At 52.7% G+C, this 64340-nt stretch overlaps 21 protein-coding genes across 21 annotated transcripts; 9 read left to right on the forward strand and 12 right to left on the reverse strand.

Annotated features, from left to right (window-relative positions):
* Positions 1-2172: 2172 nt before the first annotated feature.
* On the reverse strand, positions 2173-5636 carry facB (C6 transcription factor FacB/Cat8). The gene is made up of 5 exons (XM_025586717.1): positions 4778-5636; positions 4373-4686; positions 4035-4315; positions 3622-3979; positions 2173-3564 (listed from the first exon to the last, which is right to left on the reverse strand). Exons 1-5 carry the CDS (start codon positions 5262-5264, stop codon positions 2413-2415), a joined length of 2592 nt encoding a protein of 863 aa, XP_025441288.1. The 5' UTR covers positions 5265-5636; the 3' UTR covers positions 2173-2412.
* A 4813-nt stretch (positions 5637-10449) lies between these two features.
* BO95DRAFT_164621 (uncharacterized protein) lies at positions 10450-11120 on the forward strand. Its single transcript, XM_025580755.1, has 2 exons — positions 10450-10725; positions 10794-11120. Exons 1-2 carry the CDS (start codon positions 10612-10614, stop codon positions 11109-11111), a joined length of 432 nt encoding a protein of 143 aa, XP_025441289.1. The 5' UTR covers positions 10450-10611; the 3' UTR covers positions 11112-11120.
* A 362-nt stretch (positions 11121-11482) lies between these two features.
* On the reverse strand, positions 11483-13534 carry BO95DRAFT_515179 (cytochrome P450; the record flags this gene model as incomplete). The annotated part of the gene is made up of 6 exons (XM_025591732.1): positions 11483-12080; positions 12148-12177; positions 12242-12565; positions 12637-12793; positions 12863-13140; positions 13194-13534. 6 exons carry the CDS (start codon positions 13532-13534, stop codon positions 11483-11485), a joined length of 1728 nt encoding a protein of 575 aa, XP_025441290.1.
* Positions 13535-13824: 290 nt separating this feature from the next.
* BO95DRAFT_453892 (isopenicillin N synthase family dioxygenase) lies at positions 13825-14977 on the reverse strand (the record flags this gene model as incomplete). Its single annotated transcript, XM_025588240.1, has 3 exons — positions 13825-14204; positions 14274-14574; positions 14651-14977. The coding sequence occupies 3 exons, from the start codon at positions 14975-14977 to the stop codon at positions 13825-13827; spliced, it is 1008 nt and encodes a 335-aa protein (XP_025441291.1).
* Positions 14978-15237: 260 nt separating this feature from the next.
* On the reverse strand, positions 15238-16185 carry BO95DRAFT_464551 (putative short chain dehydrogenase; the record flags this gene model as incomplete). Its single annotated transcript, XM_025589068.1, has 3 exons — positions 15238-15776; positions 15834-16073; positions 16131-16185. The coding sequence occupies 3 exons, from the start codon at positions 16183-16185 to the stop codon at positions 15238-15240; spliced, it is 834 nt and encodes a 277-aa protein (XP_025441292.1).
* A 242-nt stretch (positions 16186-16427) lies between these two features.
* On the reverse strand, positions 16428-17967 carry BO95DRAFT_464552 (FAD/NAD(P)-binding domain-containing protein; the record flags this gene model as incomplete). The annotated part of the gene is made up of 4 exons (XM_025589069.1): positions 16428-16778; positions 16834-17330; positions 17402-17731; positions 17796-17967. The coding sequence occupies 4 exons, from the start codon at positions 17965-17967 to the stop codon at positions 16428-16430; spliced, it is 1350 nt and encodes a 449-aa protein (XP_025441293.1).
* Positions 17968-18401: 434 nt separating this feature from the next.
* On the forward strand, positions 18402-26483 carry BO95DRAFT_474176 (uncharacterized protein; the record flags this gene model as incomplete). Its single annotated transcript, XM_025589782.1, has 12 exons — positions 18402-19028; positions 19098-20648; positions 20676-20705; positions 20727-21345; positions 21382-21479; positions 21501-21603; positions 21625-21647; positions 21684-21755; positions 21783-21839; positions 21861-21972; positions 21997-25066; positions 25160-26483. The coding sequence occupies 12 exons, from the start codon at positions 18402-18404 to the stop codon at positions 26481-26483; spliced, it is 7686 nt and encodes a 2561-aa protein (XP_025441294.1).
* A 512-nt stretch (positions 26484-26995) lies between these two features.
* On the reverse strand, positions 26996-29354 carry BO95DRAFT_365320 (uncharacterized protein; the record flags this gene model as incomplete). The annotated part of the gene is made up of 2 exons (XM_025582693.1): positions 26996-28384; positions 28455-29354. The coding sequence occupies 2 exons, from the start codon at positions 29352-29354 to the stop codon at positions 26996-26998; spliced, it is 2289 nt and encodes a 762-aa protein (XP_025441295.1).
* A 1336-nt stretch (positions 29355-30690) lies between these two features.
* Positions 30691-31471, reverse strand: BO95DRAFT_331584 (uncharacterized protein; the record flags this gene model as incomplete). The annotated part of the gene is made up of 2 exons (XM_025581909.1): positions 30691-31181; positions 31258-31471. Coding segments are annotated over 2 exons (705 nt in total), but the record flags the coding sequence as incomplete, so codon positions are not given.
* Positions 31472-32165: 694 nt separating this feature from the next.
* On the reverse strand, positions 32166-33464 carry BO95DRAFT_464556 (Zn(II)2Cys6 transcription factor domain-containing protein; the record flags this gene model as incomplete). Its single annotated transcript, XM_025589070.1, has 3 exons — positions 32166-32185; positions 32218-32776; positions 32862-33464. The coding sequence occupies 3 exons, from the start codon at positions 33462-33464 to the stop codon at positions 32166-32168; spliced, it is 1182 nt and encodes a 393-aa protein (XP_025441297.1).
* Positions 33465-34607: 1143 nt separating this feature from the next.
* BO95DRAFT_365151 (ATP-binding cassette transporter) lies at positions 34608-39194 on the forward strand (the record flags this gene model as incomplete). The annotated part of the gene is made up of 6 exons (XM_025582683.1): positions 34608-35224; positions 35294-35461; positions 35517-36467; positions 36520-37402; positions 37471-37861; positions 37930-39194. 6 exons carry the CDS (start codon positions 34608-34610, stop codon positions 39192-39194), a joined length of 4275 nt encoding a protein of 1424 aa, XP_025441298.1.
* A 1250-nt stretch (positions 39195-40444) lies between these two features.
* On the forward strand, positions 40445-41353 carry BO95DRAFT_365215 (uncharacterized protein; the record flags this gene model as incomplete). Its single annotated transcript, XM_025582687.1, has 3 exons — positions 40445-40492; positions 40583-40972; positions 41027-41353. The coding sequence occupies 3 exons, from the start codon at positions 40445-40447 to the stop codon at positions 41351-41353; spliced, it is 765 nt and encodes a 254-aa protein (XP_025441299.1).
* Positions 41354-42028: 675 nt separating this feature from the next.
* On the reverse strand, positions 42029-43789 carry BO95DRAFT_474179 (DUF409 domain protein). The gene is made up of 3 exons (XM_025589783.1): positions 43398-43789; positions 42689-43310; positions 42029-42608 (listed from the first exon to the last, which is right to left on the reverse strand). Exons 1-3 carry the CDS (start codon positions 43711-43713, stop codon positions 42113-42115), a joined length of 1434 nt encoding a protein of 477 aa, XP_025441300.1. The 5' UTR covers positions 43714-43789; the 3' UTR covers positions 42029-42112.
* Positions 43790-44020: 231 nt separating this feature from the next.
* Positions 44021-45256, reverse strand: BO95DRAFT_443732 (L30e-like protein). Its single transcript, XM_025586718.1, has 2 exons — positions 44817-45256; positions 44021-44654 (listed from the first exon to the last, which is right to left on the reverse strand). Exons 1-2 carry the CDS (start codon positions 45136-45138, stop codon positions 44278-44280), a joined length of 699 nt encoding a protein of 232 aa, XP_025441301.1. The 5' UTR covers positions 45139-45256; the 3' UTR covers positions 44021-44277.
* A 161-nt stretch (positions 45257-45417) lies between these two features.
* Positions 45418-48194, forward strand: BO95DRAFT_415545 (coiled-coil domain-containing protein MAD1). The gene is made up of 3 exons (XM_025584355.1): positions 45418-45588; positions 45661-46002; positions 46078-48194. The coding sequence occupies exons 2-3, from the start codon at positions 45661-45663 to the stop codon at positions 48028-48030; spliced, it is 2295 nt and encodes a 764-aa protein (XP_025441302.1). The 5' UTR covers positions 45418-45588; the 3' UTR covers positions 48031-48194.
* A 210-nt stretch (positions 48195-48404) lies between these two features.
* BO95DRAFT_515186 (uncharacterized protein) lies at positions 48405-52176 on the reverse strand. Its single transcript, XM_025591733.1, has 8 exons — positions 51940-52176; positions 51728-51820; positions 51565-51650; positions 50867-51501; positions 50404-50795; positions 50272-50351; positions 50110-50215; positions 48405-50052 (listed from the first exon to the last, which is right to left on the reverse strand). Exons 1-8 carry the CDS (start codon positions 51973-51975, stop codon positions 48895-48897), a joined length of 2586 nt encoding a protein of 861 aa, XP_025441303.1. The 5' UTR covers positions 51976-52176; the 3' UTR covers positions 48405-48894.
* Positions 52177-52398: 222 nt separating this feature from the next.
* BO95DRAFT_474183 (putative cell division protein kinase (Ctk1)) lies at positions 52399-54397 on the forward strand. The gene is made up of 5 exons (XM_025589784.1): positions 52399-52609; positions 52657-52759; positions 52815-53645; positions 53719-53874; positions 53922-54397. Exons 1-5 carry the CDS (start codon positions 52554-52556, stop codon positions 53952-53954), a joined length of 1179 nt encoding a protein of 392 aa, XP_025441304.1. The 5' UTR covers positions 52399-52553; the 3' UTR covers positions 53955-54397.
* Positions 54398-56008: 1611 nt separating this feature from the next.
* On the forward strand, positions 56009-58303 carry BO95DRAFT_164865 (SH3 domain protein). Its single transcript, XM_025580756.1, has one exon. The coding sequence runs from the start codon at positions 56113-56115 to the stop codon at positions 58186-58188; it is 2076 nt and encodes a 691-aa protein (XP_025441305.1). The 5' UTR covers positions 56009-56112; the 3' UTR covers positions 58189-58303.
* On the forward strand, positions 58304-58981 carry BO95DRAFT_164866 (uncharacterized protein). The gene has a single exon (XM_025580757.1). It carries the CDS (start codon positions 58419-58421, stop codon positions 58761-58763), a length of 345 nt encoding a protein of 114 aa, XP_025441306.1. The 5' UTR covers positions 58304-58418; the 3' UTR covers positions 58764-58981.
* A 134-nt stretch (positions 58982-59115) lies between these two features.
* Positions 59116-61825, reverse strand: BO95DRAFT_443739 (OPT family oligopeptide transporter). Its single transcript, XM_025586719.1, has 2 exons — positions 60821-61825; positions 59116-60762 (listed from the first exon to the last, which is right to left on the reverse strand). Exons 1-2 carry the CDS (start codon positions 61685-61687, stop codon positions 59200-59202), a joined length of 2430 nt encoding a protein of 809 aa, XP_025441307.1. The 5' UTR covers positions 61688-61825; the 3' UTR covers positions 59116-59199.
* A 1060-nt stretch (positions 61826-62885) lies between these two features.
* On the forward strand, positions 62886-64047 carry BO95DRAFT_474186 (NAD(P)-binding protein; the record flags this gene model as incomplete). Its single annotated transcript, XM_025589785.1, has 4 exons — positions 62886-62996; positions 63037-63141; positions 63221-63526; positions 63586-64047. The coding sequence occupies exons 1-4, from the start codon at positions 62940-62942 to the stop codon at positions 64045-64047; spliced, it is 930 nt and encodes a 309-aa protein (XP_025441308.1). The 5' UTR covers positions 62886-62939.
* Between the last annotated feature and the right edge of the window lie 293 nt (positions 64048-64340).

Below are 64340 nucleotides of genomic sequence, written 5' to 3' on the forward strand. Positions count from 1 at the left end.
GGAAGGTGGGGTGGCAATGATGTCTGTAGTGGGGCCAATCCTCACCGGCTGCTCTGGAAGGAGGGGGGGGGGAGCCCTCATCAATGTGATGATATCTGTACGAGTCTTACTGAGAATTCCATAATCATAATCATCAATGACATGAGGTGGAGCTCCAGCTACACTGGAAGCAATGGCAATGGCAATGACAATGACACTGGGCGGTTCATGGGACAGGGCAGCTGTGGTTGTGATGGACGAGATGATTTTTTTCATATCAATGACGTCCGGGTAGGAGAGCAGCACCGGGAGAGAAACACGGAGAATGAATGATGAATGATGCATTCACCCACTATCGGTGCCTCAGGCCACAAAGGTAAGCAATTGCATGAAACCGAGAGGGACTCAGATTAATCCGTATCCATTGCCGAACAACAATGCACTTCCTCCCCTATCTCCTTACTCTTATACGAGCTTTAACCATACTAGTAATAGCAGCAGCAGCAGCAGTTATTGATCCTTGCTCAGTAAAACAGCGAGATAGCTTTCCACAAGCTAGCAAAGGGAAGCTGTAAACAGCCTAATAATGCGACGGTAAAGCAGCAACAGCCCCTCCATCTCAACCAGCTCAACCAGCATGGCTTTCCACACCTATCATTCTAACACACCTGGACCTTTTCCGATGAGTTGGCACTTATCCTGCAGACCACCACCACCACCATCATCACCCATTAAACCCGATGAGAAATACGTCCAGTACTCCGTCCTACCGACCGCAAATCGGACATAAAACTCGAGGATTCATGTTTCCGTTCCCCGACCCGTCCACTCACTAGTCAGTTACTGCACAAGTCAGCGGAAAGTTCCCAACGCAGCAATTTTCCGGAACCATCGCCCGGAGTGCCTCTGTCCGCTGGGTCCGGAGGACGCTGCTCCGCGCAACCCTTCCCCCCTCCACCCCCATCCATCATAATTCATAACAATCATTCTCATTGAATTTCTCCGGCAGTACTCCGTTCGTCGGGCTGATTGATAATAAGAAGGGCTTCTAGAAGCCATAGTCCAGCTCATCATCTGACCTTACTGAAATTTTTCCCTTCCCGTTGACGATCTTTTCAGGGAACCCTCGTCGCCTGTCAGCGCGGCCATGTGCGGCAGACTGCAGAACACGGGCCACAACAGTCAGCTTGACTAAGACAACTAACTAACTAACATACCTAACTAACTTACACATAACTAACTAGGTAGTTAGTTATCAGCCGGACGGAACAATAGCGGCATGCCGGTCTCTGGATGTGATGAGACTGCGCCGTGCACCACCACAATTTCTCCGACGAGCAGAATGGTCGTTCCTCATCCTTAATAGTCATGATGCAGCACGTTTTGAACTGGTCACGGAGCTATACTTTTGGTTGCGATGTGCCGACGCTGAAGGACACTAATACCGTCGTCCAGTTGCCAGCGGGTCGGATCGCGACCGTCTTCGAGGTACAAGGTACAAGGTACAGTACACCAACGCTCTGGACCGGATTTACTTATCGCGGAGAGTCTTATTAACAAAGTGGTCTTGCGGGGTCTCTACACGAGGTCTGTATCACTATCATCAGTGCAGCCGGTCTTATAGCTCATAGCCCAGTTGAACATAGATATAGTACAGATCACCAAAACATAGTCAACAAGTATATCCTTGTGGATTAACTAGAAGCCGCGCGACGGGGTGATCGTCCGGTCGCCGCGAGCTGGAAAACCATATCTCGGGATTAGAAGGTGGAACCGGTCTGGAAAGGGTAGTTTCAGGATGGTACCTTATGAGTAGTCGCTCTAGGAAATCGAGAAGAGGATCATAAAAAAAAACCTAAGCTGAAAGGTCGAGTTCAAGCACCGACTGATCTCATTAAAAGAGAAGCGCATTGGAACTATGTCGACGTCGGTGCGAAAGGGTTGGAACTGTTGAGGGGATGTAGCACCTCGGACTATCTTCAGACAGAAGACCAAATACGATACTAGCTATACATTTGGACCCTTGACAAAAATACTATATTGTATGAACCTCGTAGCCAATCAAGTTTCAACGTGCCCCGTATAGCTGAATATCTTTCGGCTTCTAGAACACAGTTGATGGATACTAGTATACAAGTAAGAAGTAACTTTTACAGCACACTATTATTTCACATCAGACATCGCTATGCTTGCCTATGATCGAAGAATACCAGAGCAGTACAGAAGCAACAGCTTACATTTCGTGCAACTATCTCACTTGCAGGATAGAACCAATACGCCCCAGGTATCACCGAAAGAAAAAGAATAAAGAAAAGTCCGACCACTATATACAGGTGACTCCCATTACCATAACGCACCCCGCTTGACAACCAAAAAGCATAACAGAATCATTCATGTAAATCGTAACAGCGGTAGCCCTCTGCCAGGGACAGATCAAACGGCCAGCCGTCGATCCCAACCATTGATAAGCCCGAAATCGTGGACTTCGTCATCCACACCGGGAACCATGATACCATGAAACGGGTCCAGAAGGTTGGCGTGCTCCTCAGGCGACAAGTGAACATCGTTGTAGGGGATCCCATCGCCCGGGCTTGCCATGCTCTCGTCGGAGTAGCTAAGAACGCTCTGCGCCGCAGCCTCTTGGCCCTGCTGCAGATCGCTGTTGCTACTAGCGGACCACGCCTCTGGCGATAATCCTTGTAGCTCGCTACGCGACATTGTATTGTGGTCGGGCTTTGGGGCATATTCGGCAGTGATGGAAGCGAACGGTCCGCTATCCTCGCCACATTCTCTACCACCATATATTCCAGTAAAGATATTCGAATAGCCCCGGTCCATGTCACTCAGCACGAACTCCCAGTCCGACACTGTGATGGGGCCCGCCGTCGCATCCGAAGGCGCAGAGCTCGATAGAGCGTGACTGCCATCGAAAGCCATGGAAGCAGAGCGATGGTAAGCCTTCTCGGCAAGCATCGGAGGCGCATGTACATTGTCCAAAGGTAGACTTGCCCAGCTAGAGGACCGGATATGGCGTGCGTTGGGATGAGTACTCGCGCCAGAGATTGTGGCACGTCGAGATGAAGAATCCTGCTTTTCTGTCTGCGACGGACTCGAGTGACCAGTCAGGCGTGCTTTCCAAGACTGAAGCTGCTTCTTGGGAGACTTCAATGGTTTCTGAGCTGGAGGGGACATATCCGAAGGTCCAATCGAAGAGCCGTGCTTATGACTATCCAGGGATACCATAACTCGAGCCAGTGCGTTGAACTCCGCGGCAATAGGGGACGACTCGGTTTCCAGCTGATCAACGACAGTTGTAATCCACTTCTGGCTCTCCTTCGCAAGTTTGCTGTCATGTTTCAGGTTCAAGTTCTGCCACAGGAAATTGAGGCCAGTAGCAAAGATTAACTCTTTCCGGTTGAAGCTGAGAGAAAGGCACAGGCGTCGCTCATCAAGTAACTGTAAGATCTGAATTATATGCTTGGCCGAGTCAGAGATGACGAGGAGCGAAGGCGATCGAACGCAGTCTTCCCCGAAGCAGACGGCAGGCCGATGGATCAAAGAGCGGATGAAATAGTAGACAAGCGACTGAGCACATGTCAGTAACGTCCTGTAGTCGTTTTGGGTCTTGTCAAGTAAACTTACCAGAAGCGGCGATCGACTGCTCGTGACATTCGTGCTGGGTTTGTCCTGTGTGAACTCAAGGCGAAGATGAGCGGGCAGACCCTTCACCCATTCATCAAGCTGCTCTGCGACCAAGCGCATCTTGGGCAAGGAGATATCATAATCGCCATCGCCAGGATAAACATCCTCCAAAGCTTTGTTCAGCACTCTCGAAGCTGCAAACAACGCAATCGAACTGGAAATGCGAGTCGTCTCGCCAGGAAGCGTGGGCAGGAAGCCTGTCTCAGTGACGTTCTCATCATCAATGTCCTCGGGGTATTCGGTTTTGATATCTTGCTCGCGTAGGACGACAGGAAGCCCGGTTAAAGCCGCAGTGAACCTGCTTTATGTTAAAAGTGCATTCTGAAAGGCGGTACGTTATACACGAGACTTACCGATCAAGGACGTATTGACACCAGAACACCTTTTTCCGAGTCTCCGCCACAAGAGGGTTCGAAACAAAGCGTTTCTGACTCTGGTGAAGTCTCAGTTGATGGCAAAGGTTGACAGCAAAGCCTCTATAGGACCCAAGGCTCGAATAGTCGCCCTTTGCCATACAGTACATTTGCGCAAGGACATAGCATTGCAGGGTGTGGATAGAAATGTCGTTGGAGATGGATTCGAGCATCGGCGACCAGTTATCTTCAAAGAATGAGGGATCCTGGTTGGTTCTCGACTATGGTGGAGTTAGTCTCATTGACGGCCATTGCTTTCTTGACCTGGTTGGACTTACGGCAGAAGCAAGGGCAGCTATTCCGAAAATTAGGTTCAGCTGGGTGAGGTTGTGTTTGTTATCGCGTAACGACTCTGTGCCCGACAAATACTGCTCGTAGGCCTTAAGGATGGTAGGGCGATGAACAACCGGATATAGAGGGGCCCATTCCTGGAAGAAGATGTTGATAAGTTGATCCGAGACAAGCCGAGGCGCCGTCTTCAAGGTTTGATCAATACGTGAGCGGGATATGGAAGGAGGGGCCGCAGTCAGCGCCCTGATCGAGAAATTCGGAGGAAGTCGATTTTGGTCGGAAAGCTTGTTGACAAAGGCGTCTGGACCAAAGTTAGCGACATGCGTCCTCAAGCCAGCTTTTCGACCACCAGGCACAGTTCTACCCCAGGATGCAAGGTGGCGCAAACATACCAACATAACCTTGAGTGCTCGAGACACCCGCGCAGACGGTGGACTCATTTGCGTCCTGCGACTGCGGTAATTGCCGAACTCGGATTACTCCTTCTTCGATAGCGGGTTGGCCGTGCTTCACCGGTGCTGACGGGGATCGGGCCGCAGTATTGGCCTTTCCTTGTGACGATGTTGAGAAGGAATGGATTCGAGAGAGCACATCGATCTTTTCGTCCTTCTCATCCAGCAGGTTCTTGAGATCCCGGACTTCCGACTCCAGCGCGCGTACTCGTTCCTCCAAGGATTCGGTGTAGCCGCGAGGGAAAGCGCGACGACTCAATTTATCGCTCGTTTTGCACTCGAAGCCAACGTTGGCGCATTGAGTGCAACATGGCCGGACGCCGTCACAACGGATCTTCTTGCTTCGGCATCGATCACAGGCCTGGGCAATACGACTCTGGGCGCCGTTGCCGACCTTGATCACTTTCATCGGAAGAATTCCAGGCATTTTGGCGGGATGCTCTGGCGCATCTGCCTGCGAATGGTTTCAACTATTGGTCGTCTCGGGTGCGCGCAGATAAGCACGACACAATGACTAGCGTTGGTACAGAAACGAGACCTAGATAGGATAGATGGCGATAATGTCGAACTAGATGTATTATTTCCCAGAGAGGGGATGTGGACGAGATGTGGACAACACCACGAGTGGGGTCTTTAATGTCGAAATATGTAAAAGGTGACAGAGAGAAGTGGCGGAAAGCGTGGAGAGAGGGGGGGGAGGGGGGTTGAAGGAAGAAGGAAGTGGAAAAGAGAGCGAGAGGCACCAAATAAGACTAGGAGCCACAGGTTTTTGGTGTTGGGGACGGGAGTTAAGTTAATCATCCGCAGTGAGAGTCGTAGTTTACAGTTGACGGTTCCAGAGTGCCGTCGGGACTCAAAAGGGGGGCCAGGTGGGGCTGTGAGGTGTGGAGTCATGCGCTGGGATCGTGCCCAATGGGAACATCTGGCTTACAGCGTTCATTCGCTCAGCAGACACTGGGCAGGCAATTCTATTGAACCACGGACCGTAAAGTTGAGGTACTGTACTTTATGTATTGTTGTTACCTGCCCTGTGTAATTGAGCATAACTTGAGGATGGAAGGCAGGAGGTTCCTCGGCAGCTGGCGGGCTCGCAGCTGATCCTGCCGAGGATGTTCAATCTGTGCTCCAGGTTGTCCTGATATATTATCTTTCCCATCGCGCAAGTCATAGTTAACTATTGGTAGTTATCGCTGGTTCAATCATATGTTTCATAGCAACGAACGACCCCTCCCAAGTTGGCGACGTACATAACCTCCTGGCAATCTGACAGCCTACTTTATCACAGAATCAAACGCCATCCCTGCAACTGCAGGCGCCTTTCCGCTAACGGAGGGCGGCCCTAAGGATAATCCGCCACTAATGTAAGGCGAGTGCAGGGCGATTCTAGCGATGCATGAGGACGACCCTCCTCACCCGGTCCGATTGATACCAAACGAACGAATGGCTGGTGAGATGTAGACGCAAGAGCTACAGACCTGATACGATTTGCTCTGTATATCGCGAGATCAAAATCAGTGCAGTGGATTATTGAATCCTATCGTCATGCATCCTGCCAAGGTCATATCTTCATGCTACAGGCCTATCCCTATCGGGAATATGTACACTGTCCAGCCTGGACCGACACTAGTTGATCTCGAGAGCGGTTCGGTTCTTGGAGATCATCAGCACTCCGAGCCAGAGAAGCTTTCCGGATTCCGCCGGAGCTAGTCTGATATACTGGATTAGACTGGAGAATGGAGATGAAGGTCTGTCTGAGTTGCCGCTTTGCTCCAAGGGTCCCTTCAATACAGATAGATACGCTGTCTCCGTAAGCGTGTGGACGACTAGGTCGCCGGCTCCCCCGCAATTTCCTGACCGGCAGTCAGCCTGATGGTGATCTTGGCTCATCCGTATTACAGTCATGAAGTCGATGGAGAAAAGCGGCATGACAATGGTAATCATTGCTACGAACCCTGAAACCAAGATTACTGTCCGACCAGAAAAATTGCCCACTTGGAGAAGGGGTAATCCCGACTGTTGACCGATGACCGAATTATTCCCGTGGGCTCATTGGCTGAGTTCCTCTCCTCCTGCATCGGAGTCCCTTGGTACCCTCCAATACACACCGAAGTCTGAACTTCCAGGCATCATACATCAATTGCCACGCTGATGTCTCCCATGTTCGAGGTTGGAGTATCGCGGGGAAATTAAACTCTATTCCAGGTGCAAAGCCTCGCTGATGTACTTGAGTAGATGGACCATTCCATGTTCCTGGCTCTTCTTGCTGAGCGAGTGGGGGACAACTCTCATAAGTAGCTCGCGTCCCAAGCATAAAGAGGCTGACTAGTCGGTTTATGTAACTCAGGTGATCCACTGATAGACATCCTACTGTCCTCGCAAGCATGCCCGAGTGTTCGCCGAGAAAATCACAGAAGTGGAGGCGAGAGTTTGGTCTCGCAAATCTGGTAGCAAGTTACAAGAACTGGAACGTACTGAGCCGCGCGTTGACTGCTCCGAGTTTGAAAAACCAGTCTGCCATGATTAGGGTACTAGCCCTGCCTTGAGCATTCAATTTCTGAATGTGTCAAAGAAGAGAGCTGTTGTTTCATCAACAGTAAAAGCGACTAGTCACTACACAAAATGATGCTGCTAGAGCGAGCTGCAAGGCTCAGCCCAGCCCCTCATCTCTAAATGGTTGGGCCGTGAACTATTGGAAATTGTATAGACAAGGTTTAGCAAGGGTTACACGCACACATCTATGTCACTCTGCCCAATCTCTCGTTTGTCCGGTCAGATCTTGCATCCTTCGGCTATACGAGACTGTCGAACCGGCTCGACTTCGCCGGAGCTCCCTTAAGGTCAAGTCGAGAACGCTCATTTGGTTGAAAGAACGTCATAGCGTAGTCTCAGAGGCAACGAGAGCGTGGTTCGAATGGATATCCTTGTTGCACATTGCCTGAACCATCGGGACATCCAGGCGCGGTGATCTTGGCGGGATTTCCCCGGCTGGGGTAAACCAGTCAATCGCCAGTATTTCAGGACTGAAGGATCTTCCTCCCCGCGGTGGGTAAAGACGCAAACTCAGATCCCGCACCCACGTTTCGGGTCTCGCCTTCGATCATGCCATCTCTCGGGGGGCCCACGGCTGCGTCGTTCAAAAACATGGGGTAAATCTCGATGCATGGCTCGTATTCCTTTGTTGTGTTATACATCTCTCACCTCAAATATGTAGTTCCTAGTGCGTATGATTCGCTCCACACTGTTGTTTCCCACGAGTGATTGCATCATTCATCGCCAACGGAAGGAGTACTTGTGAGGGCGTTCTCGGGAGTTTTCGTTCAAAGACGCCTGGTGCTTCCGTTCAAAGCAATCACAACCAATCGAGCCTTCAATGTCTCACCATCAATTGACTCATCATAGAGATCAGTCTCAATGGACAAAAGCTCAAGGTTCAAGAGGCAAAATGAGTCAGGCTCGGTTTTCTCCGATTCACGGCTCAGATCCCTTGTGCCATATCGAATGACCGCCGACATCGCAGGGGTAAGGTCAAGGGTAAGATTCAGTGCCATATGTCAACTGATGTTGATTGCTCGAAGTCAGTTCTTCTGTACTTGATAAATATACTATTATTTCAAGGTTTGTTTTATCTGTGTTGCCGTAACCGAGCGCTCGCACATTAATGTCGCCCAAAACCGGCTGAGATATATAGAGCCGGGGACATGTAGCTGAAAAGTTCATAATCATCATATTTTGCCGTTCATAATCAATGAGCCCTAGTTGTCAGATGCTGTGGCTATACATTGAATTAGACACACATATACTCCGCGCTGAGTACTCTTTTAGAATGCGTACTCGACTGCGTAAAGCTCACATGACATCGCTTAAATGGATCTTCGCTTACTCCGAATCAGGCTGTGGTTGTCACATCAGTGGTTATGTACTGTACCTCGTCGCAACCGACTTTTCACCCATATGACTCTGTGAGTCTTACTTCATCTGATTATGATAGGAGCTCTAAGTCCTCGATAGCACTCCTAGCACTCCTAGCACTCCGTGTGCTGTATCCTGGCAATCTCGCTCGACATAATCTGTTGCTATATCTAGCCACATTCACGTATCTAAAGTATCTACTAGTGATGTCCAAAAATTCAACATTGTGAGCGCGGTTTGAGTTCGTGCCAACCAAAAAAGGCCTGGCGCATTGAAAGCCTGGAAGGCCCTTCGCCAGGCCAAATTGAATGGGGACTAACCACATGCGCATCTGCTACACCGAGCCTATAAAGCGGACTGACTATCCACCGGCTGGTTATCGGGGATGCACCTTTATCGCGACCACCGAGCGATAAAGACAGCCGGGCAAGCCAACCGAAAGAAGGAAGCTATGGCGATATCAATCTTGCTGCACCATAACCGCCTTTCTCCGCCGCCTTTCATGAAGATTTTATCTTCCAATGCGAAAGCAGCACCGAGTTAGACTTCACATGGATCATCTCACAATTCCGAAGCCGACAGTACTTCGAACTAGACTCACATGACTGAGACGTTGGCATTAAGCTGAAAATCACTTCTCTTGACCTATATGGCGGTCACAATCACATCGAATATTGCGGAGAAGACACCGCTTTCCTGCATTGACCCAAAATCTAGTGCCAGCCATTCAAGTTGCGGGGTCGACGATAACCACAGCCTGAGAAGCCCCACCAATGCTTTGGAAAAGGCTTGATTCGAAGATGAATTTCAAGTCACCGATGGCCTGAGTTATGGCGATAAGGAGTCGTAACAAATGTGCCGAATCAAGCAATTTACAGCTGATTTCTCTCGAAGCGCGTCAAGAGGGCACATGTTGGTGCTATATTGGTTAAGGGCCACTGCCCTGATGGCCATCATTCATTCATGCACCATTCGTCATTGAGGAATGATGTGAAAGGCATGATGCTTTGCCTAGATTGTCGAGGCTGGTCGGAGAATTGTGCTCCGCGATACTTGCCCATAAACTCATGCTTAGTTGATGGAACTCATCATCGCGAAGGCTGAGCCCCTGGCCGCAGACAGGTACGTCACGAATAGACGTTGAAGTGCGAGAAGGTATACCCAAGTGTGGATACTGCCATAGCAAGTGGCTATTGAAGATTCAGGGGCCGATGGCGATGTGGTGAGATCTCCAGGGTGGGCAGGGGTGAGGTGTCTGAAGATGGCATCATTGATATGATGATCCTGCCCATCCAGGGACTTGGCATCTTCGATGACCTCAGTTCAATCGATGGCAAAGTCAGTCTCAACTTCAAGCAGAGAAGAAAGAAGAAAAGCGCGGAATTTGTTCCCCAGGAACCACAGATTCCTACTCCGATTATGGTTGCCAACTGCTGCTACCAGGCTAAGAATCGTAGGTGGACAGATCAAATCCAGGCAGGGAGTATTCGATCACTGATTCAAAGAAACCGACAATCATTCGCTCACAGTGGCTCCATAATGCAAAAGTGGACACTTGCTCAGGTTGCAGTTGAGTCGAAAAAATTGAGCGTTGTGTGTTCCCAGACTGGGTTGCGTGCAAGGCGAACCAAGGAGAGCTCGGCCCTTATGACGTCGACATCGTTAACGTCACCGGCCATCAACCACCAAACCCTGCTCGAAGACAACATATTAAAAGCTGCTTGTTGCCTCTCAGAGAGTTTGCTTCTTCATCTCAGAACACAATCAACTCACAACCAATCCAACCTCCAAACAATCAATTCCATCCACAATCTCTACCCTCCAAACTTTTAGCACCTCCAAACAACCTCATCTCCATAATCACAATGGCCGACACCACCTTCCACACCACCCAGCAGGACATCCGCAAGCCTGAGTCTCACGCCTCCCACGCCCATGCTGGCCAGACCCCTGCCAACTCCAATGTTTCCGCCATGAAGGTAAGGAGAGACCACCACTGATTGCTTCTATTACCGCTGGCCCAGTTTTCTGACCTCATCGACAACAGTCCATCGTCGACCAGAACAACGCCAACAAGGGCGAACAGATCGAGAAGACCAAGGCCAACCTGCCCCTGCCTGACCAGCCCCCCGTCGCCAGCGACTGGAACTCGGCCGATCAGAGAACCGTCAACGTCGGCTCGGGCGGTCGGGAGGGCCCCGTCTCCGGCGAGAACAACAGCGCCCTGCGGGAGCCCGCCACCGCCAGCAGCAGCGTCCGCGTCGATGGATCGGAGCTGCACCAGAACACACAGCCCGGCAGCGACGTCGGCCGCCAGGGTAAGGACAACCTTGAGGGTCTGCCCAAGGATGCCCTTGCCCGGTAAATACCTCGATGCTATTGCTACATCGAAAAGCCTTTTTTCCTTTTAAAGCATGTACTATAACGAATGAGCACTTGTAATGAATGATCACGGTCTCCGAGAGCAATACTTCCTCCAATCCACCCTAAACGTGTAGTAAAGAATTGTTTACATTGGGACAGCCGATAGATCTACGCTTGCAGAATGTTCCTGATCCGATGCGACGGGAGTTACCCGTATCTCATCATCTCAATTGCAAAAGTCAACGTTGTTAGAAAGTAGTGCCATTACTGGAATGTCCTAAATTGATCCCACGCCGGTAAAGTGTGAAACCACGTACAGTACATATAGCTGCCTGTAGATACTTCGTAGCTGTTTCATCTGCAATTGTCCCCTCAGCAAAATGGCCCGACACCCTTTCCCCCTTCATCCTTTCTCGTTTCCGCTGGGTAAAACATCATGTTCAATGGTGGTATCCACAAGGTCAAAGTCTCTCTTGCCTCCGTCCAAAACACCACCCCATCCTCTCCGGGCGCAAACGCCAGATCGTCGAACCGTAGAGCCACACACCCGATCAGCATTCGCAATTGCATCATCGCGAGAGCTTTCCCCGCACAGGTGAATTGGCCCCGCTGGAAAGGAAGATACGCGGCTGTCTGTGGGGTGAGGGATCCCCAGCGCTCCGGTTGGAACTCAGTCGCCGATTCGAAATAGCGCTCGTCCTGTTGAATCGCCCAAATTGGAACGTTGACAATGACATTCCCCGGAATGTAAATCTCCTCAACCTGTAAACCCTCTGGCGGGGTCTCACGCGGAAATCCCATTGGCACCGGCGGGCGCAACCGTAGCGTTTCGTGGATCAGCTGGTCAATGTAGGAGACTCGCTTGAGCTGTTCATAAGTCCAGCTCTCCGGCCCACCATCGGGGCAGCTCTCGCGCACTAGTCGTTGCAGCTTCCGGTAGATCCTCGGGTTTTTGGCCATAAAGTATAGGCTACAGAGGTTTAGTATTGAGTCAAGTGTATCTCGACCAGGCGTGGATTAGAAAGGGGAGCACTGACAAGTTGGTAAAGGCGATAGCGACCGTATCACTTTCAGGCCAAAATGTGTCAGCTGGTCTCGACACACTGGGGGAGGATATAGCGCTTCACATACCTGCCGGCCGAAATCAGGGTGCGTACGTCCTCCTTGATGGCCGACTCCGTGGGTGGAGCGGACCTATCCCCCTCTTGCTGGGCTCTTATGATCCACGACATGACGTCTTGTGGCTCTCCCAGTGTACCTTCAGCCTTCTGTCGTAGAAGTGCCTGGCGTTTAGTATTCAGCTGCTCCGAGCACCAGCCGGCAAAGCGTTCGAACCGACCGGTGGCCCCTGGAATAACACGCAGCATATTCATCAGCCACGGGAGAGTCGTGACAACCCCAGCTGTGGTCATGGCCCAGTGCAGCCCATCGACTGCAGGGTGCTCGAGCCCCGTCCTGTGGTGTGATGAAAGAGTTAGTATGGGTGCCTCGTTCCTCTTACAAACAATCCACCTGGAGACTCTTACTCCAACATGCCGAAGTCTTTCGAGAAGGCGATCTCTCCCATCACGTCCCAAGCATAGAAGGTGCTGTGTTGGGTGATATTCACCGGTTTGCCGGTGCCAATCCCAGCCATCAATTGGTTGACTTTCGCAGTCACTCGAGCCTCATACTTGTCCAGCGCTATGTCTACATTGTTAGACAGTTGCGTCGTGACAAGTGAGGTTAATACAACAGCAGGCATCGCATTACCTCGAAGACCCAGTCCTTTGTCCCACGCTTTCCGTCGCAGCCGATGCTTCGCTGCATCGCGAAGATTCTCGATTCCAACCTTGTCGGGATCGCCGGAGTTCTGATCGTACCAGGCGCCTTTGGTGCACTTGGACGAGGAGCCATAGATGAGTTCGATGGCGGAGGCGCGGAATATGGTCAGCTCGCGTGGCCCTGTTCGGATGAAATCACCGTAACGAGCATGTAGCTTCTGAACATGCAGATGGTACTTCAATTTCGTGCCTGCCATAGACAGCAAACTGTTCCCGTTGGAGTCAGTCAGTCAGTCATTCAGTTAGGGACAACTACTAACTGATATAGGTTCGAAAGGCGCGCAGGATATGGGCCTGGAAAACGACGGAGTCGATGGAAGTATGCACGATACATCAACATGCTGCCATAAATGCCTGCCAAAAAAGCGGCTCCAACTGCAGAGCTGCGGACGAAAGCATCGATGACGCCCAGCTCTGCCACATGTAGATAACCAGAAAGCAAGCCTCCGATCCCAATCCAGAAGGTTAAGAATAATTCCCAGCCGTAGCTGTCAACCTCGAACGGCTGCAGAAGACTCTGGTGACATGCTATCCCCAGCAGTCCCGCACCGCTCAATGTTACCTGCGGCAGCGACAAGAAGATCTTAGCCAGCGAGTCCATCGCGTAAGGGAATGCGAAAGTGAATGAGGTGAGTTCTTTTGGATGTTACAATGCCATGAGCGCCCTCAATATTTTAGCTGCAGCTACGGCTACATACTGAACCCCGGCGCAAGCGGCGACTATTCACGGATATTATTTCGCTTTGCCAGATTCTCGGCGTATATTGTTGGATACCTATGCTGATAGTTGACCCCCCAAAAAACAAGAAAAAAAAAAAAAGAAAAAGAAAAAAACTCCCCGGGTTCATATTCATGCTCGATTTATCACCACCTACTATCGATTGTCAGGAATCAAGCACTGGTCACCTCGCGCTGGAGGACTCGACCTGTAGACCCCATCGTCTCGATCAGACGACCACGAATGTATTCACCGACCACTGTCTCTCCCCCCGAACCATCCAGAGCCTTGGCATTGAGCTGCAGATTTCCATTCAGAAAGAAAGCGACGCTATAGCGGTGATTGAGACGGTTGGTCAACACCCGATGGCGAGCGCTGCGGTAGAACCCCCCCGTGTAACGCTGCATCATGTCTCCCATGTTCACCACAAAGGCATTCTCAACCACCGGGACGGGCACCCAGGATTCAGAGGGTGGATGGTATACTTCTAGACCCGTAGTCCCTGGTTCCTGCAAGATAATGGACACACATCCGAAGTCGGTATGGTCGGCCACTACTTGCACGGGGCTCGCCAGTAAGCATTAGGTGTCATGTTGTCCAAGGGCAAGGGATATAGCCTTACCTCCAAACTGACGAGCATCCTCTTCTGCCTGTACGGGTGCGTAGTGTAGAAAGCGCATTGGGATGGAGGGCTTGACAAGTAAATCGTGGAACACCTCGGGTGAACAACCCCATTCTGCTGGCAGACCTTGGGCGAGAATGTCGAGAATCGTGCGGACTAGGCTCACCATTCGGCTCTGGTACGCCATGACTCGGTCTTGGAATGCAGCCTTGGGGAGTCGAGATGGCCACAGGTTGGGCCCGGTCGAAAACGACCCGCAGTCAGGGTCTTCTTCTGGCACCTCTCGCCCAACCATGAAGGTCTTTCGACCATTAGAGAGTCCGTCTCTTGGTTTACAAAACAGCAGTGGAATACTTCTGGCTGATGGAATGACTTACCTCTTTGATGTCAGGCAGTAGTCCCGGATGGTGGGTTTGAATCCCTGGGGGCTCATAACCTCTGAAAGACCGACCCAAGGACTTGTTGATCCACACCTCCATTTTGTCCTCTTCGGACATATTGAAGAACATCTTGTTGACCGTCATGATCTCCTCCAGAACCCAATCGGGAATTCCATGGCCGACCAGGTTGAAAAACCCGTATATGTGTGCAGCCTGACTGAGTGCTGCGACACCGGCCAGGCGGGCTTCGGTTGAAGCATTGGGATCAAGGAAGGGACTGATATCGACAATCGGGATGCCTGGAGTGACATCGTCGGACTGCATGATGACTCTTAATCGTGGGCCTGGAGAAGGGGTGGGGGTTGGAAAAGGGTTTGTGCATTCGAGGTTCTTGTCTCTGACCAACATGATAGTTATATCTGTCAATTATTTGCCATGTACTATAGACATTGAGGACGCTTTCTTCTGCTGCTAACACCAGTAATAGCCCCCGAGGCAGAGCAAGCACATTCGGACCAAAAACAAAAAAAAAAAAAGACAGGAATTCTCCGCAGGGAGACGGAGAGTAGAATAGTACGCAGTAATCACCAGGGCTGGATGGCGTCCTTCCGCAGTACCTTGACGGGCCAGGATTGCTCATCCCGCTGGCCCGCAATCACGTCCGCGCAAAAGGTCGCTCCGATGAGAGGATCTATTGCCCCCATGACGCTCTTATCCCTTGACTCTCCAGTCATCCGATCATCCCCTAGTCCCGTATTCAGAAACCCCGGCGAAATGTTGAACACAGCCACCTTGTCATTGCGCAACACACGTCCCCATTCCGTCGCAAGCATATTCATCGCCGTCTTGCTCACTCGATAAGGAAACCAGAGAGTGTCCGGCTTGGGCAACCCCGGGGGTGCCAAGGTATAGCGCGAGCTTACGCCATCTGCATGCTCCGCAAGGGAGGAAAGGCCGCTTGTGATGAACATGAGGCGTGGGATTGGCGCCCTGGAGGCCAGTAGAAGGGGGGCAAAGGTGGTCGTAAAGAGGTGAGTGCCAGTAACGTTCACATTATAGGTCTCATTCCAACCTTCACGTAGTGTTATTCGCCCCGCTGTGACGGCGGTGTCCAGGGCTATACCTGGAGGTTGCAAATCGGGTCAATAAATCGAGATATCAGCTGTAGAACAGACTGTACCGGCATTGTTAACCAAAATATCAACATAGCCCCATTTCTCTCGGACATACTCGAATGCAGTCGTAATGGAGATGTCATCTGTGATGTCGACAGAGATTGGTTCGGCGGTGGACGTACTCCTGGGTGAAGATTCGATCAGTCTGGCGACGGCACCTTTACCACGACTGATGGCGCCACGACAGCCGATGAGGATATGATATGAATCCGGGCGACTGAGGAGCACCTTGGCAACCTCAAATCCTGCTCTCGACGTCAATGGGACCCGTTCCTCAAAACGAGATGGTAATAATTGCTCACCGAGTCCAGTGTTTGCGCCGGTGATGAAGACCAGCGTCTTGCCAGCTGTTCCCATGGCTAATTCTTGGTCGAAATTTTCTTTTATAATAGCGATACTAGCGGAAGTAACTGCAGACCAAGGCCGGATATTGGAATTCATATAAGACCGACTGTTCTCGGAAACTATTTGCGGGCTATTTTATGTGACACTCCAACTAACTCCTCGGAGACTAGAACATGCATGGAGGCAATGACTACCTTCGAAGTCGATATTACAGCCCTAGTTTCACTCACCACTCGCTATCTACATATCCAGCCTCAAAGTCGGTAACCGTGTTTGTCATCGACGGGAACCCCACGCAGCTTCCTCTCATACTCCGCCAATGTTCTCTGTACCATGTCCTCGACATCAAAGTTCCAGATCTTGTACGAACGATCTCTGATCTCTTCGAAACACGTCTCGGCCTTGGTCCAGCGTCGAGGATCAGCCCATTCAGACTGGTGGTATAGATCACACACCCGCCGACTACTATTGACCAGCCATTGGGTTCGTGGCCGACGCACCGAGTCGAAGGTCTCGAATGCAGTTTGCATTGCCTTCACAGGGTCTTTCGTTGCTGTTTTGTAGACATGTCCGAGGAGTACATTAAGACACAGAGCATCTTCCACCTGAAAACACACCAAGCGTCAGAATAAGATCAATTATGATCAGGGGATCACTCACCCCTAGGCAGGCACCTGCACCGTGGTGCGGGCTCGAGGCATGCGCAGCATCCCCTGCAATACACACTCGGCCAGTACAGTATACTGGAGCTGGAAATTCAGCCAAATCAAATAGTCCCCAGGTCATCAGTGTGTCTGGAAGCAAGCGAACCAGCGAGCGCACGGTAGGATGCCACTTGGCGAGTAATGACTCGACGTCCTCGCGGCGACCCTGAGTGACCATGTTACTCTGGTCCGGCCAAGGCTCAGGGTCTGACACGAAGATGGCTACATTTAGGGCGGCATTGTTAGCCACAGGGTAGTGAGTCAGATGTGCCCCGGGGCCAACGTGGTGATGAAAGTTGTGCGCTTTCCACCGGCCAAGCACTTCAACCGCGCGGCTCATAGACACTAGGCCACGATATGCAACATGCTGTGTGTATTGAGCGTGTGAAGCGCCGTGATCAGGACCGAAAAGATACTTCCGAACGCGGGATTTGACCCCGTCGCAACCGATGACTATAGTGTAACTCTGGTAAGCGTCCCGCACGGCGAAGGCAGACCAGCCGTGAGATCGTATACAAACATACCGGCATGAGCTTCGGCGCTGGTTCCATCGGTGAAAGTGAGTATGACAGGACCTGTTGGCTGATCTTCCAGCATGACTAGACGCTTTCCGAACTCGATCAGCCCAGGGGGCATCTCGCTGACAAGCTCCTCGAGGAACTGATCTCGACGACAGCCAGTGAACCCAGCGCCTCCAATCTGAGCTAAAGGGCGTTGGTAGGTTGCGTTGTGTCCATCGTGAAGGTTGTAGCCGTCGATCCAGCGGAGATAGTCGTCAGCCTCATTCTCATCTGAGACGGAAACTGCACCACAGCGCTTTAGAGCTGCCACAATTCCGGTATCTATGAGCTCCACTAGAGACAGATCTATCAGATGAAGATGAATTGACACTCAAATGGGGTGGCCGTGTCGACGTACTGCAGCGACGCGCGCAGGCCGAAAATGCAATGCCAGCCCCAATCTCGCGGAAGCTCGCGGCTTGTTCATAGACTCGTACAGAGATCCCCTGCTGCACAAGTCCTCGAGCGAGGATGATACCGACGATGCCACCACCCACAACAGCAATTTGCGGACTGGTGTGCGGTGCCATGTCTCCTTTTCCCTCCTGTCGGTGGTTGGCAACACCAGAGCGGGTAGTTGGACTCATTCGGTTTGATGATCAGGCTCCTGGGTTTAGGCAGGCCATTATTGAACTGAGAATACAAGGCTAATATTTGCCTCGTCAGGTACATTCGGAAGATACTACACGGGGGTCAGTCGCGGAGACTAAGGCAGATATATCAAGATATTGTCCGAAGAAAGACCAGAAAAGTCGCCGGGCCCGGGGAAAGAGATAGGGCGAGGAACATCTGCCACAGCTGATATCAGACATGCCAGAGGAGTCTGATGGGCAGGTAGTCAGGATATAGCCACAGTCGGCCTGCAGTTGCGCTTGCAATGGGGAGAAAAGTCAAGCCTCAAGCCAGCCATCTATCGTTTCCTTGTTGATGTCCTCCTGCCCGCCCACCACAAGACAATCCCACAATGACCTGCCTGAACAACCATCTCAGCCCTCAGATTCTGCTGTGGGGCTCATTGGCGCTCTCATTCAATGCATCGACGCTTGAGCACCTGTGTGCAGTGCTTAGGCAACACGAAGAGAATTTTTGGCTTGCTGATGTTCTGAAGACGCTTCCTCACGCCTGCAGAACCGTGCTCGCCTCCATCCCCGCTAACATTATCCACCGGGCAACAGGAGACCAAGCACTCAGGCTGTTAAGGGAGCTAGAGGAGCTCTTCAGGGGCAATCGCCCCATTGAAACTGCTATACCGCTACCGCTGCCTAACAGCGTGCTACTCCCTTTGGTGGTCATAGCTCAGTTGGCCCAGTATTGTCAGTATCGGCATCAAAGGGGTCCAGAGGCGAAGACTACACAGACTCTGGGGCTCTGCACGGGGTTACTCAGCGCCTTTGCTGTGTCGAGCTCTCAGAGCACCGAGGAATTGCATATACATGGTGCTGCAGCTGTGCGCTTAGGCCTACTGATTGGGCTCATGGTCGATAGCCAGGATGCCAGCTTAGGACTGGGGCGATTTCAATCCCTGAGTGCAGCCTGGAGTACTCCCGAGGGAGAAAATGAGCTGGCAGACATCATCCGGAACTTTCCACATGTACTGTACAATGGCTGGTCCCCAGATTCCACTGATCACGCTAAACTAACGTACTGCGGTTTTCCAAAGGCCTATATCTCAGTCTACTACGATGAAAAGCGCGCCACAGTCACAAGCGCTCCGCAAAGCATACCGGCTCTGGTACGTCGGCTTGAGAGTGCAGGAATCGCCGTGTCTGAGATCGGCCTGTACGGACGATTTCATTCTGCAGACAATGAAGGACTGATAGATTCACTTACCACCTTCTGCGATTGCCACGCGGAGTTTCAACTCCCAGATGCTTCTACGCTCAGACTTGTGTCCCGATCTAATAACAGCACCGCAGCTATCCTGACAGATGGGTCCTTACATGTTCATGCGCTCCGGGCCATTCTGGTGGAGTCCTCACAGTGGTACCAGGCTTTCTCTGCCACAGTGAGCGCGAACAATCACGACAAGAGGGTGCAGGTTCTAGACTTCGGGCCCGAACGAAGCATTCCGCCATCATTAGCTGTGAAAGGTCGGCTGAATATGCAAGTTTTGTACCTCCCAGATCAGAAAACGCCGAGTAGGACGGACCAGCAGCCTGAGCGTATGTGGCAGGATAACGACATAGCAGTTGTTGGAATGGCATGCAAAGTCCCCGGCGCCAATAGCATCGAGGAGTTCTGGGAATTGTTACTCCGGGGTCAGTCGCAGCACCAGGAGATCGGCCCCGGCACTGGAACCTCAGGCCGTTTTTACTTTGGCGACACACAGTTCCGCACCAGTGCAGACCCGAATATGACCCGCAAGTGGTTCGCGAATCTCATCGACGGCCATGACCAATTCGATCATCGTTTCTTCAAGAAAAGTGCCCGGGAAAGTGCCGCGATGGATCCACAGCAGCGCCATATCCTACAGGTCGCCTACCAGGCACTCGAACAAAGCGGCTACTTCCAACATGAAGACGAGAATCGCGATACTCACGTCGGATGCTTCATCGGTGCATGCTTGAACGATTACGAAAATAACGTAGCCTGCCATATCGCCAACGCCTTCACTGCAACAGGGAATCTGCAAGGTTTTCTGTCGGGCAAAATCTCCCATTTCTTCGGCTGGACCGGACCAGGTCTCACCATAAACACAGCTTGCAGCTCTTCCTTGGTCGCAGTGCATCAAGCCTGCCAGGCGATACTGGCGGGAGATTGCGTGGCAGCGCTTGCCGGTGGGTCGCACATCTTGACCTCAGCGGAGTGGTTTCAGAACTTAGCAGCAGGCTCATTCCTTAGTCCAACCGGTCAGTGTAAGCCATTTGATGAGAAGGCAGACGGCTATTGTCGGGGAGAAGGGGTTGGGGCTGTTGTTCTTAAACGGATGAGTCGGGCGCTCGCAGATGGAGATTCCATTCTGGGAGTCATCGCGGCAACTGCGGTGCAGCAGAACCAAAACTGCTCTCCGATATTCGTGCCAAATACTCCATCATTGAGTGATCTATTCACCAGGGTTATGGCCAAAGCCGGGGTCACTCCATCGCAGATCTCAGTGGTCGAAGCTCATGGTACTGGGACGGCAGTGGGAGATCCAGCCGAGTATGGCAGCATTCGCAAAGCTTTAGGAGGTTCACATCGCGGGTTAGGACCGGACCTGATGGTTTCTTCGGTGAAGGGGCTCATTGGTCACCTGGAGTGTACTTCCGGCATAATGAGCTTGATCAAAGTACTACTCATGATGATTAAGGGGGCATTGCCACCCCAGGGTAGCTTCACCGCCGTTAGCACAGCCCTGGAGGCTTCACCGGAGGATCGAATCTTCATCCCGACCCAGGATCGTCCGTGGCAGACAGACTTTCGTGCAGCCTTGATCAACAATTATGGCGCTTCGGGATCCAATGCGTCTGCAGTGGTCGTGCAAGCCCCGATTCAAAGTCGAATACAGAAGGCTAGAGCAACGGTTCAGCCTGGGATCAAGTATCCATTCTGGATCAGTGGATCGGACAACAAAGCTCTTCACCGCAACGCGCAGGCCTTTCAAAGATATCTCGCAAAGTTGGGACCGAACGCTTCGCTCGCCAATGTCTCATTTAATTCTGCCCACCAGGGTAATCGCACCCTGGGCTCAAGACTAATCTTCGCAGCCAGCTCATCGGAGGAGTTGGACGACCGCCTGAAGAAGTTTGCTCAAGTGAAGGACGATGCAGACCGCTGCTTTGGAGCACCGGGATCAACTCCCAACCTGATATTGTGCTTTGGGGGTCAGACCTCCTCCTACGTGGGGTTGGACACTCAGGTATACGAGAATGTTGCCATCTTTCGCCTTCATCTTGACCACGTCGATGCCGTTGCCCAGTCTCTAGGATGTACAACGATCTTTCCTGGCGTTTTTCGCCGCGAAGCGATAACAAACATAGTTGAGCTCCAGGTGATGCTTTTCGCCGTTCAATATGCTTGTGCACGCAGCTGGTTGGACTCCAAGATCAAGCCCTCTGCCTTAGTGGGCCACAGCTTCGGCGAGCTCACAGCCCTGTGCATTTCCGAGGTCTTGACAGTGGAGGATACTTTAAAGATGATTGTGCGACGCTCCACTTTAGTGCGTGATCGCTGGGGACCTGATAAAGGTGCTATGCTTGCGGTGGAAGGCGATCTCAATGTGGTTACTGAAGTCCTCGCCATGGCCAACAGTAAAAGCTCGGACCAGCCGGCCTCAATCGCATGCTACAACGGACCAAGGAGCTTTACTGTGGCTGGTCCGGTTCGCGTTATTGATGCCGTGGCTGCAGAACTCGCCGGTACCCAGTCCCTCAGATGCAAAAAATTGAATGTTACAAATGCGTTTCATTCTGTGCTGGTGGATGTGATTTTCAAGGACCTCGAGCAAAGTGCCGAGGATTTGGTATTTCACAGACCCAAGATCCCCATCGAGTTCGCCACAGAAGGGGTCACGGATGAATCCAAACTAACCGGGCAATTTGTGGCGGACCATATGCGTAACCCTGTCTACTTCTACCAAGCTGTCATGCGGTTGAAGAGGCGATATGGTTCATCCCAGTGTGTCTTCCTCGAGGCAGGCACAAACTCCACTATCACCTCGATGGCGGCTCATGCCCTGGCTGGGGCTCCAGGCGTCCATAGCTTCCATGCCGTGAACATTGCCAACTGTGAGGATGGATGGAACAGATTGACCGAGAGCATCGTTTCGCTGTGGAAATTAGGCCTGAACGTCCAACACTGGGCTCATCACAAGAAACAAAGCACGCTGCAAGTTGACGTCAAGCCTTTGTTTCTACCTCCGTACCAGTTCGATCCAGAAAGTCGCCATTGGATGACATTAAAATCACCAATTGAGGCACCACCGGCAACAAAGGATGACCCAGTAGCTCGAGAGAAGGCGCTGGCTTTTGTTGGTTACACAGATGGCTCGATTGAGAGGCAGGCATTGTTCGAAATCAACACCACCACAGAAAAATACAAACAGCTTCTGAATGGGCACGTCACAATCGACACTGCGCCCATTCTCTCAGCGACACTCCAAATTGGATTTGTACTCGATGGGATAGGGATCATGTACTCAGGGATCCAGACACAGCAACGCCAGCCACAGATTCATGACGTCGAATACGTATCGCCAGTTTGCGCCAATGGTAGTCAAAAGACGTACATCGAGATCAGCCCAGACACAGTGGGTGAATTTCAGTGGACATTCAAAGTATTTAGCCGAACTCGAAATGATTCTACAGCCAACGAAATGCTGCATACCAAAGGCAAGATAGCATTGACATTTCCCGAAGATTCTGATCTGAGGCGTCAGCTTATCCGCTTTGAGAGATTGTTCCAACACGCTCGCGCGCTGGACTTGCTGGAAAGCCCCAGGGTTACCGAGACGCTTGCCAATCGAACAATCTACCGCATCTTTTCGGATATTGTGGATTACGGGGCTGAATTTCGGGGACTGCAGAAGCTGACCGTTCAAGGCAACGAAACTGCCGGTCACATCATTCGCCTGAGCCAAAACCCTCGCTTGTGGTTCGACCCCCATCTTGCCGACACTTTCTGCCAATTGGGCGGTTTGTGGATCAATTGTTTCACTGACCGAGATCCCGGCTATGTCTACCTTGCAAATGGCATTGATCAGTGGTTGCGGGCCCATCCAACCAGTACACGAGTCAACAGCTTTCATGCCTATGCAGTGCATCAGCGTCCATCAGAACAGGCCTCCCTAACCGATGTGTTTGTCTTCAATGGCGTGGACGGAACCCTGGTAGAGGTCATATTAGGAATCTCCTATGTCAAGATTCCCAAGGCATCCATGACGAAGCTGCTCACCTCTCTCACAGAGCCGTCATGGCTGCCTGCGTCCCTGAGATCCAATGCTAGGCCGAATAATTCTTCAATTTTAACTCAGGCATTTGACTTAGACGGGGGCAACTCAGACCACCGTGCTCATTCCTCAACAGAAACAGGGAACCCAATGCCAGGTCATGCACGGCCAGAGCCGCTATCGCAAAAGTGTCACGATAAGCCCACTGGGTGGAAATTAGCTGACGTAACAGAAACAGTGAAGGGGATTATCGCAGAGTTGTCGGGACTGGATGTGAAAATGATCGGGGACAACAGTATGATGGCTGACTTGGGCATCGACTCCCTTGCTGGCATGGAGATGATCCACGAGATAGAATCTGCTCTCAGAATGACGCTTCCGCAGACAGATGTCCTACAAGTGGTTGACATGCCGAGCTTGATGGCTTGCATCATTCGAGAGTTAGGTATCGAGACAATGGACGGTGACACCGATGAACCAAGTGCCATCTCTTCTTTCGACGAAGATGCCACAGACCACACAAGTAGCAGTATGAGCAGTGCATTCTCCGAGTCTTACCTACAAGACGAACTTGAGAAGGGCTCGGAAACAAATCTTCTTTCTTTGTTGCCATTCGAGAATGTGACGAGTGCTTTCAGCGAGACAAAAAGGATCACCGACAGTCGCATTGAAGAGATGGGAGATGTCGCCTATGTCGCTCAATCACTTCCACTGCAAAATCAACTTACCGTCGCATTGACCATTGAGACATTCGAAAAATTGGGTGCAGGATTCCATAATGCCAGCTCTGGCACCCAGCTTTCGCGAATCCCGCACCGCAGCGAGCATAAGCGATTCGTGGCACATTTATACAAGATGCTGGAAACTGAAACTCAAATCATCAAGATAGACGATGACAGGATCACACGAACAGCTGTGCCACTCCCAGGACGGCACAGCAAAGAGATATACAAAGAGCTCCTCAGCAAACATTCCAGCCAGCAGTCGGCAACGGAGCTGATTCAGTATGCCGGGCATGCTCTAAGCCAGGTATTAATGTGTGAAACGGATGGAGTGAAACTGCTATTCGGACAAAAGGAGGGCCGCGACCTGCTCAGTCGATGGTACGCAGAATGGCCGTTGAATCGAGCACTCATCACCCAGGTGGAGGATCTTCTTAGTCGACTCTGTGAGACAATAAAGCGCCGGTCCAGCGCGATAGATCTAGGCAAACAAAGCCCACTTCGCGTCTTGGAAATGGGAGCGGGCACCGGCGGAACAACAAAGCGCATTGTGCCGCTGTTGGCGCAATCAGGCATACCGGTCGAATATACCTTCACAGATCTGTCCCCTTCCCTGGTAGCGACAGCACGAAAAACTTTCGGAAAGCAGTATCCTTGGATGACATTCCGTACCCATGACATTGAGAAGGAACCAGAGGAGGACCTAGAAGGCAGGCATCATATTGTGATTGCGAGTAATGCTATTCATGCAACCAAGTCCTTGTGTGTAAGCACAGCGAACGTGCGCAAAGCGCTGCGGTCAGATGGATTGCTGGTCATGATAGAGATGACACGCCCGCCATGGTGGGTTGATCTAATATTTGGGATGTTCGAGGGCTGGTGGCTTTTTGAAGATCAACGAGAGCACGCATTGGTGCATGAGGCGGCATGGAAGAAGCATCTTCAGGCTGCTGGGTATGGCTATGTCGCATGGACAGACGGTGACAGGCCCGAGACTCAGATTCAAAAAGTGATCCTCGCGGCGGCTGATACAGCGACACGGTGAGTGCTATCGAACTGCATGCGCGTCTATGTCTGTATTCCTTTTCATAGAGATTTTACAATATATTCTAAAGCATTTTGTTGAATGATTAGACACGAATCAATATCAGATTCGCGAAGAATCCCACCATCGGCCGACTGCGCAGCCCGCGAGGTAACTGTGTCACAGTACGTTCAGGACCTTACACAAGGGTTCGAAGAAGCAATGCGACACCCTTCTGGGAGCAAAGTGACTCTCTCAAGGCCAACCGGCAGATGTGTCCTGATAACCGGTGGCACTGGAGGGTTGGGGGCACACCTGGTGGCGGAGGCGGCTTTACGCGGTGACGTGGCACAGGTCATCTGTCTCAACCGTTCTGATAAGCGTCAGACAGCGCGACCGAGGCAGATTCAAGCCTTGCTCAAGCGGGGCATTGTTCTCCCTTTCGACGCCCAGGCTAAGATACAGGTTTTCGAGGCGTCAACAGACATGGCTCGGTCGAAGACATTGGGCCTGACAAGTGAAACATACCAGTTTCTGGTTAAACATGTGACGCACATTGTGCACAATGCATGGTTAATGCATGCCAAATGGCCTGTCCGGCGATTTGAGCCACAGTTGCGCATCATGGCTCATCTGCTGGAGCTGAGTGGCGCGATTTCATGCCAGCGACCCAAAGACTGCCCAGTCAGCTTCCAGTTCATCTCTTCTATCGCCACTGTTGGCCACCATCCGATCAGGACCAACACACCTATTGTACTCGAGGACCGTGTCAACATCGACAGTGTCCTTCCCACGGGCTACGGCGACGCCAAGTATATTTGTGAACGAATGGTCGATGCAACACTTCACCGACATCCGGAACGCTTCCGGGCCACCATCGTACGCCTAGGCCAGATTGCCGGTAGCACAATCAACGGGTATTGGAATCCATTCGAGCATGTGCCGTTTCTGCTCAAGTCGTCCCAGACATTGGGCGTGCTGCCTGACCTACCGGGGACGATGGGGTGGACGCCGGCGGATGACATTGCGCGGGGTCTGCTTGAAATTTTGTGCCAGCCCGAGACGCTCTCACTGTACCCAGTGTATCACATTGAAAATCCCGTTCGTCAGCGATGGGCGGAGGTCCTGGCGGTGATCGCAGTGGAGATGGGCATTTCGCAGGATAACAGTAGAATTCTCCCCTTCTCAGAATGGATCGATCGCGTGAAGCACTGGCCACGTCAGGAAGACAACAATGCGCAGGGAGCAAATCCAGCGTACTTGCTGGTGGACTTTCTAGAGTCCAACTTCATCCGCATGAGTTGTGGAGGTCTTCTGATGGGCACAGCCAAGGCCAGAGAGCATTCCCCAACTCTGGCTCGACTGGGACCAGTTGATGAGAGTCTAATCCGGAGGTTCGTGAGGAGTTGGAGAAAAACGGGGTTTTTGGCTTGATGAACAGTCAGAGACTATAAATTGATTGAATGATCAATTTTTTGTGAAATGAATGATGTGGAAGCAGAATGAATGGGGAGAAAGACAGGAAGACAAGTGCCGGGGAGGCGGACAGAATTCCGGCCTGAGGCAGCAGATGCATATAAACAACAATCCCGAGCATCGAGTAACGTTAATGCACAGAGTACAAAGTACATATGAGAAGCCTGGTTTTACAGTGTAGTATAGAGTAACCATTTGGCTCATTCTTGGAGTTAATGACAGCTAATCTCTTTGTCCGAGCCTAAATTAGTAAGTATACAATGACCAGCACCACCTTCTGAAGCTAACGCTCAACACACTGAAGCATGCCACATAGAGGTCGGAATGTGTATCCATGTTGTCAATCTTCAGTTAAAATGTAGCGCGTCGTTCATACACACTCCTATTAGCTACTATTGTGTTATTTCCAACCAACCCATACCTTGATAGCTAATGAAACCATTTCTTGAGTCTACGGGATCGTCTCACCATCATCCAATCCACTGATTTGAGGCAACGTCTGGAAAAAAAGACTCCCAATCAAAATCAGGCCCCAACTCCAGTCCCTGGGTGCCGTCGAACTCCATCGCCGTAACAGCGGTAAAATCTGGTGATGATACTGAGTCGCCATGCTCTCTAGTTTGTAGCATAGTGTTGCAAAGCTCCAGACTGTCCCTGGCCGCCCGCGCCACCTCTATCTCTACTGCCTTGCCTCTTTCAACAGCTTCGACCTGGGCAAGAGTCATGCAGAGGAACATGTGATTCTTGACATTTGTTTCTCCTTGACGAATCCGATCTTCGGACAAAGCGATCAGATCCCGCACCACTTGCTTGAGAAACTCCCGGTACTGGCGAGTCCGATAGAGCGTACTATTTAGACGCTGGGTTTCCGCGTGCGCGAGAAGTTCGAGGCTAATCGCCGAGGTAGCACATCGTATCCCCTCTCGGAAAGGCCCTCCACCCGTCACCATCAGCCGTGCGAAGAGTGGATCTGGCTCTGGAGAGACAAGCGCGAGTGCCGCATCAAGACTGAGCTTTAGTGAGTAGTGGAAGAGCGGGTTACTGCGCGCCTGGTTGCTGAAGTAGTAATGCAACGGGATCATGAATCGACGGGCGAGATAGTCTAGGAGATTCCGATGAAAAGCTGCTAAGGACTGGTGATTACATCCTTGAAGTGCGTCTGTCAATTCCGAACTGAGTGCTAGTACTTGCTCATAGGATTTCTCGGAGTGAAGACCACTCAGAAGATTGACAATCCGAAGACGGATGGGCAGCGACCGGATTAAGGCTAGCTGAATTGAGGTCTCCGTAACTCTTTCTCGCGGTAGGGGTTGAGCCGCCGACTCGCTCAGCTGATCGTCATTGAAATTGGAAGGTTGCTCAGTATCGAAATCATCAAACGAGATTCGTGGAGGCATCCACGAGTCGAGGGATGCCTGAACAACAAACTCGAGAATGGTGTACCACAACCGACGTCGCAGTTCGGAATCTAGCACTGACTTCGTCGGGAGATGTTTCGGGTCACGGTGTAGTCCTATCTGCATGGCAGTGTGAACCATAGATCCCATCGAGATCCAGATCGTATCTCCTCCGATGGAAAACAGTTGGCGTGCAAGAATTGTCAAACAAGATATTTGCAACCCTGGAATGTCCAATCTATCTTTCTCGAGGGGCCCGGCAAGCCAGGCCTGAGCTGCATATATCCAATTTTGTACGCGGCCCATATTGTGGAGGGCCGCGGCTCTGTCTCCATGGTCATACAGAGTTGAGCCTATGCCAATGACCAGGAGAACTTTCAGGCGTAAAGTTGGTGTAATACCTTCCGGTTCATCCCAATAACTGCGGTATTCTGCCCGGAAAGTGGGAATATGGAGTATTCGCTGCCTGCTTGCACCATCCCCTTCAGTAACGATTTCTTATGGTTGGTCGAAGTCAAGATTGCGGTGATACGTACGTTGATTCAAAGGTGGAGAGATATAGCTCGACCATGGCATCTGCCGTCTCGCGAGCAGGAGATACCGACGCAAGTCCTGCAGGCAGAACGCCTCGAGAAGGGCGACCAATCTTAATGCTCCTTGCCCGATTTTTGCATCTGCGCAAAAAATCCCCCGCCTGGGAGACCAAGATTGAGGCTTCGGAACTGGGAAATGATATTTGCGTGATATCTACTGGCTTGCTCATAATCTCACTATAACACGCAATGATCGCCTTGAACTCGTCGGCGGCGCCCATCCAACGACTTCGCCCCCAATCCCTAGATTTGTTGAGGACGGACTGCCATTCCTGTGTCCCTGCAGGAGATGGATGGGAGCGGGAGGTCCCTATACCAGAGTCTGACGGGACATGAAGAGTTGGACTATTGGTGAGACGGGTTCCTGTGACGACGAGTTCTTCGAGCTTCTGCACGCGGTGCACAAGCTCATGCAATGTAGGTCCATCAGTTGAGGAAGAGGCTGACCTAGCATGAGCATCAGGTGCTGAAGGTACTGCAGGTGCTGCAGCTGATAGAGACGCAGAAGCTCCGATTCTGAAACAATGTTGACCAGGAAGCTGAAGGGCCTTCCCGGGAGCGTTAGTTGTTGTTGTTGTCGTTGTTGTTGGAGGCGGATGGGGGGTCAGTGGTGGTGCTGGTGGTGGTGGTGGACTCGCATTGGTATTAGGTGAAGAGCTAACTGGGGAGCCATGTGACGAGAAGCTATAAGCTGTATAGATACAAGAGGTTCCATGACGCTGACATTGTGCGCATGGAATTTTATGGTCACACTTGATCTTTCGACGACGACATTCCCGGCAGGCCAGGGCGGGTCTGCGGCGTCGACGCAGCTGGGCCGGTTGCTGCTGGCTCTGCATGCGGGGCAGAGACCGATCTGTGATCTGAGAAGTACAGCAGCATGCCACAGAATGTCACAGCATGGAGCAATTTGAAAGAGCGAAAGAGGCTGCAGGAATGACCGGAGTATGTGGAAGAGAGAGTAAGAAAGAGGAGGAGATGACGGCAAATTCCCGCTTATCTCCGTCTTCAACGTTTCCCGCTTTCCGCTTTCGGAAAAAGCTCCGTCTTGCTCCGTCTTCGGCCGAGTGACCCTATTCAAGGCATGCAAGCCACACATTTTGGAGGTACCAGCTCCGAGGGGGTCAGAATTTAGTGCGAGGGGTCCAGGAATCATATGTTTACGTATACTGTGACCCCTTGGAATAACTAACAGTACTTTTTAGCCATTTGAAAGCGTTCTGACCCCCTCGGAGCTCTTTTTAATCCCATATTATTTAAGATAAACTTTTAAGCGTCTTTTTACATTGGGAATGTTAAGGTTTTTGGGGGCCGAAGGTTCTTACATGAAAGTTTATTAGAAAATGTCTTTAATTATTCTTTTACATCGGGATTATTGGGGGCTATGATCATCATTTCTAAGATAGCCATATAAAAAGTAAAGAAGGTTAGAAAAAATCTAAGTCACTCTGACTCTCTATAAAGTCACGTGTTTCAGCTTTTCTGACCCCTCGGAGCTGATAGCCCCACAAATTGTGCCATGGAAACCTGCATCGTCCATTTGTCAGTCTAAGCTAAAAGCTTCGCTACTCATAATAACAGTAAATAAACTGAACACAAACACAGAGACTAGAAAACGCCCAAACAAGCCAATTAAACTGCCTGTGGCATTGTGCTTCCGGTGAGTGCCAGGGCTTCGTCGCCCCCATCATGAAACACATTATTGCTGTGCAGTTTCCCATCTACGCCGGTTATCTCTGGGAGACGGAACACCAGGCCATCTGGATTGATAGTCGGAGCGACGTATGCGCGGTTGATGAAGGGCTCCAGTATGCGAGCTTTGGCCCCAGTGATGGGGAATCGGATGTTGTCTCGGACGCGCTCGAGATATCGATCCATCATGGGAACATAATGCAGCCCGGACGAGGCGAAGCGTCGCAATAAGTGCGCATTGGGCTGAGTCTGAAGGTATTCCATGCACCGGACGTAGACCCAGCGTAGTTCGCGCTTCAGCTGGACCCGGTTGCCTGCCACTGTTTCGGTTTTTTCCCCTTGCAAGATGCCCAGAGCCTCCTTGGCCATGTCCATGCTCAGACACTGCGCGATAGATGCTGCTTCAAGAGCATTGTCATCCACCCCTTTGGAATGCAAATTCTCGGTGGCCAGAACTAGCACCGCACACCCAAGCGTATTGGCCGTGTGAACTCGATACTGAGTCATGAGCGTGGTCTTCGCCCTCAAAAGCCGGTATATGTCTGGAACCACCTTCTCAAAGTATTGGGTGAGCATTTGTCGCCAGAGACACATCTCGACAAACTCAATCTCACTCGGTGCCATGCCCTCTCCCAGCAACCCCCGCTTGCAGTCTTCCCATGTGTGACCCAGAAATTGATACGATCCATTCAAGAAGTCGCTGGGGGCGATCTGCACATCATCGGGGATGGCGGCAAACGCGACGTAGATCTGTTTCCAATAGTCCCCGCGCCGCAAGCCTGCTCCCCAATGTACCCACCAGCTGAGCACGTCACGCATGATGTACAGGCTCACCTCGTCGGCGTCCGAGTCGTTCTTCCCACTAGTGATAACTCCATCGTCCTGGTGGCGGTCCGGTGCCATCTCAAGGTACTCATCGATCCGCTTCACCACAGTAGACATGTCGAAGCAGGTGCAGGGAGGAGGGCATGTGTCTCCTACTGTTTTCTCAAGAATTAGCAACTGGTTTTCTCATGGAGTGGAGGCACGAAAAAAGCACGGCTTCCTTACACACGGAATATAGAGGCATCGCCTCCTCGCTGATCTCCACGCCATATCTGGCGCTTCCATGCTGCTCACTGTCAGCCGCACGGTCGCTGGGTGAAGGACGTCTCATTTCGCAGATGTGCATATTGTACCGCAGAGGGGCGGAACCAAGGACGTGGCCATCGCCGAAGTAATGTTTGATGGTTTCCCACATCCCCTTGGTGGTGAGTGGCGTCATGATGGGTAAGATGCTTGACTTGGGACCTTGATAGATCAACCCTATGAAGATGGTAACGAAGAGTTCAGGGGAGTACGGGAATGAATGCTTTCTGATTTACGCCCCATTGATCATACGTAGTTTAGCTTTCTTCGATTTATGTTGACCAAGTTCATCCCGTCAAGACACCGACTCCGCACCTGTCAAGTTGTTACCTGTCGTGGTTCGCGAAAGCATGTTGAAAACATTCCACGGAATGTAAACTCTGGAGTCTATACATCGTTCTCTCATAAGTGCGGAGATTTTTGTTCTTCGAAGATACTTGGGATGAAATCGGCTACTATCTGGCCCCGGCTTGACTCCAATTCTCCGAGATCGGCGACGGCGACTTTACCTGGACAATTCTTTAGTCTCCGCCATCGTCTCTTCTTGCTTGAAAAAATTTGGAACTTTGCTTGGGAATAGTTGTCTATTAGCGTGAATCTCGAACAATGGTTGTCGGCTCATGGGCGAGAGCTTCTCTTCAGGCCCTGCACACAAGTCTGCAGGCTCGTGTTCCAGAGTCCGCGTTATACTTTCTAAAACAGTGAGAAGCGAAAGTATACTGTCATCCTTGGTTCCAAAGGGAATGAGATCCGCCGCGCCATCCGTAGCAGATCCAGCAGGCCTTGGGGCTTCGGAATCTGCAAGTATACTGACCGGACTCAGTGGTCCTTTAATCCAACAGTTGAGTTCCTGTCCCGCATCGGTCAGTGCCCTTCCCTCACCGGCTCGTTCCCAAAGATATTGCGATGCCGTAGTTATAGCCCCAAGAGATCGTCGAACGACAACCCCAATGATTTCTGCTTTCGTTTCCCCGAATAGCTCGAAGGTGCCCACCGAGACTGCAATGGCCGATAAGGCCTCCGTCCGACTCGGATTAATGGAACTGTTGAGCCTTCGAACGGCTGACAATAGGATACGGATGGTCATGGCAAAGAGTAGAAGCGCCTTACGGGCATTATCATCGACGCTGTGCGCGTCGCAGTGCATAAAGGCTTTCCACGGCAATTTCGCGGTTTGCACGCCACGCAGAACTGACTCGACGGAGGGTTCTCCAGCGTATTGATCATGGGCCGAATGGAGCTCTTGCAAACGGTACAACAGTCTGATAAGTTGTGGCAAGCACAGACAGCCCGAAGTCCCACGGGTGAACAGACTCTCAGAAGATATGGAGGAGGCACGAGAGTGGCCAGATGTCGGTGCATACGAGGAGTTGGGCATACACGGCTGTCCCGTTGCATCGTTGCTGGTAGATAGGTTGGCATTCCCTATGGCTTGCATGGCCTGGCATTGACCGAAAGACAATATAAAGCAAGGTTAGCCTGGGTATAGCAGGCACTTAATTGAACCTGGTTTGGCCGGCGCTCACCTGATCTAGGCAACCCTGATTCCCAAACGCTGAAGCCCCATCTGTACGCATGCACTCAATGTAACTCTGGTCCATCTCGAGTAACATATCATGACCCATATTATCCTTGGGAATGCCGCCTTCTTCAAAGGCAATCCCACTATCGAAGATGTGTGCCAGGTCAAAGTCGAACGTATTCATGCCTGATGCAGATTGAGACGAAGACCGTTGCCTAGCCTGCAATTGTTCCTGGCCGGGCCGGTTCCATTGCAGGGTGTCCGTTCCGCTGCTTCGACCAGTTGTATCTTCATCTACCCTGGTAGGTTGCTCCTTTTCCAGTTGTAGATTATGCTGTAACAGGGTCCGCTTGTTCTTGCTGCCCTTTGGCCGGCCTAGCTTGCCTGCGGGACTGTAATTGCACCCTTTCGGATACCATTGGCAAGCCATGCAAGGGTTTCCTCCACTACAACGGATCTTAGACTGACGACAGGTATCGCAGGCAGCAAGGGTCCGCCCTGGCGTCTTGGAATTCAGATTTCGTCCCACTGATTTCGCATCACGTTCAGCTACAAGCTGAGATTGCAGCTTGTGGGAGCTAGAGCCAGCAGAACGTTTGGAAGCCATTTCCGAGTATGAATAGAATTGCGTCCAAAGAGATTGATCCAGAGATAATCGATTACAACCTTGGATGGCAGAGGGTATCCGCGCCTTATGAAATATAAGAAATTAGTGCTGACACGATTAACTTAGCTTCACCACGCCATCCGCTGCGAAAGAATTGTTATTTTTGAAAGGATGGAGACCCCTGATGTGAAAGAGGAGATACGGCGCTAGCAATCATAGTACATATCTTACGTGAGAAAATATACAATGATACAACCATGCGAAGCAAGAACACACATTCTGCGATGAGAGATTCCAGCAGCCATTGATGCAAGTCCCAGCCTGCCAGACTCCCAGGCGCAGTTTGCCGGTGCAAATTGCAATCCGTGTCGCGGTGGGAGCTACTATGGGCCAAGCAGATAAGTGAACTTGAGTCTATAACTTGGAAAAATAGATCTTACCCCGTTTGAGCTTAGACTGAAGCTACCACGCGTAGACTCAGCACTAAGTAGCTAGCAGTGTGATTGTATGTCACTAATATATTGGAACGTGCGTCAAGGTCTCCTTTTCGCCGGAGCCCCGCAGGAACCTGGCGCATTGTCGATCCCATACGCCCTTTCACGCAGCTCTTGCTGGGAATAATGAACATGTCAGGGAAAAATTCAGTATGACGCAGGAAGAGTATCTCATGCTGAGGATATACGGAGTAGGCGCAGCGAAATCAGCGCCTTACCTATGATGCGGTCCGGATTGTCAGCTCATGGAGCAAGATTTGGTGCTAAGGGCGAAGACAGGTGCTTATCTGATCAAGGGAAGGAAACCGTGTTCCGAGATAGCTGGGGTAAGGGTCCAGACTCCAGACAGCCTGGTCTGTGGGGGATAATATAAAAAAGGTAATGGAGAGAAATACCCCGACTTCGGCCGAGAAAATGTGTCGGAGGCGGTCTTGGTTGCCTATTTGAGCGTCGGCCGAGGGTGTCGGCCGTTGTTAAGACCGGCATAGACCGAAAGTATTGCCCTACATACCACAGCTCTATAGACTAGCATCTCTTAAGATATATGTTCTGGCATTATGTCTCAAGAGCTGTGGACTTTGTGAGTTTATTCGTTTGTCATAGCATCTTCTATCACTCCTACTACACACTTGAGCCTCACGAAAACATGATGGCCGCATTTCCTGCCGACAAAGAGGAAGCAGACCCTCCGGCCAATGATCCCGAATCGCCACTGAACCCATTCAGCAAGAGATTCAATGCGCGTGCATGGGCTACAGGGGTCGCTGAGCTGGTGGCGGAGAGAGGCCAGGACTTCCGTCGCGTTGGTTTGTGCTTTCAGGATCTTCATGTCTTTGGCTATAGCACTTCAACAGACTTTCAGAAGACGGTTGCGAATATCTGGCTCGCCTTGCCTGGGATGATTGCCCGTCGACTGTGGCCCAGCGCCACTAAATTAGGGCAGACACGGGTAGACATCTTACGAGGTTTTGATGGCATTCTAAACCCTGGAGAGATGTGTGTTGTGCTGGGTCCCCCAGGGTCTGGCTGCTCGACCTTCCTCCGAGCCATCTCCGGGGATCGCAATGGCATTCATATCAACCAGGGATCGTATTTCAACTACCACGGAATTTCCGATCGTGAGATGCACACAGCTCACCGAGGAGATGCAATCTATACCGCTGATGTTGATGTTCATTTTCCTATGCTGACGGTGGGGGATACCCTCACCTTTGCCGCATCTGCACGCTGTCAAAGGGAGCTCCCGGACGGCGTCACTCGAAAACAGTATGTCATCTATGCTGCAAACCTGATCCGCCGATTGAATTGATTGCTGACCCACATTTACTTATTTAGATACTGCGAGCATCTGCGTGATGTCGTTATGGCCATGTACGGAATCAGTCACACCATTCACACCAAGGTTGGGGACGAATTCGTGCGGGGAGTTTCTGGAGGCGAACGCAAACGTGTGAGCATTGCCGAGGCTACCCTAGCCAATGCGCCTTTCCAGTGTTGGGACAAGTGAGTGGCAGACCAGAATTTGGAGCTTCTGAGACTGATGGTAAACAAACCCCAGTTCAACACGCGGTCTCGACGCTGCCAACGCCATCGAGTTCTGCAAAACGCTGCGGCTGCAGTCGGAGCTATTCGGTCAGACCTGCGCAGTGTCAATGTATCAAGCACCGGAAAGCGCATACGATCTCTTCGATAAAGCTCTAGTCCTCTACGAAGGGCGGCAGATTTACTTTGGCCCCGCTCACCGGGCGAAGCAGTACTTCGTCGATCTTGGGTTTGAGTGTCCGGCTCGTCAGACCACCCCAGATTTCCTCACCTCCATGGCTTTCCCTGCAGAGCGCGTCGTTCGTGCGAAATGCAACCCACCTCGCACGGCAGACGACTTTGCAGCTGCCTGGATAAGGAGCGAGGAATATAAAGCACTCCAGCAGAGCATTGAGCTCTACAAAGCCCAGCACCCAATCGACGGCCCTGACTCTGTCGCCTACAGACAGCTGAAGAGAGCTTGTCAAGCCAAGGGACAGCGTCTCAACTCGCCTTATCTCCTCAGCTATTCTCAGCAAGTGAGGCTGTGCATGTGGCGAGGATGGAGACGATTCTGGGCCGACCCTGGTCCCTCTGTATGGGTTATGATCGGCAACGTGATCATGGCCCTGATCATGTCCTCTCTGTTCTACAACCTCGACCAGACGACGGCCTCGTTCTACGGACGAGCTGTCGTGCTATTCATGGCGATTCTGTTCAATGCATTCGCCTCAATCCTGGAGGTGATGACTCTCTATGCCCAGCGGCCGATTGTCGAGAAGCAAGTCCGCTATGCTTTCTACCACGCTTCCGCCGAGTCGTATGCTTCGGTCCTGGTCGACTTACCCATGAAAATCACAGGAACAGTCTCGTTCAATCTCGTGTTCTATTTCATGACGAATCTCAATCGGACACCCGGCAACTTCTTCTATTACCTGTTTGTGGTCTTTCTGATTGTTCTCGCCATGTCGGGAGTCTTCCGGTTTATGTAAGTGCACTGTCCCATCTGAGATGTTATGCAAAGGCTAAGAACCTATCAGTGGCGCTATATCTCGAACAGAACAACAAGCAATGGTTCCCGCCTCGATTCTCATGCTTGCCCTGCTCGTTTTCACCGGCTTCGTGGTTCCAATTCGCTACATGCTCTCCTGGTGCCGCTGGATCAACTACCTCAATCCGGTCGCTTATGGGTACGAATCGCTGATGGTCAACGAATATCACGCGCGCAATTTCACCTGTGCGTCATATATCCCAGCCTATACGTCCGCTGGCAGCACGAGTGTGGCCTGTGACGCCGTGGGCGCGGTGCGTGGTCAAGACTACGTGAACGGGGATGCGTATATTGGCTCCGCCTACAGCTACTACCATAGTCACAAGTGGCGCAACGTCGGTATCATCATCGCCATGGTGATCTTCAATCACCTCGTCTACTTTCTAGCGAGTGAGTATGTCACGGCCAAGAAGTCCAAAGGGGCAATTCTTGTCTTCCGTCGCGGATTTGTCCCACGATTCCTGCCCTGGGTTAAGTCAGACGTCGAGTCATTGCCCTCAGGCCCAGTGACAGCCCTACTCGAAAAGCCGAGGGGTGACTACAAGCCCTTCAAGGAGCCGACCTTGCAGGGCACCCGAGGTGTATTCCACTGGAGCAATGTGTGCTACGATATCAAGATCAAAGGTAAACCCCGCCGGATTCTGGATCGTGTGGATGGGTGGGTTAAGCCAGGCACTTTGACAGCCCTCATGGGGGTATCGGGGGCCGGGAAGACCACGTTACTGGACTGTCTTGCGGGCCGCCGCGCAGGGGTGGGCATCTTGGCTGGAGAGATGCTGGTTGATGGGAAGCTGCGAGACAAGAGCTTCCAGCGCAAGACTGGTTATGCGCAGCAGCAAGATTTGCACCTGGAGACGACCACCGTGCGCGAGGTGAGAGACAAGCCTCGCCAGATCCACCAGCGCCTAGAAGATCGACACTAACGATCGCGATTCCATAGGCCCTTACATTCTCAGCTCTTCTTCGCCAACCAGAGAGTGTGCCAGAAGCGGAGAAGCTGGCCTACGTCGATGAGGTTATTGAGTTGCTGGACATGCAGGATTACGCCGATGCTGTGGTGGGCGTCCCCGGGGAAGGCCTGAATGTCGAGCAACGCAAGCGTCTGACGATTGGCGTTGAACTGGCCGCGAAGCCCCCATTGCTACTGTTCATTGACGAGCCTACATCCGGGCTGGACTCTCAAACCAGCTGGGCGATTCTCGACCTCCTCACCAAACTGTCCAAGGCGGGTCAATCAATCATCTGTACCATCCACCAGCCCTCAGCCATGTTATTTGAACGTTTTGATCGTCTGTTACTCCTTGCTGAAGGGGGTAAGACGGTGTATTTTGGTGGGTCGTCTTCTTCTTAGGGCTAGTTAGCCTCAACATCAAGCATGACAGGCGCTAACACCGCGCAGGTGACATTGGAGCCAACTCTGAAATCCTGGTGGATTACTTCCAAAAAAACGGTGTGAAGCCGTGTCCTCCGAATGCCAATCCAGGCGAATGGATGCTGGAAGCGATTGGCGCTACCCCTGGCAGCAAATCAGAGGTCGATTGGCACGGAATCTGGCGCTCCAGCCCCGAATACCGCGATGTTCAGATCGAACTGGCGAGGCTTCGATCCATCACTACATCTGATACCCTGAACACCAGCAGTGATGACCTGGCCTCTTATAATGAGTTTGCGGTTTCAACATGGCGCCAGTTTGTTCTATTATCCCAGCGTACCTTCAAACAGACCTGGCGCACTCCGTCCTACATCTACTCCAAGCTTTTACTCTGCACTGCCACAAGCTTGTTCATCGGCCTCGTTTTTCTCAACTCGCCACTCAGCATCCAAGGCCTGCAAAACCAGATGTTCGCCATCTTCGAGCTGATGAGCATCGTCGGGCAACTGGTAGACCAACAATTCCCACACTTCGTCGCACAGCGCTCGCTGTACGAAGCTCGCGAGCGACCAGCCAAGACCTACAGCTGGCAAGTGTTCATGCTGAGCCAGATCCTATGCGAGATCCCCTGGTACACCCTTGCTTCGGTGTTCATGTGGGCACTGTTCTACTTCCCCGTGGGGTTCTACCGCTACGCCGACGCCGCCGGCCAGGGCACGGAGAGAGGCGCGCTCATGTGGCTCCTCTTCTGGGTGTTCCTGCTGTGGGTGTCGACCTTTGCGCACCTGTGCGTCTCCTTCGCGGGCTCCGCCGATGATGGGGGCAATATCGCCAATTTCATGTTCGTCCTGGCCTTCTTCTTTTGCGGGGTGCTGGCGTCGCCGGACCAGATGCCCCGGTTCTGGATCTTCCTCTACCGCGCCTCGCCTCTGTCGTACTATGTTTCCGCCGTCTTGTCGACCGGTCTCGCGAATGGCAACGTGACGTGCGCGGGCAATGAGTTCACCGTGTTGGACCCGCCGTCTGGCCAGACGTGTGGCGCGTATCTGGCCGAGTATCTCTCCACGGCCGGCGGGTATCTGCTGGACGCGAATGCCGCGAGCGACTGCCACTACTGCAAGGTGAAGGAGACGAACACATATCTGGCCGCGATCCATTCGGAGTACAGCACGCGCTGGCGCAACTTCGGCATCATGTGGGCGTATGTCGCCTTCAACGTGGTGGGTGCGTTGGTTCTGTACTGGCTGGCCCGAGTGCCTAAGCGGGAGAAGGAGCAGAAGCAGAAACAGTAGTGCTCTCAGCATGCCCGTTCAGGGCCATTCGTGAGGAGACCCTGGAATATGGGGGGATATTGGTCAAAGTGGCAACCCACTATGGCAAGCTACTCGTGGCAATTTGCAATTCCCCCAATGTTTATAGCAGCAGACATAGCAGACCTCCTATTATTTTTGTACATCATTGCTTCCCCGCTCAACAGACCACTTTTTCCATTAACTGACCCTAGTCTAAAAATTATATGTAAGATCTTCTAATAAAGAACCCCAACGGAACAACATCTTTGATCTGAAATACTTTAAACCCCCAATAGTCCTAATAATCCTAATGTAACTTATAGACTGTCGGCAGAATTGGGTTATTGCAAATTAGCACGAGTAGCCCACCGTCAATGCGACCGTGGCGAAGGTCCCCCCGACCCTTCCGATGGCTCGGTCGAGTGTCAACAACCCAGAGTACAAATTAGCACTATAATAGTAGCAGACAAATTGAGTATATGTGTATAATTTGGATTCTAATTACTCTTGTTCATGAAATTTTTTGAAATGCTAGATCTATCTGCATGCTGCCAGTTTACTCGTAAGTTACCACTATACAGACCGATAAGATAAGAGAGAAGATAGCGACCGAATGACGTCCGCGGTCCGTCATTCGTCAACTTCATGAGGAAAGAGTGCAAGCTCACTGCACTGCACTCACTGCACCGGGCAGACATCAGACACACAGTATCAACCGCCCTCATGGCGCAATTTCAACCCACTTCCCTATCGACAAACGCATCAAATTCCAGGATTGCTCGGCATACCGGAAAAGGCAATCAAGCGTGTGGACCGAACGCTGACCATCTCCCCACTCCTCTGGTGCGAAGAGCAATCGAGGGGGGTCCAGAATGGGGGAATGGGCGGATCCTCTCTGCAGCAGGATGGGAGATGACAACAGCTTTTCTTCTTCCCGGTCATCGATCGGAAGGTTGACGCCACAGGGCTCAGCTCATTGACGTATGAGTACTGATTTCTCTGCTGCTTGTGCAAGGGATTCGGTTGTGGGCATGTAATGTCAGAGTGACATCATGTAACATGCTCCCATGTACTGCACCGGTTGACGACATGCAAGCTCATGCTATCCTATATAGCCTGCTCAGTTACGTTCGAAGGACAGGAGCAGAATCAAATCCCACGAACATAATCAAAGCGATCAAACCATCCGCATCACATCAACAACTCACCCAAACAACCATCCTTTCACAAAACACTCAAATCTCTTCATCATGGATCTCCAAGGACAGCCCATCCCCCCCGGCCAGCGCAGCACCAAGGTAAGTTCCTGTTCCACGGGATTCTCCCCGTGGGCGAGTGCTTCCCCCCGGGGACCCCTGGGGAACGATGTTCTAACGCGGCAGATATAGGTCACCTCCGACCCCGAACGCTATGAGCAGCCCATCAACGAGCCCTCGGGCCCGGTCACCAACGACTCCCTCGCAGCCGAGTCAGCCACCAAGGGCGGCGCCTACGCCCAGAACCGCGGGGCCCAGCCTATGGGCGTCGACGGCAAGAACTCCACCGTCACCAACACCGACACCTCGAGCGCCCGCAAGATCGACCCCAACCACCGCGACACCCAAGACAAGTACCCGGAGGCCCTAGGCGGCCAGGGCAACTTCCCTGGCGCCCATCTCCCGGAGTCCGGCTACACTGGCGGCTCGACGGCCGCCAAGCAGGAGCTCGGCCTCAACAAGGGCGAGTACTCTGCTGCTGCTTCGGGCAAGCAGCAGTCGCAGCAGAAGAACACCGATAAGGTCCACCCCCACCAGCACCAGCCCAAGCACCCCGTCGGCCAGCAACAACAGAAGCAAACTGCTGCTGCGCCCGCCAGCGGCAGCGGCTACCAAGGCGGCGTGGCCGGGGTGGCCCCCTCCTACGTCCACGACGTCCTCGATAACCTGGGCAACACCAAGCCCAAGGGCACCAACCTCAAGGAGGGCGACATCCCCGACGACGCCCCCAACGCCAGCTACACCACCGACATCGGCAGCGAGAACGACCCCGGCCGTCTGGCGCAGGGTGGCTTCCAGCTGAAGTCGGCGGAGAGCGGGCCCGCCGGCACCCCCGCCGGCCGCCAGAAAGGCGTCGACAACCAGCAGCCGTTCCAGGCTCTGCAGTCCGACCAGCGCGCTTAGGTAACGGGCATGATGGGATGAAGTTTTACGATAAAAGCGAAGCGGGTTTCCTTGATATGAATTTGTACACTTTGGGAAGGCCTCCTAGTATTTATGATGTTGGAGGGCTGTTATGATATTTGCGAAGGACTGGGTCCGTCGCAATTTCTCAATGAATTGTATTTTTAGATTATTGGACGCAAATACGAGACTGTCTAGACACTTTTTTTTTTCTCGATGATTGCTACTTATTGGAGAGGTATATGCCGATTGCTACCTAGTAGATTTTCGGAATTAGCCTGTTGGTGCATAACGTTGAGTGCCTCTCTGAGTTGGGGATGCCGGAGAACAGATAAATACTATGCAAGTTGGAATTGTGAAAGAGAAAGAAGGATGATACATGCCAATTCCCTTGATTAATTGAGTTGCCCAAGGACAAAGAGATCATCTGGATTGCAGATGATGCTAGCAGGCGGCGAATGAATAATGAAAGATCATCGGAGTCTTGATCGGGGGGATGCTGCCTGCCTGCCTGCCTACTACTCAGATCCCATCCCATCCCAAGCCTGTAACAACATACACCAAGCTGGTTGCATGTACACGATTTCCCAATCAAAGGGTGTATGAACTCTGGGAAGCAGGAATAGTTCGAGCCTGGATCATGGTTACAGTGCCAAAAACGAGTGGTATAGAGAAGTAATCGTATCTGGAGAGTGATGCTATCCTACATGCCCATGCCCAGTCCAACAAAAACGCATACCCCGCGGAGCCCCCTCGCCCTCAAGCAGGAGGCAAAAACGAAGCATAAAGCACCCCTTGAACTAGAGCATACACCACCATACAATTTACCACGAGGCTACTGCCCTTCCTATACCAACCACCACCCTCTTCCGTGGCCGACCCTCCCCGAAGCAGCAAGCAAGCAACCCACACATACCAGATCGGATACCCCGACGCCACGCGCGTGATGATCTGCACATGATGACTGAAGAAGGTAAGCACCGCAATCACGACCTGCGGCACCGCCAGACTCCGCAGCAGCCGGTCCGTCACGCGAGCTTGCGGTTGCGGTTGCGGTTGCGGTTCCGTCGGCGGCGGTAAGTCCCGCAGCTTTTCGACCGGACTGCGCGAGGGCATCCCCGCCCCCAGCGACAGCGACCTCAATTCTCCGTTCAGAGCCTGCCACCCCGACGCCAACAGGATGGCCAGCATGGGGGCGGCGAGGCCGAAGAGCGGGATGTTGGATGCTGTCCAATACCTCAGAAATCCATTGTCCCTGTTGTACATAGATGAGTACTCCGTAGTGGCTAGCCGTTGAGGGCCGGGAACAACTGGCATTGAATGGACGAAACGTACCAATAGTGCTCCTGCACGAAGCTATAAAGACTCGGCAGGGTCCTCCGACACCACGCCCTCGGTTCCCGGTCTGTGCAAAACTCCCGGTAGGCGAAGTACTGCGGGAGGACGAAGCCCAGCCCCGCGCAGACCCCGGCCGTCCCGACAGCGAGCAAGCGGCGCAGTTGCGCGAGTGAAACACCCTGCTGCGACAGCAGGACGAGCTGCCGCACCGCCTCCTCGAAGAGCGGGATGCCATTCAGCAACCCGTTACTGCGGAAGGTCGTGCCGACGCCATACAGCACCCCGGACAGGACGAGCAGGGTGTCGTGTTGACACGAGCGGGGGCTGGCCGCCAACGAGGAAGAGGCGAAGCTCTTCACATACAGCAGCGAGCCGCTGAAGCTCAACAGGGCGTATGCGCTCTCCGCGCATGGCGCGGACAGGAACGCCCCCGCCGGCGACACCACGTGCAGGCAGGCGGCGAGGAGCGCGACCTTGCGGCCGCCCTGCGCGCCGCGGAAAAGCGCGCAGACGAGATGGTAGAGCGCGATCACGGACAGGCCATGCGCGGCGTGGGAGATTGAGATGCCCACCAGACTCGCGTTGAAGGCATAGTCCAGGATGCCGAGCTTGCGACAGCCTGGTGAGTCTGTTAGCCAGGAAGAGTTCTGGAAGGATATTATCGTTACTGTACTAGTGGTGGGTTCTATAGCCCAGGAAACAGTACCGTTCGCCAAGACATGGATCAGTCGGTTGCATCCGTAGCCGAAGGCCCATTCTTGCTCGAAGATGTAGCCCCGATTGGCAGCGTGGGTGTAGTAAATAGCATCCCAGCGGGTCAATTTGGTCGAGATCGTTTCCAAAATGGCTGGGAATGGGGCTTTGGTCGGGTCACTGTTCCAATCAATCAGGGTGGTCGAGGTGTCGTACCCGGGCCCCGGTGTGAAGGCAGCGAGTAGTAATAACAGGCATTTCCACACTATGAAGACAGCTAGTAACGATCGATGAGGGCGACTAGCGTCCACCCAAAGCATCGGCGCCATAGTCACTGTGTGGTTCAGAATATTGGTGTGATGGGGTTCAAGCAGATGAAGATGCTCAGGAGCAGATCCGCTGCACGCCAAGCCTTCCCACTCCCGCAATGCTTCCATTGCACGCCCTCACCCTAGAGGAAAATACTCCTTGAGCAACAATGCTAACCTACATCATGGATAGAACTAGCGTGGATCATTAAGAATGAGCGAGTCCGGTGTTGCCCCACGCACTTTGAAAAATGGCAAGGCTGAAAGGTCGCCGGAAGGCTTACTGAAATAATCTTGGAACTACCGCCTCGTAAAAGGAATCATATCTTGTCAGTCAATTGAGTTTAATTTTGAAGACATCCTGCCTTTTTTTCATACACCATTTGCGAACGCCGGATTTGCAACGGACACGTCATAAAAGATCAACCCATATAAGCACGTCCCAAAGGCCAGACCCCAAAGACATGCACTGCCTTGTCAGGCATCAAAGTGGAACTGTACAGCCATCGCAAGTTGACAAGACAAAACAAAAGAAGCCATATAGATTAAGGAAATAACGGAAAAGAAATCACACCCGATGAACCTCTACAGGTTCACCCGCTTCAGCTCCTTCTGAGCCAACTTGGCCAACTCCTCATACACCTCGGTGAAGTCCTCACCTTCGTCCTCGCCCTTCTTGCCCTTGGAGGCCGACTTGGGCACAACCATTACGACACTGGTGGGGCGTTTCGTGGCGGCAGAGTTACCGAGCTCGGCTCGGGATGTGACGAAGACATATGGGATGCCGTGGTCCTCGCACAGGACGGGGATGTGAGAGATGACGTCCATGGGCGAGATGTCGGCGGCAAGGATGACAACGCCGTTGGGGACGGCGATGGTGGCGTTGGCGGCGGGGATGGGAGATTTGCGGAGGGCCTTGACGACTTCCTTGACACCACGCTTCAAGCACTTGTTGACAGCAGCTGTTCGAGGCGTTTCATTAGTATATGGTAAGGCAGGAAAGGTCGCGCTGATCAGTCGAAATCTGCATTGATTCCCGGGCTCATCTATGTCCACAAGACCAGAGGGCCTAGGACTCAATGCATGGGAGAGAGTCTGTGTTGATCGAAGGCAGATGCTCTTACCTTTCTTCACGCTCTTCAGAACCTTCTTGGCCTGCTTGTCCTCAACCAGAGGCTGGGCGAAAGGAACGAGGGCGCCAACGGGGTTGCTGTCGACATCCATGACCTCAGCCTCAACAACACCGGTGACGGTGGCATCAGCAGGAACAGCCTGCTCAATGCCCTCCAGAACCTTGGTGGTGAGCTCCTTCTCGACGGCGTCGGCGAGAGCGGTCTTGTCCTTCTTCTCCTTCTTGTCCTTCTTGCTCTTGGAGATTCCGTCCTTCTCCGCGCGCTTCTCCTTTCTCTCGCGCTTGTCCTTCTTGTCGCTCTTGTCCTTGGCCATTGTGAATATTAGACCCCGCTTCGAGGATTTGATGCTGAGTCCGGAAAGAGGGGTTGGGCGAGGGCGAGAGAGAGGGCGATGGGCGTGGGGGAGAAATAGTCGTCCGGTCTTTTTGCTGAAACCCGCAAAAATTCGAAATCCATTCAAAATTTCGGCGCTAGTCCTATTCTAAAGTGGGAGCTTTCGCGGGCGGTGAGCAGCTGAGTCAGCACTGGTGGCCGTGGTGCGTGGTGCAGGTGCGGATGCCGATGTTCATCGCCGCGCATGCAAACCCCAAACAAATGAAGTACTAGTGGATGAGCTTTTGAGTAATGCTTGCTTGTACTTCCCGTCGCCAGACTGGAGGTCAAGCCTATGCATATCTGTGATCCCTAGCATTGACTGTGCTGTGTTGCTGTCAAAAGGTGAACCGTCCAGTCAGGTTCGCTTGGCCTGCTTCTATCCTTCAGTGTACGTCCAACCCTTCGTCGCATGGCATAATAAGAGATTTCGAAGGATCCAGTTAACGGAAGACGTTCATAGATGGATTCAAGACGAAACTCGCGTGCAGCATGGGGCTCTCCCCCGCCTGAATCCCCTTTGGCTCTCCCTCCAGCTCCGAGTGTCTTTCAGCTATCGAGTCGTCTGGCAGAACCAGCTCACCCTTCGAAACCAGGTGAGACCTGCACCCCCTCTACTATCGCAGGGAATCCTGACCTATCGTCCTCCAAAGATACCGAAAAGGAAGAACTGCGCGTTCAGGTAAACACGTTAAAGTATGAACTCGAGAACTTCAAGCAGGAGCGAGATTTGATGGTATTGCGCCATGAGAAAGAGCTGCGGGAATTGCAATTGAAGGCAGATGCGGATTTCCGCAAAGCTCAGGTACGCTCACCCCTTTCAGTCGACGGACGTGTTCTTCATGGCTAATTTGTTTTTCCTTGGGGGGATCGTGCTTAGGTAGCAGAATCGTCCAGTCACCGTGCCAGCCGCAAGAGCGAAACCCTTGCGAAAGAATTGAAAGAGGCTCAAGACACCGCACTCAATGAGAAAGCGGAGCTGGAGCGAAGACTTCGGACTCTCCAAGACCAGAACCAGTCCCTGCAGGAAGATGTCGACGATACCAAAGCGCAACTGCTCGACCAGGAACGACAGTCCAAATATCAGGTCAACGAGCTGGAAACGATCCGGTCATCGCTTCAAAAAACACTCGAGGAGCTGCAGAACGACCTGCAGACTGTACGAAGTGATATGAATACCACGCAAGCAAGGTTACAGGAACGAGAAACGGAAGTCGCACACCTGGAATCGGAGAATCTCCGGCTGAAGGCTGAAAGCAGCGACACGGAGGCACTGTCTGTTCTCAAGCGGGAGCTGTCGGACCAGGTCAATCACATCAGAAACTTGGAGACTACAAATCGTGAACAGACGATCGAGCTACGTCACCTGCGTAAGGTGCAGAAGAATGTGGAGGTGGTAGAGGAGCAGAAGCGATCGTTGGAAAATCAGCTACAACTCATGAAGGGCGTGGAGTCTGAGCTAGGGACCGTTCAGATCCAGATGCAGATACTCGAAGACGAGCGAAGGTCCTGGACTAGTCTCCTACAGGGTAACGACCAACCGGCTGAGCTTGACTCTCCGGAATCGGTTGTCAAAGCTTTGCTACAGGAACGAATCGAGAAAGCCACCCTTGTCGACAAGCTGGGCAGCATTGAGGCCGAATCCCTGGAGAAGGAGGAACAGATTCGAAGCCTGGAAGCCGAAAAGACCACCCTGCGGAAGGAACTCGAGACTGTTCGCGCTACCGCCTCTGCAGCCGGCGGAGCCACCGCGGACAGCCGTGCTAAGGCCCGCCTTGAGAGGCAGCGCACCCTCGCCATCAAAGAGGTCGAATATCTCCGCGCCCAGTTGAAGACCTTTGACACCGAAGAGGAGACCATGAATGCCGAACAGAGCCAGTTCGACCAGCAGAAATCCGAGCAGATCGCCACACTGGAGAAGCTTGTCGACGAGTACAGAGCCGAACTGGCCAAGGTTCACGAGGAGCTCTCCCAGCATGAATCGGCGGCAACGCAGCAGCAGCAGCAGCAAGACGAGCCTCGCGGCGTCAAGCGCCCCCTCTCACCAGCCGAAAGCGACGCCGAGAGCGAACGGCTGTCCATCCTGTCCCGCAAGAACCGCAGCCTGCAGGACACGCTCACAAAATCCGAGCAGGCCACGACCCTCCTGCGCAAAGAGCTGGAGGCCGCCAAATCGCAGCTGCGATCTCTCAAGGCCAAGTCGCGCACGCGCATCCTTGAACTGCGCGACAACCCTACCGCCGAGGCCGAGAACCTGAAGATGTCGACCCTGCGCATCCTGAAAGCCGAGAACCGGGATCTGCTAGCGCAGCTCCGCGGTGGCGGCAACAACAACAATGCAGAAATCAAAGTCGTCCCCGTCAGCACCCTCGAGAGCATGAAGCTCGACATCCAGGACATGGAGCGGGCCGTCGCCGACAAGGAGAAGCGCATGCGCCGCCTGAAGGAGATCTGGACCGCCAAGTCCTCCGAGTTCCGCGAGGCGGTCGCCTCCCTCCTCGGCTTCAAGCTGGACTTCCTCCCCAACGGCCGCGTGCGCGTGACCTCCATGTTCCATCTTTCCGCGGCGTACCGGCACGGTGACCGGGATAGTGGTGGCTCGTCATCGGATGCGCAGGGACCCGGCAGCATGGGCAACGGCGAGGAGAACTCGATCATCTTCGACGGCGAGAATGGGACCATGAAGATCTCCGGGGGTCCCAACAGCCTCTTCGCGATGGAGATCCGTCCCCTGGTCAAATTCTGGGTCGAAGAGCGCAAGGATATCCCCTGCTTTCTGGCGGCCATGACCCTGGATTTTTACGATAAAACGACCAGGGCGGCGCGGATGTAGATTTCAAACAATTTTTGCAGCAGTAGTAGTAGTACACACTCTTCCGCGCCCCATTCTCTCTCTCTCTCTCTGTGTGTGTGTGTGTGTGCGTGTTTGATTAGCTCGATAGCTCAAATGATTCCCCCGGCACAGGCATCACTGGTGCCATGTTTGTTATACCGTTGCAAACTTCTCATGATCCGTGGTCGTCGTGTCTTTATCACAAATTAGGATATGTGTAGATGCCATGCCCGCAAGTTCCGTACACTAGTGCCTAGTGCAAGTTGAACGCACATCCTGTTGAGCAGAGTCACAAGAAGCCACGGGGAACTAGCTTATAGAATATAATCTAAGGTCTCAAGTCGGTATGGGTAGAACGTGGGTGTTCATGGAAGAAGTATTACACCAAAGAGAAGGAGCACGACGTAGGACTTGAGCATTGAGCATTTACAAGGCATTAGACATTTCCACTTATTCTGACAAAGGAACAGAAGGAGTGATGATTTTTTTACACCACCACGAATCCGGGAGGAGAAGGAAACGAAGCTTATAAAGGAAAGGAATTGTTGAGGGAATAATAACATGGCAGATAGAGAGGACTTTGACATAGTGAAAAAATATAAGGAAGGGAAATTAGAAAACCTGCGCTGTGTGGTTGATGTGGTAACTGTACAGGTACAGGCGGGGCAAACACAGTACGAACACCAACCATGTACATACAGTCCTGCAACGGCATGGAATTATATTCCAATAGCTTTGCGCAATAACCGCGAGATGCAGTGCTGGGCATCCTATGCGCCACTCCGGAGACACTTCGGGGGGTTTGGCTCCTTGTACATATGTACTGAAGACTCGCAGAACGCGGAGTCGTCACGGACGCAAACTTCAAGATGAGACATACTTAGCTGCGACCAGTTTGCGCAGAGTGGGGACTCTGTTCCATTCGGAAGACGAACCCGCATCCGCAGTCGGCGTTCCTGAATCCTCGTCCGCAAAAGGATCAGTGCTCTTCTGTATTCTTTGCTCGGGTGAAGAAGCTGTGCTGATTCCTAGTTGGGCCCCATCTTCGATCCTGTGCACCTCGAATCTCGCATCCACTTTACCCTTCCGCGGCCCACTGGTTCCGGTCGAGAACCGAACGAGAAACTTGCCATCAGATCCTGCTGTGACATCAAGTTCAGGAAGCCTCCAAGTCACCGCCGATTGCTTGCGTCGGAACGTGGCTCCCGTGTTGGGGTACATGACAGCAGCTGTGGCATGGGCTACCTCTCGGTCTTCAAGAGGGGATGTGTCAAGGTTGACCGTCAATAATAGATTTTTGACGTTGATCGAACTCCCCTTTGGAAATGAAGGGTTGGCGGAGTAGAAGATGATTACACTGGCCTGCATATCTTCAATGTTCCAGACTGGTTTGAAGATGACTGGGCAATAGCTCGAAGCATTCGCTGGATCAAAGTGAATCTGGTACTTGAAAGCCACGGTCGGCGAGGGGCGAGTGATGCCAGATAGGTTGATTTTGTACTGGCCTCTTTGCTCATCCGAAAGCTCCTTGTTCTTCTCTTCGCTGACAAAGTGTGGGTTAGCGGCGACCTTTTCCAATATTTGGAAATTGTCGAGTCGAACTCGAGCAGTTTCTGCCGGCGTGTCGGGAATAGGGTTGTAGGCAAGAGCAAGTTCGCCGATAACGTGGGTCTTTGTTATGGCTCCTTCAGAGAACCATGCACTGACGGTATCTATTATCGAAGCATTGAGACCAGGTCCGTGAAGCTCTGGGTGGGCGACAATGCCCGATGCGCTGTGCAATGTATGCCCCGAGCGAATCGACGTGGTGTCGGAGAGCGTATGGTCATCTGTAGCGGCAGTGGGTGAATGGACATGCCTCGAAGGCGCTGAGGGAGAAAGTGGCACAGGAGGATCAGATGCTGAGGGCGAGACAGGGTTCTCGCTTCCGGGGACGGGATTAGGAATGAAAACCGTGTTGCGGACGTCACGCCGGCCGCGCAGAGTACCTGCATTGCGTCTCGTTCCCGATTGTTGAGCTCGCTATGCAGGGCATTAGCACCTCTTCAACTACGCGGTTTTTATGTGTTCTGAACTCACAAGTCTAAGTTGGTTGGCCATATCATCCATTGCCTGCTTAGCCTGATCTTCATCCTCGAAGATCGGCTGGTCTCGGATGGTCAAATTTATGCCACTTTCTTCCAAACTGCGATGATATTAGCCTGCAATGAACTTTTGATCAGCATGGCGCAAATAACATACCCAGCCGCTTCTCTTTGAGCCCGTGTAATCTCGTCGATGGTATCTGGCCGCTCCGAGAAGCCCTCCGAGTCTACTCGTGGCTGGACAAGGTATCAGTGAGGATTCTCTTGGACATTTCCAGGTGCGACTTACTTCATTCGGTACGGTAGAACTCGCCTCGTTAGGAATCTCATGAGGGGTTTCCCCATTAGCCACGGCAGGTGCTGGTTGAGAGACTGGACCAGATGCTGATCTATTGAAGTCTTCTTCGTGTTCGGGAAACTCTCCTGGGATATTCAAGGATCCAGAACGGCCCTCTTGAGTACTCAAGGCGGTGCCGGGACGATCAGATCCTTCTGGCGGAGTCTCCGGAATCTGCAGATCACGCGAATCCCCTCTCTTGAAAGAAGCAAATGGGCTTCGGTGTTTCTTGTCTGAGAAGAACGGACCACCGCCGGAAGGCTGTACAATACTCCGACGACGATTCATCACCGTTCCTAGTCGTTTCAATCCCCCGAGAGGAGTGCTGTGGCGAGGCTCAGGAACTAGGGTTGACCGATTAGTTTACCATGCCTAGAAACATCAGGCTCCCTCGCAGCCGAGACTGAATACTTACCGGGAGGCGCTCTGGCTGGTCCCGACGTTTCCGAGCGCTGGCTGGCAGCATCATCCTGAAGGTGCGGTGGAGGAGAGAGCGGGGCTACGGGAGGAGGGGAGGCGGCCTGCTGTCTCCGCGGAGCAACTGGTCGTCCGCCATTAACTTTTGCCGCGAATGTTTTGATTTCGTCTGCTGTTTCGACGTTGAGGAGAACATTGAGACAGCTCTCAGCCGCCTGACGGCTGCGTTCCACCTGATCGGACTCATGGGTCTCCAATTGAGTCAAGACGTCCCTTAGATGATTGAGGCGACTTTCATCTGCCGCCTGCAGCTGTTCAAAGACAAAAGGGGCCCTTGAGTCCCATTGCTGGATGATCTCCTCGGCAGCAGCCACAGCACTGGCTAGTTTGTCGGCGCCCTTGGGGCCCTTTTCCCTGGCCTTCTCAACCTTCCTCTGCGCCGTCTCGTAATTCTTCGCCAACGCCGCAAGGTCACTCTGGATTCCAGGCATCGATGATAGTTCACGGCTTTTGCTGTTGTATTCCCGCAGAGGTCGTTCAACATCTTCATCGATCTTTTGCGCGAAGGTTTCGTGGGAGAGCGCTATGGATTCAGTAGCACTGACGATGCGTTGCCATGGGATCTGAAATACGCTGCAGTGCGATGTACATGTTAGCTTCCATAAGCTTGAAACGTGCCCGGGTGGCCAGCATTACCCTAGCGCCGCTCCATTGTCTAACTGTGGGCGATGCGCGAGCTTCCTTAGGCCTTGAGCATATACTTCTTCAATGCGTCGACGTTCCTACAATTGACATCGCCACGCGTTAGACCGGTACGTTCTAGGAAGGAAGAGGGTTAAGGAGATAGGAGGTTCCTTACCTGGAGCCAGTCCGCAATGTCCGCATTGATTTTGTTGATGGTGCGAATGCGCTCGTTAAGCACATTGGTCGCCTGGCTGGGCTGCAAAGAGGCCTGTATGTAGAACAATGAAACCGAATATCAGCTATTTGTGCGATAGCATTGATTGTGGTATAGATTTGATTAGGTGGGGGCTGGTTGGGGCATGGTGTTGCAATGGAAATTGATCGTACCAGCAGCGCCGGATACTCCTGCCGAGAGAGGTCCATTACTTCTCATAGATCACAGCTGCGAGGATACAAAATTCGGAGGCGCATAATAAGAGCTAGCTCAAGAGAAATTAATGAGCATCAACACGGTGATTGTTTGGAAGCGACGGAGGGGAGGGAAGCCGGAGGAGCCGACAGGCGCGTTAAGGCACAAAAGCTGGCGGTGGAGTGAGGAAGGGAAGAGGAGGAGGAGACGGACCGGGGGGGGGGGGGGAAACGAGGATGGATGGTGATGACGATGACGGACGGACTGCAACGCCCGACGAAAGGCCAGGCGGAGGAGCCGAACTGGCCGAGTCCGCAACAGGCAACACACTAAACCACTTCGGACCAAGTGTAGCTGTCACATGTTCCCCGCGACCGCCTGAACGCTTGAACGCTCGATAGTTACCGTACGGCTCTTACCGTCGACTCTCAGCCGAAGATTCGGTCTGGAACAATCCTTTTCAACACTTTCTGTGTTTTGTATTGGAAACTCATTAGGGACGAGCTCCGCTTCATTCGCATACAAGTCTATTTCTTACTAGCACTTCTGTTTCTAGTTCCCTCAATCTTCGGAGACGGTGGTTCAGACAGCAATGGAGTGGAAGAGAGATCTAGGCTTCTCCGAAAGATTGACGGCTATTCAATCACTGTATGCCTTCAACTGCTCTTTCCCAGACTCGTACTTATTCAATATAGTACCACTGCCTTCCAGCGAGCTTCATCCTCCGCTGCATTCACAGAGGCCCAATCCCAGGCGAGGAAATGTGAAAACGAAGCTTATGATCAAGCTTCATCGCGTGTCAGTTCTCTCCTGCTATGGTCATTGCTTCCGTTTCTCATTGTTGAGTGCGTAGGAAGAATATGAAAGGCTTTGCCAACAGGCGATTGACGCAGCAGAGGCCATCGACTCGGTAGCCCTTATTGATGACTGTCAAGATCAGCTTCAAGAGGAGCCAGACAAGTCTGATCCAGGTCATGGCGAGGTGATTGGTCCATACCAGTCGTGCTTCCATCATTTTGATGGTCTTCACTCGACTGTCTACAAATCGCGGCGAGCGGACAACACTGTCGTCGCGCTCAAAGTACTCATTCCACACATGCTGGCGCCTCCACACCACGCCACACGTGAGATTCAGCTGCTGCGTGATGCAGCCCATACCCATGTGATTCCATTGCTCGACACACTCAAGCTAGACGGAGGACGCCTGGCTTTGGTCTTCCCCTTCATGAAGCATGATTTCGAGCAACTGCTCCGCCGGGGCGCATTGACGGCGACACAGACAAGATCTCACTTGAAAGACATGTTTCGTGCCTTAGCACATATACATTCACTGGGGATCATACATCGGGACATCAAACCATCCAACATCCTCATGGACTCTCCCGATGGGCCCGCTTACCTGGCAGATTTTGGCATCGCTTGGAAGGAGGGAACTAGGGACTCGGAACCAGCCGATGAGAAGATCACAGATGTAGGAACCACCTGTTACCGGTCACCGGAGATCCTTTTCGGCTTCAAGGGCTACGGAAATAGCCTTGATCTTTGGGCGGCTGGCTGTGTCGTGGCCGAGGCCTTGTCCGTGGGACATCGTCAACTGTTCGACTCGGGACCAGTTGGTAGTGATCTTTCCCTTATTCAGTCAATCTTCCTTACATTGGGCACTCCGGACGAGAGCACTTGGCCGGTATGTCTTCAACCCATCCTCTTCCATCTTTCACTCCACCTTTCACATCATAACGAGCTGACGTCGACAATAGGAGACAAAGTCTCTTCCTGACTGGGGAAAGATAGAGTTCAAGAAATTACCCGCCAAACAGTGGGACGAAATCCTCAAAGGAGCCTCGTCCAAGGGGCGTGACTTGGTCAGCAAACTTGTCCGATATGAAAGCTGCGAGCGACTCTCTGCTGAAGAGGTACGTCTTCCAGGACATCAGTGTCTGTCTGTTATTAACCAGCATAGGCGCTAAACCACCCCTACTTCTTAACTGCCTGAGTTGTTGTCTATTTTGTCGAACATCCCCTGCACACTTGACCTTGGTCCGCAAGATGTAGGTATATGTTGCTTAGTCGACCTCTGCCTGTTAGCCAGTTCTCAGGATTGTCGATCGTCATGTGATCGATGATTGTAGAGTAGCAGGATCCTGGCCCACCTCGGCAATTCATCTGCAATGGATGCAATCCGGCAAGTTAGCAAAACTGTGGCACAGGCCTGTGTCTCTGAGAACGATGCCAGGCACTCATTGGCTGGCGCAACCTACAGGCAGCCCCGGTTTCTACGTAGTCAGTTTCAGGGCAGCCTCAGGCTCCCGATGCCTCCTGCTGATCCGTTAAAAGATAGTGGTAGTATCATGACTAAACTGCAAAGGGGGACTTTATGGGCTGATTTGGCGATGAACTGGCGTCTTCCCACGGCACGGGAGGTTCACTTTTCGAGAGAACAGCTTGCAATCACAAAGGAGGTACAAGGCTGATCGGCAAGGATCGCTGCTTTGGCTTACTTAACAATTATCATAATCCGCTCTGCAAGCGTAAAGTAGGACCGTAGGAGAGGAAGGTTTGCTGTGCGTGGGATTTGTTTGTTTTTTGATTTTTGTCTTTCCTACTTTCCCAAATTTCCCTCCGTGCGGATGGTTCCATGCATGCAAACTGCAAATGCATAACTCTTGATGAGGTTGCCAAGACCACGAACGACCAATGTCCGTTGGCCCTTGCCCTGCACTGTAGCCGTTTGGTGGAATCAGTCGGATCCCACAGCCGCAGAACTACCCAATGCTGGAAGGGTGAGTGGAGGTCGCTACGAGTAGTAGTACGGAGTACGGAGGACCCGGAGAACGGAGTGACTCGGCTCAACATCTCAAGAATTGGTGCTGCTAGACTAGTCCTGAACACTGCGTGGCTGAGTCATCTCTTGCATGCATGAAAACTCTTTTCTCGTCATCTTACCATGGTATCTAGTTTAATCTCCGAGATATTTCTGAATGTGTATCACTCCCGTAGAAGTCAGAAACCTGAGGGGTTGGTCGACCGTAGCACAGCGGTTTCCGTTCATGCACTGCGTTAGTCGTCGAGTGGGGCGAGCATAACAGGGGAGAAGGGGAGAGTAGCACATTGGTAGGTTTGAATCATGGACTCCCGAAGATGAGATCAATTGGCAACATATTAGAACCACAGTTCAGAGTTAGTTCTCTAGTATCATGCATCATAGTTTAATACAGAAATGATGACTGGTGCTTTGATACAATGTACCTGGCTAAGTGCAATGATGAGTACTTTTCACTTCGATATGATAATAAATAAGATTAATCAAAAAAGACGGTGGTCATGGCGGGTGAAGGGGCGGCCTCAATGCTCGTGCCGGGGGGCAGAGGGGGGGGGGGGGGGTAAAGGAAGAGATTACCGTCACGAAACCAGGGACGGTAATCTGCTCTTACCAATGAGACACCAGATGTGCCTGAGTGCAGCGGGGATCCCGCATCAAATTGCACCATGAAAGGTTAGTTGAAAGTTAAGCAGTACTGGGTGATACACGGGCTGATTGGGCCATCCCCCACTCAATTTATACTTTGGCCTTCATTTCGGTTCTTTTGGTTTGTCCCGCCGCTCGTCTGCGCTGATTGTAATTAGATTAGCCTCGTATCTCCCTCAAACCCGTGGTTGCCAATGTCCTCGGACTCTTTTCTCTCTTTCCTCTTCTTCTGTTTTCATACCTTCAATCATCTTCTTTAGTCTCTCCTTTCTTCTTCTTTTCACCTTCCCCCCTGTACACTCTGCGGCCTGGAAGCTGTCTGTCCTTCGTTTTGTCCATTTTGACCGGGTGTGGCCCAGCCCCGCTCCCGAGTATACTGTACATCGGCTGTTTCTCAGCCTTCCATTCCTTCCAATCCACACATTCCTGAACGCGCTTTGTCTTCCTTCTCTGCATTCCGTGGCTGGATTGGAGTGATCTGGCTGACGAACTGAAGAAGCAATTCGCGATTCTTTTTGGTCTGGCACCTGTTTTCGGGCTAGTACCCTTTCACTCTTTTCTCTTAGTTTGACATTGATCAAACCCCGCCATCTTTGCATAGGACGATATTTCCAGCAAGTCGCAACAATCATTATCATCACAACACTACACACACCCAAGCCACAGCATAACAACACCTTCCATCATGGTGCATGCGCATGCGCATGCGCATCGTGACCATGTCGCCAATCTCCACGCGCGAAACCCCGACAACGATGTCACCGTGGTCTATGTCACTCTATCTGCAGACTTCGATGGGCCTATTGGAGGGTATGTGACCATGTCACAAACTTCCTCGGACAAAAGCGACAAGGCAACCGCCGGTCTAGGTGCCCCGATTCAGCAGACTCGGTCCTCTTCGAAGGAGGAAACAACCACGATCCAGACAAGCGAGAAGACGAAGGTCGAAGCCACAGCAACCGCCACGAAGGACTCTGATCGCCAATCCACCACCACACAGAAGGCAGAGCAGACGACTCACGCATCGGAGACAGCGATTACTGAACAGGTTCACACATCGACGGCCCAAACTACATTTCAAACCAGCTCCTCTTCCTCGACTTCGGCTATTACTGGATTAGAGGATGCTGCTGTCACTGCATCGTCCACAAGTGTTCCCGCAGCATCGGCCTCTCCCACGGCTATGCCTGCTTCGCAAGGCCTTACTGGTGGTGCGAAGGCAGGAATCGCTATCGGTGTGATAGTAGCAGTCGGTGCGATTGCAGTTTTCATCCTCCTCTGGCTCCGCAAGAAAAAGCAAGGTCAGCACATTCAGGAAGTCGAACGTGAGAATGAGAAGTACGTGCGCCAGGATGATATCGCACCCCCTCCCCCTCCGAAGCCGGAATCTGTGACCTCGCCCAGTCCGCCCCAGCTCAACATTCGCCCTGTGACTCAATTTGCACCCTTCGCATCGGATTTCGCGTCGAACAGTGGTGCGGCTGGACTCTCTGTGGGTGGCAGTCTCGCACCCGTTGCTGAATCTGCTGTTGTCAGTCGCTCTCTCACGGATCATCCTTCGCCGCCCCAAACACCAAAGTCCAGCTCTCATGGTTCAGATCCATTTGGCGACCCTGTCAACCCCTTCAGCAATGGTGCGGAAGCCCCATCTCCTCTCGCCTCGAGCACTGCACTTAGCATTGCATCTGCACCTGTCCCACAAGCTACCGAGGAGGCCGCTTCTACTCCAGAAGAGACAGCTGCTACTGCGGAGACCGAGCAGATTTCACCAGTTGTGAGTGCCGCTGAGTCGGAACCGGTTGCTGAAGACGCCATCGTTACTGGTGTTGCGGCCGCAGCTGCTGTCGTTGGCGTTGCAGCTGTAGCTACTTCTACGTCGAAAACACAAGAAGAGCAACTGCCCGTGTCTCTTGAAGACTCCGAAACAGGTCCCCAAGCTATTTCCCAAGAGGCCGTCCTAGATGGTACTCCCACCGCTGCTACTCCAAGCACACCCGTCACTGTTCCTGTCGCCGCCCCTGGACCACGCCCTCCGCCTTCCGGGCCTGCTCCTCCTCCACCAGGAAACGTGCATCGCGTGCAAATGGACTTCAACCCTTCAATGGAGGATGAGTTGGAACTTCATTTCGGTCAGCTTGTCAGACTTTTGCACGAATATGACGACGGGTGGGCTCTATGCACTAGACTTGATCGACCACAACAGGGTGTTGTCCCTCGATCATGTCTATCTTCGCGGCCTCTGAAGCCCAGACCCCCTCCAGGTCCTGGAGCTCGTGGCCCGCCGATGGCAGCGCCCAATCGTCCTATGCCCCCTAGGCCCACCACGCCATCGTCCAACTTCAATCCTCCGGTGCCTCGGCCACAGTCGCCTGCTCGTCCGATGTCGCCTGGCCAGCCCAGCTACGCCGGTCCCGGTCCTATGCCACTGCGTCTCCCCAACCAGCGTCCCATGTCCCCTGCTCAGGGACCACCTGCTCCCAGATCATTCTCGCCGGGGCCAGGCCCTAGACCGATGGCACCCAGATCAATGAGCCCTGGACCTTACGGTCTTCCAGGGATGCAGAAGCCTTCCATGCCGGCAAGCCAGCGGTCACGAAGCAACAGTACGGGTGCTGCTATGGGGCCCAACCCTCGCCAAGGCGGGTTTCCGGGTCCGAGTCCCTTAGGAGGTCCGATGATGCCACCAGTGTCCACCATTCCCAGGGCCACACCGACCGTTGTCGAAAGCCCGATCTCGGAGACTGGCAACCGCGAGTGGTGATTGCCTTGCTCAACTCGGCCTGAACAAACGGAGTCACAGCTTGGTTGACTTCTGCGATACGCGCATAATACACGCCACTATGCTGGAAGCCTGGACATAGCTTCAGCTGCAGTACACATCCCCTTTACCTTTTCACCTTGTCACTTATTTTCTATTCTTGAACCCCCATTTTTTTTTACCTTTCTCCTGAACAGATATGTCATCATGATTTCTTCCCCAGGTACGCTTCTATGGAGATGATACAAGATACCCACCCCACCCCCCCGGTTGCCGTCCACACTCACAAAGACTACTGCGTACTCTTTTTTTCTTTTCGAGAAAGGACATGGGAATCTGGAGTGATTCGATGTGTGAAATGCGTGATACGATATGTCTGGATACCATTTTGGATTCAAACCCGGGCTGTCCAACGCTTCTCGGTTCTAATCTTTTCTACTTTTTTTCTCGCTATGCTATTCCAATATACCACTTGCTTCTCGATTCAGCCTCTCTCAACCCGTACAGTCTTTTCTATCTTTGACTCTCACAAGTATATCGAGACGAATTTATCTAACTTCCCGCTATTCTGGCCTTAAGTTTGATGTCTGCTGCTCTGCACGAATAATGGTCTTCCTTTCGAGTTTATTGCCGTGCGTGCTGCATGAGACAAAACGGGGGTAGAGGCACCACGACGAGCAAAATATGGAGGAAAAGGTACAATCTAATCACACTACTTTTTTTTCCCGAAGAAATTGTCCTCCTGTAAGTGAATGTTTAGTGTGTGTTGACATGTATGTAATGTTTGATGTGGATGTGTACAAGTACAGTTCAACCCGGAGCGGAGTTGCAGCTGATGCTGAATCTAGCTTAGAAAAGATCAAGTCTGAGAATTGCCATTTCTCTCGTTCCAAGAAGAACTCTTCACGGTCAAAGTAGGAAAATCCTCTTGTCTATAGGTAGTAGTATGTACCAGAGAAAACCGAGCCCGGCGGGGCTCGGCTTGTCTATAGTTCTCCGATTTATAATCTAATTTTAAAGATGAGGCACCTTGCCGCTCGCGAGCAGGAGGTTCACAATGCTGATGATACCTTCCCCGAGGATCAGGCCGGATGCCAGAACGACGACGGTCGAGGACGCCGCGTCCGCATCCGCGTCCTTGCTGGCTTGTTCAGCAGATCTTGTTCCTGGCACGCCGGGGGGTCCTCCATCCGCAGCATCCGGGGCGGTCGAGTGATCCGCGTCAGGGTGGCTGACAGCAGCAGCAGCAGCAGCAGCGTGGCGACGGGCCCACCACCAGGCGATCAGGCCTCCGATGGCGCGCGCCAGGGTGAAGGAGGGGACATTGAAGATGCCGACGGCGACGGCGATGCCGCCGGGGATCCAGTCGCGCCAGGGCGTGGTGACGCCGCGTTGGCCGGCGTTGGCGACGGGGGAGGCGGCGACGATGCGCAGGATGGTCACGGCGACAAAGACGACGCCGGCGACCAGAGAGGCCTGCCAGGCCATCGGCGGGAGGCCCTGGCCGGTGACCAGGCGGGCCGTGAAGATCCAGACGTAGGCGGTCGGCGTCTGGAACATGGGGCCGGGGACCTCGTAGACGCTCACGTACATCTTGTAGACCGCGGTGGAGAGCACCGCACCGATCAGGCTGCCGATCATCTGGCCGTAGAACTGCGCCTTGGGGCTGGCGCCCAGGAGGTGGCCGGTCTTGAGGTCCTGCATCATGTCTCCGGCCTGCAGGGCGCCGGACTCGGAGACGGCGCCGGCGAGGAGATTGGTGACGAGGGCGGTGCGGCGGGAGAAGTGCGAGGCCGGGGTCGCGAGCGAGAAGATGAGCTGGGTCAGCTTGCTGATGCCGGAGACCGGGTTCAGATCGGTCTCGCCCAGAGCGCGAACACCCATGATGGAAAGAAGGACTGCCAGTAGTGTGGCAAGACTTGATAGGAGGGGCGACATCAAGTCGCCGAACACGATGTGCATGCAAACCACGTTCAGGATCAACGTCAACGGTAGTAATATAAGTACCGTGCGGGTGGAGATAAGCTGCGAGGGCGGCGCATCTTCTTCGTTGTCGTCGCTGGTTTTCGGGCGACTCTCGAGGGGCGGAAAGAGACGGCTTTGGTAGGATGATTCTTCGGTGATAGGGCTTAGGGCAGAATAACTGACATACGAATGCTGATGCGAGCGGGATGTTGCTGCTTCAAGAAATAGGCAACGTGCGACACGACTGGAAAGCACTTTGTCTTTCACTTGGGGAGCGTACGACAAGAGTGGCCGAACCACCAGCCAGCCGAGACTGACGATGGAATCTGCAAGCATGATAGCCAACGATATCCACACAATCCACGCCTTGCTTCCGTCTTCCCAGCTGTCCACAGGGCCGGGAGCCCAGCCACGAGCTTTCGCAAGCGGCGACAGTATACCCCAGCCCAAGACAGCCCCGAAGAGCATGTGCATGCAGGTGGAAGGACCCATAATGATGCCCTGGCCAACGTAGGCGGGCGATGGGTTGAGGGTCCACAGCCAGTTCCGTGCGAGGTAGAGACCAAGAATAGGAATGTCGCGGACTTGAGGAACAAAGTATGAAAACAAAGTCTGGGGATAACTGTGTCAGCTGGAAGATCGAATCGCACACGGAAGGCTAAACCCTTACATATACGCCGGACACGACAAACGCACCCACCAAGAGACGCATCTTCGCTCTCCAATCTTCCCTATCTCTTGCTAGATCGGCCGGGTCATCTTTTGCGAGAATGTCGTCATTCTCCGATTGTTGCGCCAACAAAGGCGCCTCGGATTCCTCTCGGAACCTTTGTGCCTCACCCGCTTCACTAGCTTGGGCCTCTGTTTTCTCACTGCGCCAGCCGCCACCGTGCAGCACCTTAAGCATCAGTGCCGATGCTGTACCGCTGGGGAACTTCAACTTCTCCCGCACGATGACTTCTTTCCTCAAGGGGACGGCGAAGACAACGCCAAACAGGCAGACCCCGAGACTCCAGAGCACCAGTTTTCCGAAACCAAGCTTGAGCGGACCCCCCTCTCCTGTACCACCGTCCCCCGATGGACCATCTGGTCCGTCCTTGATCAGGAATTCCAACGCAGGAACCACACCCACAAAGCCGCACCCGAGTGGCATGGTACCGACCGCGCCCGCAACCGTTTGTATGAGGACATTTTCGATGGGGGTGAACGGGTAGGACAGGTATTTCGAGAAGACTTTGAAGACCGAGAAGCCGATCAGGGCCGAGGGCATGGCCATTGTACTGATCCATCCCGTCTGCAGGCCGAAGTAGGTGTTCGAGAATGTGATCAAGACGCCAATGAGGATCCCGACCAGCAAGGAGCGGATTGTGAAGCTCTCCGCGAAAATCTCAGACGACTGTTGTCGGTGAAGTTTGGGATTCGAGCTATCAGCCCCAAATCTGCTGGGATCACCATCGGCATTCGTGGATGGGATCGACGAGACCTCTGGGGCCTGGCGATATGGGCCGGAGGCATTGGGGGAGGCATCGCCCGCCATGTTGATGGTTTGGTAGTTCATGCGGTGCAAGCACGCCCAAAGTTCATTCCCAAGTCCAACACGCTGTATTCAACCTTCTTCCATGACCGTTAAACAGGAGAGAAGCCGCTGGCCATGTTGCGAACGAGGAAAAAAAATGGATGATGGGATGGATGGAAGGGAAGGAGGAGATAAGGCGCGAGGATTGGATTGATAATCGGGGTAAAGAAGCACAGACCGCCACTTGCAATGACGCGATATGACTAAGCCACGATAAGGTAAGATAACTAGGCTCTTCTTCTCTCCTTTGGGAAAGCAACTGAAGCGACTAACTGCTTCACTACAAATCCCGGACTTAATACGCACAATCTGCCCTTACTGCGCGTGTGTGCTCTTGATCTGGAAATGCTTGCCCGCTCTCTTAGGGATCAGAACGAAGTACCCCCATCAAGCGCCATCAGGGCGGCCAGCTGAGGACCGGGGAACTTGGCAATAGGGCTGAAACAGAGCCGGTAGATCCCCACCCAGACCATATGGCTCAGGAGGAGGAAAGGGATTCTGGTTAAGAGCGAGCTAGCATACAACAAAGTTGAACACTAAAGACGACCTAGAACTAATCGAATATGTCCTCCTACCCATCTAGCAATACCTGTCATCGAGGTAGCAGGGTGGCGCCAGCTAGAAAGGCCACCATAACTAAGCCTTAGACCAACCCTAATATCTGTCTCTGTTAGCTTGTCCTGTGCACAGCAGTAAGTACCCTGTAGTACTGTACCAAGCCACAAGATACTGACCGTACAGTCAGCACTTTAACAGTTCTTTGACATAGCTTTCACCTCACCATTCTTTCTGATCGTATGCAAACAAGCAAACGAAGCCCTTACTCGGTTTATTTATACCCATCAACAACCCCAGAGCTCTAAGTTAAAACATAGTGGTGCAAGATCCTTTCCATGGCACATCTCACACCTGCCCCGGGTTTAAACCAACAGTGGGGAGCTTATCCCCGCATCTCATCACACCACACCCAGCCAAGCAACCGGAGATAAGTCTACGCAACCGACTCAGACAGATTGCATGCGTGTCTTTCTGCCTAGCGCTTAGAAATCGTCTCGCCTGACTTACAAATCCATCTGAAGCTCGAGCTCCCCAAAATGGGGGAGCTATCACCTAGCCCTAGCTGGCTTTCCCCAGTTTCTTCCTCCACATTAGACCAAACACTTGATCTAGAGATTCAACCCCTAGCCACATATAGTGTAGAAAGTACTCAGCGATGGCACCTTTTACCGGCCTACGGGCCGCATTGACCCAGATTTACCCCCCAAAGCCCGTTTTTCACCGAAGCCGATGTCCCCGCCGGCTCGTTACAGGGCCGGGTGTATATCGTGACCGGTGGCAATGTGGGGATCGGTCTGGAGCTGGTCAAGATCCTCTATGCCGGTGGCGCTACAATCTACATAGCCTCTCGTTCCAAAGTGAGCATGCGCAAAGCTATCCCGTTGCATACCTACAAAACAAACTCTGATTGTCTCTCTCATCAACTGCCGTGCACAGGCCAAAGTCGAGGCCGCCATTCAAGCCATCACAAGCCCGTCATCCAACACCCCAACCACCAGCGGCAAATTCAAGTTCCTGCATCTGGACCTCAACGATCCAAAGACCGTGACAGCCGCGGCCGCTAGCTTCGCGGAGCAGGAGTCCAAGCTGGATGTGCTGTGGAACAACGCCGGCACGGGCGCCAACACGGTCCCTCTCGGCGAACGCACCGCGCAGGACTTCGAGCTGTTCATCAGCCGCCACTGCATCGCGACCCTGCTCTTCACCCACTTGCTTCTCCCGCAACTCCGCGCCGCCGCTGCGGTCGCCTCCCCCGACAAGGGCCAACGCGCGTGATCTGGACGTCGAGTGCGCTGGCGGAGGTGGGCTCGCCGCCCAACGGCATCGACTGGGCGGTCATCGACCAGGGGACCAACAAGCTAGCGCAGAACTACGGGGTGTCGAAAGCGGGCACCTGGTTCCTCAGCCGGGAGTTCGCGCGGCGGTACAAGAAGGATGGGATTGTCAGTGTGTGCTTGAACCCGGGCTACCTGAAGACGGCATCGTTCAACGGGACCCCGGCCCTCGTCATGTTCATCATCAACCGGCTCATGCTCTCGGAGTCTATCTACGGGGCGTATACGGAGCTGTTTGCGGGGCTGTCGCCTGAGGTCACGCTCGAGAACAGCGGGGCGTATATCATCCCATGGGGACGCGTTCGACCGGACTCGGCCACGGGGCGGCAGGATCTGATCAAGGCGGGTGCCTTAACGGAGGAAGGGGGATTGGGGTATGGAGCGAAGCTTTGGGAGTGGTGCGAGAAGCAGTGGGCTCCGTATGTCTGAGGACGGGGGGCGGCGGCGAGGGAGGGAGGGAGCTACTCCGTAGGCGTGCTGGCCATTTGAACGCGGAGTTACCAAGTTTATAATATTCATCCAACCTTCTACTGTTGATAGAGAAAGAACAAAAGCACAGGTACCCTCACCACGTCAGTCCATAAAGTGACATAGTTCTATTTCCGAATGATAATTCATCAACCTAGAGTCGAATGGACTCGACTCTAATAAGATCCTGCAACAAACATCCATCATACCACCGAAACCCAACCCTGCAACGCATCAAAAGCACCGCGAGAGCA

The sequence above is a fragment of the Aspergillus brunneoviolaceus genome, assembly GCF_003184695.1.
Source record: "Aspergillus brunneoviolaceus CBS 621.78 unplaced genomic scaffold BO95scaffold_41, whole genome shotgun sequence".
In the NCBI taxonomy this organism is placed as follows: Eukaryota; Fungi; Ascomycota; class Eurotiomycetes; order Eurotiales; family Aspergillaceae; genus Aspergillus; species Aspergillus brunneoviolaceus.

Coding starts and splice junctions, on each gene's coding strand:
- BO95DRAFT_164865 (XM_025580756.1), top strand. CDS start 56,113: ATGGTGCATGCGCATGCGCATGCGCATCGTGACCATGTCGCCAATCTC.
- facB (XM_025586717.1), bottom strand. CDS start 5,264: ATGCCTGGAATTCTTCCGATGAAAGTGATCAAGGTCGGCAACGGCGCC. Junction 4,316..4,372: donor TAGCTGCCCTTGCTTCTGCC/GTAAGTCCAACC, acceptor ACTCCACCATAG/TCGAGAACCAACCAGGATCC. Junction 3,980..4,034: donor TGTCAATACGTCCTTGATCG/GTAAGTCTCGTG, acceptor AACATAAAGCAG/GTTCACTGCGGCTTTAACCG.
- BO95DRAFT_415545 (XM_025584355.1), top strand. CDS start 45,661: ATGGATTCAAGACGAAACTCGCGTGCAGCATGGGGCTCTCCCCCGCCT. Junction 46,003..46,077: donor CGGATTTCCGCAAAGCTCAG/GTACGCTCACCC, acceptor GATCGTGCTTAG/GTAGCAGAATCGTCCAGTCA.
- BO95DRAFT_443732 (XM_025586718.1), bottom strand. CDS start 45,138: ATGGCCAAGGACAAGAGCGACAAGAAGGACAAGCGCGAGAGAAAGGAG. Junction 44,655..44,816: donor TCTGAAGAGCGTGAAGAAAG/GTAAGAGCATCT, acceptor CGCCTCGAACAG/CTGCTGTCAACAAGTGCTTG.
- BO95DRAFT_474179 (XM_025589783.1), bottom strand. CDS start 43,713: ATGGCGCCGATGCTTTGGGTGGACGCTAGTCGCCCTCATCGATCGTTA. Junction 43,311..43,397: donor GATCCATGTCTTGGCGAACG/GTACTGTTTCCT, acceptor CAGACTCACCAG/GCTGTCGCAAGCTCGGCATC. Junction 42,609..42,688: donor TTCGTGCAGGAGCACTATTG/GTACGTTTCGTC, acceptor TATGTACAACAG/GGACAATGGATTTCTGAGGT.
- BO95DRAFT_164621 (XM_025580755.1), top strand. CDS start 10,612: ATGGCCGACACCACCTTCCACACCACCCAGCAGGACATCCGCAAGCCT. Junction 10,726..10,793: donor CCAATGTTTCCGCCATGAAG/GTAAGGAGAGAC, acceptor CATCGACAACAG/TCCATCGTCGACCAGAACAA.
- BO95DRAFT_515186 (XM_025591733.1), bottom strand. CDS start 51,975: ATGGACCTCTCTCGGCAGGAGTATCCGGCGCTGCTG. Junction 51,651..51,727: donor ACATTGCGGACTGGCTCCAG/GTAAGGAACCTC, acceptor TGTCAATTGTAG/GAACGTCGACGCATTGAAGA. Junction 51,502..51,564: donor GACAATGGAGCGGCGCTAGG/GTAATGCTGGCC, acceptor ATCGCACTGCAG/CGTATTTCAGATCCCATGGC.
- BO95DRAFT_164866 (XM_025580757.1), top strand. CDS start 58,419: ATGGAGATGATACAAGATACCCACCCCACCCCCCCGGTTGCCGTCCAC.
- BO95DRAFT_474183 (XM_025589784.1), top strand. CDS start 52,554: ATGGAGTGGAAGAGAGATCTAGGCTTCTCCGAAAGATTGACGGCTATT. Junction 52,610..52,656: donor TTGACGGCTATTCAATCACT/GTATGCCTTCAA, acceptor TATTCAATATAG/TACCACTGCCTTCCAGCGAG. Junction 53,646..53,718: donor CGGACGAGAGCACTTGGCCG/GTATGTCTTCAA, acceptor CGTCGACAATAG/GAGACAAAGTCTCTTCCTGA.
- BO95DRAFT_443739 (XM_025586719.1), bottom strand. CDS start 61,687: ATGGCGGGCGATGCCTCCCCCAATGCCTCCGGCCCATATCGCCAGGCC. Junction 60,763..60,820: donor TTGTCGTGTCCGGCGTATAT/GTAAGGGTTTAG, acceptor AGTTATCCCCAG/ACTTTGTTTTCATACTTTGT.